The sequence below is a fragment of the Mangifera indica genome, chromosome 9, assembly GCF_011075055.1.
Source record: "Mangifera indica cultivar Alphonso chromosome 9, CATAS_Mindica_2.1, whole genome shotgun sequence".
Taxonomy (NCBI): Eukaryota; Viridiplantae; Streptophyta; class Magnoliopsida; order Sapindales; family Anacardiaceae; genus Mangifera; species Mangifera indica.
This window is the reverse complement of record NC_058145.1, coordinates 6,720,581-6,792,669: the sequence shown is the minus strand read 5'-3', so window position 1 is coordinate 6,792,669 and position 72,089 is coordinate 6,720,581. Positions and strand designations below refer to the sequence as shown.

General features: G+C 32.7%; 2 protein-coding genes and 1 long non-coding RNA gene across 4 annotated transcripts in view; 2 read left to right on the top strand and 1 right to left on the bottom strand.

Moving 5' to 3' along the window:
* The window catches only part of LOC123224981 (putative calcium-transporting ATPase 11, plasma membrane-type), a 10,131-nt gene extending 9,828 nt beyond the window's left edge, over nt 1-303 (top strand). Inside the window, exon 7 of the mRNA XM_044648794.1 lies at nt 1-303. This exon is cut by the window's left edge and continues 129 nt beyond it. Coding sequence (XP_044504729.1) covers nt 1-180 — 180 coding nt within the window. The 3' untranslated portion in view covers nt 181-303.
* A 41,063-nt stretch (nt 304-41,366) lies between these two features.
* On the top strand, nt 41,367-43,628 carry LOC123226459. The gene is made up of 2 exons (XR_006504329.1): nt 41,367-42,361; nt 43,106-43,628. It is a non-coding gene; the product is annotated as an uncharacterized LOC123226459 (long non-coding RNA).
* Nucleotides 43,629-46,522: 2,894 nt separating this feature from the next.
* On the bottom strand, nt 46,523-52,063 carry LOC123226538 (UDP-URONIC ACID TRANSPORTER 1-like). Of its 2 annotated transcripts, none has more exons than XM_044651065.1 (4): nt 51,493-52,054; nt 49,744-49,847; nt 47,615-47,843; nt 46,523-46,999 (listed from the first exon to the last, which is right to left on the bottom strand). In XM_044651065.1, the coding sequence occupies exons 1-4, from the start codon at nt 51,943-51,945 to the stop codon at nt 46,853-46,855; spliced, it is 933 nt and encodes a 310-aa protein (XP_044507000.1). In that variant the 5' UTR covers nt 51,946-52,054; the 3' UTR covers nt 46,523-46,852. The 2 variants fall into 2 exon arrangements, with proteins under 2 accessions (XP_044507000.1, XP_044507001.1); XM_044651066.1 differs by lacking the exon at nt 46,523-46,999 and adding an exon at nt 47,049-47,312 and having other exon boundaries at nt 51,493-52,063.
* Between the last annotated feature and the right edge of the window lie 20,026 nt (nt 52,064-72,089).

The following is a 72,089-nucleotide window of genomic DNA, read 5'->3' as shown; positions in this document are numbered from 1 at the left end:
GGAACCTTTGCCAGCACTGTACCACTAAATTGGCAACTGTGGGTACTCTGCATTGTAATTGGAGCGATGAGCATGCCCCTTGCAGTTATTATAAAGTTTATCCCTGTTAAAAACAGTGCACTTAAACGTCAACACCATGATGGTTATGATCTACTCCCTGCTGGCTCGGATTTAGCTTAGACCAAACAAGATGGTGGAAAGTAGTCGCTGTTTAGTGAATGAATGTATCAATATATCAATGTAACAGTGAACCCTTTTTGATAGTAAAACGTCACTAATAAAGGCAATAAAGTGTTTTTACAACTCAAGGCTATTTCATAGTATTCATAACTGTTATGTTTTTGCTGGGCGGAACGCGTAACAAGTATTGAAGAGCCTGGGTTCAGAATATTCTGCTCACACAAAGCTCTCAATTCTCTGCTTCCCTTGATTTTACCTCTTCTACCTATCTTGACAATAGATGAAAAGAGAAATAAATAGACAAATGTTTACTCGAGGGTAAACAAACCTCCCAAAGCCAAAGTTTAATTTCATAAATTTCATATCCCAATTACATTGACACAATACAAATAAATAACCTACTAGTTAACTAATTCCCTTAAGATTCTCCACACGTTTTTATTATTAAACTCCCACTAACTCCTGCTTCTAAACACTCCCACTAACTCCTGCTAAGCACAACCTGTCCAACTAACTCCTACTTCTAAGCACAACCTGTTATCATGACTTCATCTCCATCCACGTGGGTTACAACAGATAAATGAAACGGTTTAATAACTAAGGAAATAATAAAGAAAATGATAAATACATATCATTCCTTCCCCCTAAATTTCACCCTTGTCCTCAAGGGTGGCTGTTGGGTATCGACTTTTAAGATCCTCTAAGTCTTCCCATGTGGCATCAGCTGGAGATAATCCCTTCCAGTGTACCAGAACCTCTTTTCTTTGTCGTCTCAGTCGGTGATCGAGCACTGCTTGTGGTATTGATGCGAGCACATCCTCTTCTTCTAAAATTACTGGTAGTATGTCCTGAACATCAACTTTCTTTCCTACCATTTTCTTGAGGCATGACACATGAAAAACAGGATGAATTCTCGATTCCGTGGGAAGTTTAAGCTTGTAAGTAACATTACCAATCCTCTGCACTATTTCGAATGGACCGTAAAATCGTGGAGCTAACTTGAGATTTCTTCGAAGTGATACTGAAATTTGTCGATATGGCTGGAGGCGCACATAAACATAATCTCCCACCTCAAAAATTCTTTCAGTTCGGTGGGCATCATGGTATTTTTTCATCCTTACTTGGGCAGCTTGCAAATTTTCAGTTAATTTCTTCAAAATGTGATCCCGACTTTTCAATTCTTGCTCTACAGATTCAACTTGGGCAGTTCCTGGCACATATGATAAGAGAGTTGGTGGAGCATGACCATAGACAGCTTCGAACGGCGACATTTTAATGGCACTATGAACACTAGTATTATAACAATAGGCTGCCCAAGAAATCCAGCGAGCCCACTCCTTTGGCTTGTCACCGGTGAAACAACGAAGATACATTTCGATAGTTCGGTTCACCACCTCTGATTGCCCATCCGTTTGGGGGTGATAAGCAGATGAGAAATTGAATTTGGCTCCTTGTAGACTAAATAATTCTTTCCAAAAAGAACTAGTAAAAACTGGATCTCGATCACAAACAATGGATTTAGGCATTCCATATAATTTGAATATATTATCAAAGAATATTTGTGCCACCGAGGTTGCCGTATATGGATGTGAGATAGGAATGAAATGGGCAAATTTAGATAAACGATCCACCACCACAAAAATTACAGTCTTACCTTTAGAGTTGGGCAATCCATTAATGAAGTCCATGGAGATATCCGTCCAAGTTTGAGATGGAATTGGAAGTGGTTGCAGCAGTCCTGATGGCGAAGTGTTCTCCCATTTTTGTCGCTGACAAGTCTCACATTGACGAATTTGTGCCTTAACATCTGCACTCATTTTGCTCCAATAAAAAACTAACTTGATTCGATGAAGAGTTTTATGATAGCCTTCATGTGTGCTAGAGTGAAACTCTTCCAGAATAGTAGGGATCAAAGGAGAGTCTTTTAATAAGAAAATTCTATTCTTGAAAAAGATCACACCTTCCTTATAATTCCAAGGTCCCACAACTTCACCATGTTGAATATTTTGCACTATCTTTTGTAACTTACTGTTGGCAGCAACTTCTTCTTGGATGGTAACTAACCATCGTGGAAGTGGTGTTGATAAGGCTAATAGCTCTCCTGGTTCTTCTCTTCTAGACAAAGCATCTGCTACCACATTTTCTTTCCCAGTTTTGTATTCAATCACAAAGTCATAACCCATTAGCTGAACTAGCCATTTTTGTTGAGCTGAAGTGGTAATTTTTTGCTCCTATAAATACTTTAGGCTTCGTTGATCTGACTTGACAACAAATTTTTGGCCCAGCAAATAATGTCTCCAACGTTGCACTGCAAGTACCAAAGCCAACATTTATTTTTCATAAGTTGATAAAAATAAATTTTTTCCCTGTAATGCTTGACTAAAGAAAGCAATTGGCCTTTTCCCTTGCATTAACACTGCTCCAATCCCTGACCCTGAAACATCACATTCCACTATAAATTGCCTTGAAAAATCTGGTAAGGCTAAAACTGGTGCTTGAGTCATGGCCTTCTTGAGTTCCTCAAATGCCTCCTCTGCTTTGGGTTCCCACCTAAAGTTTCCCTTTTTTAACATACTCGTTAGCGGTGCTGCAATCTTCCCATAATGTTGTATGAACTTGCAATAATAACCGGTCAATCCTAAAAAACCTCTTAAAGCCTTGATTGTCTTGGGTTTTGGCCACTTGAGCATTGTTGATATTTTTTCAGAGTCCACTGCTACACCTTTGCTGCTGATGACATGCCCCAAATACTTAACTTCCTCCTGGCAAAAACTGCACTTTTCTTTTTTGACATATAATTTGTGTGTTCTTAGAATAGAAAACACAATATCAATATGTTTCAAATGTTCTTCTAGATTTTTACTATACACTAGAATATCATCGAAGAACACCAAAATGAACTTACGTAGGTAATTTCGAAAAATTGAATTCATTAAGGATTGAAAAGTGGAAGGAGCATTTGTCAAACCAAAAGGCATTACCAGAAATTCATAGTGTCCTTGGTGAGTGCGAAAGGCTGTTTTCTCAATATCATCAGGATTCATTCGAATCTGGTGATATCCGGACCTCAAATCAAGCTTGGTGAAGAGGGTTGCACCATGTAGTTCATCCAATAACTCATCGATCATGGGTATTGGGAATTTGTCTTTCACGGTTAACTGGTTCAGAGCCCTATAATCAACACACATGCGCCATGATTGATCATGCTTTTTAACTAGCAGAACTGGTGATGAATAAGGGTTGTGGCTTGGTCGAATGACGCCTGATTTTAGAAGCTCAGCAACCATTTTTTCAATCTCTGTTTTTTGATAGTGTGGATAACAGTAGGGTCGGGTTGAAACTGGTTTGCTGCCTTCTGTAAGTGGAATGCGGTGATCATGAGATCGTTGAGGAGGTAAACCTTAGGGTGCCTGAAAAATGTCTGTGTAAGCCTGCACCAACTGATTAAATTTTTGTATATCATCTTCAGGAATTTCCGAAGACATTGTGCCCTGTTGGTTACACATGTCCAGAGAATAAATCTGCATCAAATGACCCACTTTGCTTTTTTTTAGCTCCCTGTTAAATTGCACCTCATTAATAATCTTGTGTTCAGGTGCTTTCAAACCTTGCAGATCCACCTTCTTGTTATCTACTGTGAATGTCATGCTTAGCTTTGAAAAGTCCCATAAAATTGGGCCCAATGTGCTCAACCATTGAGCTCTTAAAACTGTATCATATCCTTCTAGTGGCAACAGGTAGAAATCAACTTTGATAGGAACTTTTTGGATCACCATATATACTCATTTGCAAAGACCCCCACTTGTTAACTTATCCCCATTTGCTACAGCAACTTCAAACCTTCCTATACCATTAGGAGCTATTTCCATTTTCTTGGCAATTTCATTATTTAAAAAATTGTGAGTGCTACCCGAGTCTATCAAGACCAAGGATGTTACCCGTTTTTCACCCATCAAGCTTTGTACTTGCATGGTTTGTGGGCTTCGTGCTCCCGAGATTGCATGAATGAATATTTCAGGTACTTCAACCTCCGTTGCCATCACTTCTTCATTACAATCTTGCTCGTCTTCATCATCTGAGCAATTTGCTTCAAGGAAGAATAACTTCTTACACTTGTGTCCTGGTCCAAATTTTTCATTACAATTGAAGCATAGACCTTTAGCTCTTCGTTCGCTAAATTCAGTTGGAGATAACCGCTTGATAGGTCTTTCAGGATTGCTAGCCATTGTAGTTAAGGTCTTTTTTGGTTCTGCACTTGTTGCGGCTGTTTTCTTGGAACGAGCAGCTTCATACAAACGGGCAAGACCTATAGCGGCTGATAATGTTCGGGGTTTTGCGGCTTACACGTCCACTTTGATCCCTTCCTTGAGTCCGCTAACGAAACAACCAACTTGTTGCTCTGGAGACAAGCGCCCCGCATGAATTAACAATCTTTCAAATTGCGTTTGATACTCCCGAATCGAACCAGTTTGCTGTAGCTTAGTTAAATCACCAAAAAAATCTTGGTATTGAGTTGGCCCATACCTTGCATGAAGTTGATCTTTAAAGGCTTGCCAAGTGATCAGACCTTCATCAACCTTCATCAATTGGTACCATAATTGGGCATCATCTTCTAGATTGAAGGACGCAAGGGGCACCTTTTCTTCTTCTAGCGTTAGATGAAATTCAAAGAATCGGTCAGCTCTACAAATCCAACTAGTAGGGTCTTCCTTGCCGTTAAATTTCGGAAAATCCAACTTCACCATTTTAGGAAGGTAAGCTCCTTTCGATTCTGTCATAATAGTTGAATTTTGCCCGCCATTCGATCTACCGCTAGATCGTCGTAGTTGACTGTTGGATGCTTCAGCCTGGTCATGATTAACATTGATGGCAACAAAGAGTGCCGCCATGGATTCTTGAAGCTCCTTAAATTGTCTTTCTTGTTCCCCCTTTAAGCTTGCAATTTCAGACTCGAGATGTTCAAATTGTTGATCCGCCATGCCCGACTCTGATACCAATTTGTTATGTTTTTGCTGGGCGGAACGCGTAACAAGTATTGAAGAGCCTAGGTTCAGAATATTCTGCTCACACAAAGCTCTCAATTCTCTGCTTCCCTTGATTTTACCTCTTCTACCTATCTTGACAATAGATGAAAAGAGAAATAAATAGACAAATGTTTACTTCGAGGGTAAACAAACCTCCCAAAGCCAAAGCTTAATTTCACAAATTTCATATCCCAATTACATTGACACAATACAAATAAATAACCTACTAGTTAACTAATTCCCTTAAGATTCTACACACGTTTTTATTATTAAACTCTCACTAACTCTTGCTTCTAAACACTCCCACTAACTCCTGCTAAGCACAACCTGTCCAACTAACTCCTACTTCTAAGCATAACCTGTTATCATGACTTCATCTCCATCCACGTGGGTTACAACAGATAAATGAAATGGTTTAATAACTAAGGAAATAATAAAGAAAATGATAAATACATATCAATAACAAAGTTCCTAATAAAGCAAACGTTCAAAACAACCCAAACTAAGAAAATTCTAATTCATTCATAGTTGAAGTAGAACCTAGAAACACTCAAAATTCTTCCATCTAGCATTTGGGGGACTAGGGCTCTTTTAGCTTCCTTAATTCTTCATTTTTCTTCTCTATTGTCTAATTCTCCAGATACCCTATTTCTTTCTACTCACTATCATAATTCTCACAATTTAGTTACACCATTCAGCAAAGGATAATTATGTGGTCCCTTGTCTGATCTGTTGGTCCTAAATATCATACTGTAGGCCTACAATATTGGTTGCATGTTCACTTGCTCAATAAGTGCCATTTGTCTTCTCTGCAGCTTGTACAAGTGTACAGTGGTCTTTTCTCCCCTTCTCTTCACATACATTTAGGTCCTAACATTACCCCTTCTATCCAAAGGCACCTTGCCCTCAAGGTGCAAATGTGGAAAGGCTTAAATGATATTCTTGTAAAGCTTCTAAGAATTATCACATTCAAGGAGTTTATGCCATTTGACTAACAATTCCAAATCACCTTGCTAAGAGTACATGAAATTAAGTATCTCCTTAAGTTGCATTTCCATCTCCTTTTCTTCATTCAAACAATTTGGAAGAGGTTGGCTTGGTATGGTTAGCCCTATGTGTTTTTTTAGTTGAGAAATGTGAAACACAGGATGAACTCTTACTGTCTGTGGAATTCGCAATTTGTAAGCAATAGGTCCTACCCTCTCTTCAACTTCATGTGGGCCATAATAACGTAGACTAAGTTTTTCATTAAGCTCAAATGCTATAAAGCGGTATTAGCATAGCTGCAGTTTAAGAAATACCTAATCTCCTACCTTTAGTTCAACTTCCCTTTTATTTTGATCCACCAGACATTTCATCCTTTCTTGGGTAGTTTTCAAATTCCTTTTTAGCCTATCAAGAATTTCATTTCTCTTTTTTATCAGCAAGTTCATTTCCTCCACTTTCAAAACTTCTTCTACTGACCTCAAGAGGGAGGGAGAATCTCACCCGTATAGTGCCTTAAAAGAGGCCATACCTGCTAACTCGTGGTAGGTTGTATTGTACCAATACTCCGCCCACGACAACCAACTCAGCTAACTCCTCAGCTGTTCGAAACAAAAACACCAAAAGTAAGTCTCGAGACTTTAATTTACCATCTCGATTTGACCATCTGTTTGGAGGTGATATGTTGAGCTAAACTTCATCATAGTCACTACAACATTAAATAACTTAGTCCAGCAATTGCTCATGACTTGATTGCGATCCGAGATTATTGTACAAAGGAAATTGTGAAGCTTTACTACTTCTCTAATGAACACTAATACTATGTCTTTTGCTATGTATGGGTGGCGTACAAAAATAAAATGGGCATATTTAGTCAAGCGATCAACTACCACTAATATCGTATTGAATCTCTTAACCTTCGACAGCTCGATGATGAAATCCATTGACACATCCTCCTAAATATTTTCTAGAATTAGAAGGGTTTTGGAACGTTGGTAGACCTCACATTCTGCCACAAACCTCTTCACATCATTTTTCATCCTCTTCTAATAAAGCACAGATAAGATTCTCTTATAAGTACAAAAGAAACTTGAATGACCTCTAAGGGAGAAGAGTGAAACTCTGTCAAAAATTTTGGAACCATCTTGGAATATTTGGGTATAACTATTCTGCCTTTGTACATTAATCGACCATTCTTTAGAGAGTAACCTACATAGGAATTTGGATTGCCATGTAAATCTCGCACCAATTTTCGCAACTTCTCATCTCTAGTGACTTCTGCCTGAATGTCATCTAAGTCTATTATAACACTCATTAAAATGGCTTGCATTTCTCCTACACCTTCTGGTTTCATTGACAAGGCATCAGTGGCTTTGTTCTTACAGCCTGGTCTGTATAAGATCTCGAAATCTAAACCTAGCATCTTTACCAATCATTTTTGCTGTTCATGCCCAATGATCATTTACTCAATCAAGAACTTCAAACTTCTCTGATCAATCTTCACTTTAAAATGTCTCCCAAAAAGATAATGATGCCACTTTTGTAATGCCATCACTATTGTTATTAATTCTTTTTCATATACTGATTTCCCTTGGCTTTGTAGTGATGAAGCTTTGCTCAAGCATGCCATCGGTCTTTCATCTTGCATGAGTATAGCACCTAATCCAGAACCTAATGCATTAGTCTCAACCATGAACTCTTTTGTGAAATTAGGCATTACCAGTATCAAGATGGTTACCATGGCTCTTTTTAGACCCTCAAAAGCTCGTTGTATCATGTTCTTTAAGGAAATTGGTCAATGGCCCAGTGATCTTAACGTATCCCCACACAAAACAATAATAGTAGCATGTTAGTCTTAGGAATCCCCTCAAGTCTTGAAGGTCTTGAGGGATTGGCCAATTTTCCATGTCATGTATATTCCCTAGTAAACTTCTATACCATTTTTTGATACCATATGACCTAAGTATTCTATTATGTCAGACCTAAATTAACATTTCGTTATGTTGATTGCTAGCTGATGCAATTGGAGAAGACTCAGTACCTTCCTCAGGTGTGCTCCTCAAAGTGTCTATTGTAAATGAGTATATCATCGAAGAATACTAGCACAAATCTCATTAGGAAAGGTTGAAAAATGTTGTTCATTAAACTTTAAAATGTGGTAGGTGCATTTAACAGCCTAAACGACATTACTAAGAATTCATAATAGTCGTCATGTGTTCGAAAAGCCATCTTCTCGATGTCCTCTTCTAACACTTGAATCTGGTTGTATCTTAAAAATAGGTCAAGTTTATTGAAAACAACTGCGTTAACTAGCTCATCTAAAAATTTGTCTATCACTAGAATGGGAAATTTATCAAGAATAGTTACATTATTTAAAGCTTTATAATCCACACAAAATTTCTATCTTCCATCTTTTTTTCAAACCAATAACACCAAACTTGAGTATAGGCTATCACTGGACCTTATAATTCATGTCGTTAACATTTCTCTTACAATCTTTTCTATTTCATTTTTCTAGAAGTGTGTGTATCTATAAGGTCTAAGGTTAGGAGGCTAAACACCTTCTATGACCAAATTTTGTGGTCTTTATCTCTCTGTGGTAAGAGTCTGTTAGATTCATGAAACAAAATTTTGAATTCTTCCAATAAAGCAATTAACTTAGTGGGGATATTTTGGCCTTCAGATAGTGTGGCATCAGTATCAATGTCTATTTTCAAATAAAAACCTTTATCCCCTTCTCCTACTAATTTCCACAAAGTGCCTACGAAAGTCTCTAATTTTGTCAATGAGATATCCCTTTTAATCTCTACTCTTCTGCCTTCCCATTCAAACTCCATTGTCTGACTCTTCCAGTTCGATTTCACTTCACTGAGCTGACTCAACCAATCTACATCATATCAACTCCATCGAGCCTAAAAAGAAAAAAATCTTGTACTACATTGATCCCCTAAAACATTAACTCTACTCTTTCATATTTCCCAACTCTTTGGATTTTTTGGTCATCACCTAACATAATAGCGAAGTGAGTCAGAGTTATCAAGATTTCGAGCTTCATCACCATTTTGTCAAAAATGAAGTTATGGGTTATCTAATAAAATCAACTTTGGTCTCCTTTTTATCTCCATTGAAAATTTCATAGTTTTCAGGGAATTAATACCTACAATTGAACTTAAATTCAAATTCATATCAAACTCATTTCCTCTACCGTAGTCTCTTTCTCTACCTTTTCTTCATCCTCTTCTAAGTCATATTTGCAAGCAATCATGATGCAGAATTGTCGGAAGCGGTATCAGTGCCTCGACGTAAACTTCTTATCACACCTGAAACATAACCCTTTTTTAATCTTTGACCTAGACTCTTCATCTGATAGTCAGCATGAATTCCCTTCTCATTGTGGGTTTGTCATTGATGCACCAGAGGTTGCAAGGGCCCTGATCGTTATAATAGCTAGGGGGTAATAAGTGGTATGGTCATGTTAATTTTGGGCAAAAGATCGAAGGGTGTTTTGTGCACAGTTTAGGTCGGGTAGGTTGGCATTTATGTAAGTTGCTGGGCGGGTTGGGTGAGGTTTGTTGGATTAGACTGAATTAGTTTGGGCTGTGTTGTTGGATTTATAACTTGGGTTAGGCATCGAGCATTGGTTTGCTAGGGTTGGCTCAGATTTTAAAAGAATGAAGGTCAAGTGGGATAGTTAAAAGGCTTTTGGGTCAGACTTTACCGGTCGGGTCACTTGTTGGTTATCTATAATGGCATTTTTCTTCTCAACCTCTTGGGTGCGTTCTATCATTTTTTCTGAGGTTGACGGAAGGAACAACCTCACTTCTTCATGAAGATCGTCCGATAGCCTATTCATAAAAATCACCATGAGTGTATCATCATATAAATCATCTATCGCCATTGAAAAGAGCTCAAAACGACATCGATACCCTTGGACGGAGTTTATCATTTACAAAGAAAAAAGTTCCTCTCGAGCTGTGCCCATATCTTTTGGCCACAATTGTTTGAGCCCAATGCCTCTGAATTCTCCCTAGTTTGAAAATAGGTGTCGTTTTCATCTCCATCAGAACCAATGAAAGGCGACACCCTTCATGCACACCCTCACTGCCATCAGTCTTTTTGCCTCCATTACTCTATTCACGTCAAGGTAATGCTCCACTATCTCTAACCATTCCAGGGCGTCTTCCTCGTCAAGTAAAGACAAGTCTAGCCGTCGATATTGGAGGTCCCTTCGTAACCATCCATATTGTTCTTCATAGCCTTATCTTTTTTTTATCGTCTCTAATGTTATATTGATCTCCTCTGTTTTCGTTAGAGGTGGTATATTGATCTCTTCTGTCTTTGTCTGAGGAAACGTTAAAAATGCTCCTATGGGCAGAGAATTAGATTGGAGCCTATCTGGAGTTGTTGATAAGCTACTAGACAAGTGATTTTCCCTTGCTACTTGAGAATGGTTTCTTAGACCAAACAAGATGGTGGAAAGCAATCGTTGTTTAGTGAATAAATGTATCAATATATCAATGTAACAGTGAACCTTTTTTTATTGTAAAACTTCACTAATAAAGGCAATAGAGTGTTTTTACAGCTCAAGGCTATTTCATAGTATTCATAACAAAGTTCCTAATAAAACAAACATTCAAAATAACCCAGACTAAGAAAAATCTAATTCATTCATAATTGAAGTAGAACCCAGAAACACTCAAAATTCCTCTATCCAGCATTCAAGAGGCTAGGGCTCTCCTAGCTTCCTTAATTCTTCATTTTTCTTCTCTACTGCTTGATTCTCTAGGCACTTAATTTCTTTCTGTTCACCAACATAGTTCTCCCAATCTAGTTGTGCCACCTCAGCAAGGGATAATTATGTGGTCCCTCCTTTAATCTACTGGTCCTGAAAATCATATTACGGGTTTGCAATGTTGGTTAAATGTTCACTTGTTGAATGAGTGCCATTTGTCTTCTCTATAGCTTGTCCAAGTGTATGGTGGTCTTCCTCCTCTTCATATACACTCAGGTTATAACAGTTTTTTTAATGCTAATCAAAAGGAAGTTGAAAGAATGCAGGTAAAGAAGTGGGAAAGAGTTTCTTATTTGGGAAATGTTTGAATTGGAAATTGCAGGTAGAAAATGAAGAACCTTTTATCATATAGTGGGCATTTCTTTTGCCATATACATCTATATGTTGATGGATGGCTTGGCTACTCTAATAGCTCCTCTATGTTAAACATTTGTTTCTATGTTAAAATATTAAATCTATTTAATTTTTTGTTGGTAAATAAGTATATGTTAACAACAATAAACTACAGCCTCTAAGAGAAAGGTTAGGGGAAAACAACTGTCTTAATCTCCAAAAGAAGAAAGAAGATAGTAACTCTAGTCGAGTTTACATAAATCAAAAGGCTCAATGAAAGAAACGAAACAAAAAGGCACCATAGGACAAAGCCTTAGGTTACGAAGAATAAAAAAAATAAAAAGTCACCTTTTTTTGAAAGTTTATCAAAGTTTCTACAAAGATAAAGTTTAAAAGAATGCAACGAAAAATCTACCTTATCAAGAAACCAACCAAATGAAAACAAAAACCAGAAAATAGACGTGAATGAAATAGGCATGATCTCATTATGTACAATCTGTCTCAAAAACTGAACATACCAAATGTCTAAATCGAAGCTATCACACGAAAACATCAAAGAATCAAAAAAGAAGGATAACTAGCAGCAATTCTTAAGCAACCAAATAGAAAGGTCTTCTTTAATGAAGCAATTGAGATAAGGTGTCTGTTGAAGAATATTATCATTCAAAGGAATAATATTATACTTTGACCCATTCCAACTTAAGCTTCCTTCCATAAACCCCAAGTAGTATGGCAAGAGACAAATAGATGGGAAATAGATTTATTGGGCCTTTTACAAAAACAAGAAGTTATGTTATCGATAAAACCAAAAGAGATGACCTTATCTTTGGTTTGAAGTTTCCCTTTGATAATCAACCAAAGAATCAAAGTATGTATAGGGATGAAATACTTGAATCATATAAGCTTATGCCAATGGACTTTAAGTTGTCTTCTCCAAAGTAAATCCTCAGCCATTTTTATGGAGAAATTCTTAGAAGAGTCTTTGCCCCATATAATAATATTATCTCCACCCTTAGGTTTTGCAATCAAAGAATTCCTTATCTCTATGTGCTCCCAAAAGTTGGAAATAAGCTAATTCCACTCACCTCTCTAATAATAATCTTGAATTTAGCATCCTTATCAAGCATGGAATCATATATAATTCTACCACTATATTTTTGTACAAGGAGGCTAAGGGGGTGTCATTTGCCAAACCAAAAAGAAGTAATGACCCCATCCCCAATTTTATAAGATATATTTAATCTTGCCATCTCCCTTAGCTTGAGAATGCTTATCCAAGTTTAAGAGCAATCTTGAGGAATCTAGGAGTCTTAAAAGGACTTGTTTTTCACATTATGGAAGATAGCCCATTGGGTTCAAATGGAGTCCTTACTAAAAGAAATGTTTCAAATGTGTCTCACTATAGCCACCCTATTCCATTCTTTAGTTTTCCAAAGCCCTGAACCATCTTCTTCTTTAGGAGGCATACCTCTTTCCAAGCTACTTTAGCCTCAATTTTTTTCATGTCAATCTTAGACCAAAAGAAAGCCTTGAATATACTTTTTATTTTTTTGTGGACTTTAAAGAGACGAATGAAAAGAGAAGACCAATACATTTATATATTCATCAAGATAAATTTGATGAGATTAAGTCTTCCGATAGAGGAAAGAAATTTTCTTCTCCAAATTAAGATTCTTCCAAGGATTATGTCCAAAAGAGGTTTGCAATCTTCATAAGTTAATTTCTTAGTTATTGCAGAAACCCCAAGATACTTAACAAGTAAGGTTCCAAGCTCATACCCAATTAAATCTATTATTTCACCTGTAAAGATCTCTTCACATCCATAAATAAAGATGTTACTCTTTCTAGCATTAGCCTTAAGACTAACCCATATTCTCTAATTTACAAAATATCATAAAGTCATTGGCAAAGCAAAGGTGATTGATCAATGGAACTCGACGAAAGGATTTGTTGCAACCCTTTTAAGAAGTATCAAAAGCATCTTCATTGTTAAAACAAAGAGGCAAGGTAATGTAGGATCTTCTTATATAAGTCCTTTAGAGCTATCAAAATACGCTTTAGAGCTATCAAAATACGCCACCAACTTCCAATTTAAACTAATAGAAATTAAGGCATTGTAATGCAAGAGGAAATCCAATTGATTATGACATTAAGGAAATCAAAAGTCTTAAAGATATAAATTATAAAATCCCATTTTACCAAGTCATAAGTCTTCATGATGTCAATTTTCATAGAGTAATTCCTTTATCTCTCATATTTCATTTGGTATTTGTGGAAGAGCTCTTGACAAAGGAGAATGTTATTTCAAATTTCCCTACCTTTAACGAAAGTGGCTTGAACTTTGTTAACCACAAGAGACGACGAGGCAACTTTGATCCTGTTGACCAAAATCTTAGTAATACACTTTTAGATTGTCTTTTAACAAGAAATCATAGCGATGATTATACAATTTATTTTTTTTTAAGAGCTTTCTCGTAACAAAAGAAAAATCATACTAACATCAACAATATCATTTCCTACAATAGTCCATGCCTTCTTAAAGAAAAAAACACTAAAACCATCTGGACCCCAAGCTTTATTATTAGCAAGGCTAGATAAAGTATTCTTAGTTTCCTCTCTTATAACATTTTCCACCATTTTTATTGCAAACTCTCTAGAGATTTTCTTTCCAAAGATGTCTTTAATGCAATCTAAGTTTCTCCTAATCCTTTTGTGTCAAAAAAGGCTCGTGAAGTAATCAATCAATTTAATCTTGATACCTTCTTGATCATTCACCATGCTCTCATCTCTTCTTTTTAGGCTAGAAACTTTATTTTTATCTTTTCACCTATTAAACACTTAAAGAAACAGCTACAATTCTTATCCCTTTAATTTAGCCATTGAATTCTTGATTTTTTTTTCTAGGCCGAAGATTCTTCTACCCTAAGCAAACTCGTACACTTCTCCGTCAACTTATTCTCCCTTCCAATTAAACCCTCATCGAAAAGATTTATATCCAAGCCTTTTTGGACAACCTTTAACTCTTCCTTAGAAAGTTTGACTGTTTCTAATACTTTTCAAAACTCCTTATTGAGCTTCTTTAATTCCACTTTTAGAGCTTTAAATTTATTATTATAAACATAAGAGAACCAATAACCTTAGTGTTCCAAAACATAAGAATTTGAAAGGGGTTTTCGCCTTCTTTCTTTATCAACACAAAACACAATGCTTGGACTATGGTTGGAAATAAAAGGATTTTCAAAAAGAACCTTAGCTGAATGAAATTTACTCATCCAAGCATCATTGATGAAATCCCAATCCAGTTTATAACAAATCCTCATCTCCTTATCACTTTTATTATTTCAAATGAAGAAGTTAATACTAAAGCTAAGATCAACCAAGTTAGCATCACAACACAATTTATTTATATCATCACTAAGGATTTTGATTTATAATACCTTTAAGTTTTTCCGAGGGATCATAAATGGCATTAAAATCACCAAGCATAATCATAAGAGAATCAAGACTATCATTGGTAGCAACACCCAAGTCATTCCATAATTGTCTCCTATTAATGGAAAAGTTATGAGCATTAGACCTGACAAATGGGTAGGTATAGGCTGGGGATAGGTCAAGTTGATACAAGTGCAAGTAAGAAACACTAAAACTCATACCCAATCCTACGGGTATGAGTCGACTAGTGGGTTACTCGTTAATATTAATTTCACATTACTTTTTTTTTTTAATTTTAGTGTACTTATTTTATAATTTTTAATATTTTTCTCTTCAAATACATAAGTATTCCATAGAGAAACGAAAATTTACCTCAAATTATAAAAATGTTTTATATGGATTTGAAGAATTTTATCATTAAACATGGAATGAATATCAATAACAAAGTGTTTATTACTCATTTTCTTTATATTTGTATTCAACACAACAAATTCTTTAATTGTAGAGTGGATTTAAGTTCATTTCATGTCAAGAGAAAGAAAAATATGTGAAATTTGTTTTAGGTGTGTTGTAAGTTTGATGTTGAAGAAGATGACGATGATGAATAAGATATAAATAACGGGTGACCTACAGACACACTTGACCTGCTCGCAAAAATTCATTATTAGCAAGCACGGCTCCAAAATGGGTATATGTCCAAAAGTATAAAACTTTTGCCCATTTTTAAATGGGTGTGGGTCTTATGGTTAGCTTGCCCATTTTGCTAGATTTAATGAGAATACACCATAACACATAAAAAAAAAAAAGAGAAAGATTGAAGAACATTCCAAAATTCTAACCTTACAAAGGATTAATTGATTTCCAATTCTAACCACCACCAAAAAGATTTTATACGGGTTCCACAACACCTATATCCCCCCACCTTTATTTAAATCATAATTATGCTCTAACTTCCAATCACCAAAAAGCCTAAACAAAATACTTTTAGCCTTTTTCACTTTAAGTCTTATCTTAAGTGCCCACAATATTGAGATTGAAGTTTTTGATCCACATGTTTATTTCTTTTTTGTTTAATAGGGGAATTAGATCCAAGAATCATCATGAAGAAGTGCGGTTTAGGGACTAACCTTATCTTAAAGGGCTGGAGAAACACCTTGCTTCTTTTTCCTCCTGGCTTTCCCTCCTTTAGATAATTTTTTGCATCAAACATTCTCAAATTACCAAATAGGGCTAGAATAAGGGAAACATCATCTAGATTGTCATTATTAGACCTTAAACAATTTACTTGAATAAAAAAATTAGGGCCAAACTGTAAATTGCTTTTTTAATATATATATATATATATATATATATATATATATATATATATATATATGACTATTTCCCACCAAGGTTTGATGAAATGACATTCTCACCCTTTATGTTTGAAAAAAAACAATTTATCATCTATATGCTAAATTTATTAAATATTGTGTTAAAATTTTTATAAAATTGTTTAAATGATTTAAAAAAAGAATTGTCAAACTAGATAACACTTTGTCCCTAGAATTGTCTTAAATATTTTTATTATCCCTAATTTATATTAATTTCAATTAAAAATATAATAAATTTATATATACAAGTACAAATAGGGATTAATGATATATAATTGTATGTTTGGAATTGCCTTGTAATTTTTGAATATTACAGGGGTGTTAATGATTTTTTCAAGGGATTTTTGGAAATCAAAAAAAGTTTGAGAGTGTCTTTGAAAATTTTAAAATTTTAATGTCTTTATGATTTGATAATAATAAAAATGTAAGTTTAATATGCTAACATGTCCAAAGAATGCATGAATGCTTCAGAAAATTGACAAAGTATAAGATTTGCAAATCAATCTGAAGCAAGAAAATATTGGTTGTACCTCTCCCATGACCAAATCATGTGTTAAACGTTCAATGTTCTGAAAATAAAAATTATCTAAAAAGAGCAAAGGTCCAACTGTGAGGTTCTAATAACGTCCCAACCATGATACTTTCTTAACAAATGCCACACCATGGCATGTGTCCAAGCCATATTTGTTGCTACCCTTAAAAGTGTCTTAGTCGTGACACCTAAAAAGTGTCCCAATCGTGACAACCGTGACACTTTCTAGCCATGCCATGCCATGTGTCCAATCGTGGTTCATTGTTGACATCAGGACATGATCCAAGCCATGACATATATGTCCCAGCCATGGCACTTAAGAAATAGTTCTAGTCATGACATATAATTCAATCCAGCTTTGACATGTGTAAAATCCTCCTAGTCATGTAGTTTTTTAAAACCTCCTAACCGTGACACATATTTCAATCTATCTTTGACACATTTAAAATCATCCCAACTATATAGTTTTTCAAAACCTTCCAATCGTGTCGTACTTTAGTGCAATCATGCACTTTTTTATCTTAAGTAAAATCAAACTCGTACTTCAACTATACGCAGCCAGCATGTACTTATTTAAGCTTATAGATTTTTTTTACTAAACATAGAAATAAAGTAAACCCCTTGTGACATGGATCTGTAACCTGTGCTGAGTGCATTTAAAGCTATTTGTTGAGTATTTAAAGTTATCCATTGTAACTCTTATCAAAGCCTTCTTCACCAAATGGAACATTGCTTAACCCAATAACCTAGCTTTATAAATTGAGATTGGATTGAAGAGCAAAAGGTTAGACATTTTACATGTGAAAAAGAAAAACCAAATAGACTCTAATTCTTTGTAACTCTCACCAAGCTTTCACTCTATTGTTTGAGAGATTAAGTACACTCATCTTATATATGTAGCCTTATAGAGGTATTCAATACTTTTATCTCTTTGTAATCAAACCTCTTGGGTGTAATCTCGTATCAACTAGTGTAGTAGGTGCAATCTCAAATATATTATGTTTAAAAAATTTCTAGGAGATAATAAAACTTCAAGGCAATTTGCTTATAGAAGTAGACCTTGGAGGCTTGTAAGAGAAAGCTCCGAACCACTCTAAAAAATAGTTTTTCTAAAACTTAACTCTTTAATTCTAGTCGTTGTTGAATGATTAATTGCTTAAGTGGTTATGCGTTAATTACTCTCACTTATTTATTACTGTTATGCACTGAATAATTCTACTCTATTATTGGTATTTATTATTGTTGTGTTATGTAAAATTTCATTCTACTATTGTTATTTATTGTTGTTTTGTTCTGTAGATTTATGCTTTGATTATTCATTACTGCTCTGCTATTTATTGTTGCTTTGTATAAACTTAGTTGTTGAGAAAGAATTTTTTTTAAGAACCTATTCACCCCATGTTAGGTTCATATTAGCCATTACAAAAGTGTTTAATAATCAGTATCAGAGCATGAACTATAGTTTTATTAAAATTTAACCATTTTTAGAGCAAACAATATTCTTTCTTAATGGTTGATGCACTTACTCTTATTTTCGTTGAAGGATAATGTACCACTAGACCATTATTGTTTTGTGGAACAAATTATACCTAATGAAAAATTAGAATGAGGCTTTATGTTAGGTCTATTAACTTTAAATTATGGAGAATTTTTTAATATAGTGTTTTAGTGCCAATAGACCCTAGAACCAATAAACTGAAAAATGAAATGGATTTTAATGATGATAATGAAAAGATGGTGAGCTTAAATGCTCAAGCTATTAACAACTTGTTTTGTGCTCTTGATGGTACAAATTTATAAAGTGTTAGCTTGTGAGTCCACTAAAGAAGTTTGGACCATACTCCAAACCACACATGAAAGAATAAGTCAAGTTGAAAAATCAAAGATTAAGCTTCTTTTTTGAGAATATAAATTATTTGGAATGAAGTCTAGAAGAACATAACCAATATGTACAAGTGGTTTTCTAACTTAGTAAACGATCTCAAAGGGCCCGGAAAGAGATTTGAGATGATCGAATTGGGAAAAAAGATTTTGAGATCATTACCAAATTTGTGGACCATGAAGGTAACAATTATTGAGGAGTCCAAGGATCTTAACAGTATGGGAATGGATGAGCACATAAGAAGTCTCCTTACCTATGAGATAAAGAGAAAACCAAGGGAAGAAGAAGTTAAGGCTAAAATAGATATTGCATTAAAGGTTATGGATGAAAAGGAAAAAGAAGAAAATTATTTCGTGGATGAAGATGATGTGAGTCTCTTAGCTAGAAAGTTTAGCGAATTTATATTACGATCAAAGAGGAACAAAGAAAAAGGGTTTGTTAGACAAAAAAGAACAAAAACAGATGGCAAAAAGAGCAACAATGATATAATTTATTATGAATGCAAGAAACCAGGTCATATTCGCCAAGATTGTCCTTTGAGACAAAAGAAGAAAGCTAACTAGGAGAAGAGATTCAAGAGGAAAGTGTTTGCCACCACTTGGAATAGAGGTGACGACTTAAAGTGATGAAAGTGAGTTAGAGGAAGAAAAGGCCAACACATGTTTCATGGCTAAGAGTGATTTAGAGGATGAAGTAAATTATTCAAACTCATATTTTTTGCATGAATTACAAGATGCATTTAAAACTTTAATGGATTAGTATGAAAACATGGAAACAAAATATAAATCATTAAAGAAATAATTGATTTGTATTAAAAAGGAACATGATATACTCCTATATGATCATGGTTAGTTTGCTAAGAAATATGATGTTGTTAGAAATAACAATGATTCATGCCTAAAAGAATTAACATGCATGAAAGAGGAACATGAAAAATTAAAGAAAAAGGTATCTAGTCTGAATGAATTATTTGAAAAAGGCCAAAGGACTTATTTCCCCTCTCCCTCCCTCCCCCTTCCCCTCCCTAAAATACGTTGATTTCCTAAGTTTTCTCCTATTAACTTTGAAAATCTCATTTACCTACCCATAGGTGGTTAAAATTAACTGAGTCTGTTAGTTATATCATTTTCCCCCATAAACCCTAAAAACTAACAATTTCCTCTAACCCAAGTTTTAAAAAACTGCATTTCCCTCCCTAGGGTTTTCAAACTTTTAGATCCAATTTTTTCGATGACAGCTAATGATCTCTAGGCACCATCTCTTCCTCTCTAACGTCTCCTCCTTTCAATTATGCTGCATCTCCTCCTCCTCGGCATCATCATCGACGAAGATGGCTTTTCTTCATTGAGATGAAGACAAACCATCTTTGTCTCTGAAAAAGATGAGTCATCTTCGTCAACAATGATGTCGATGAGAAAGAGATGTTGCATGGTCATAAGGAGGAGACGCTAGAGAGGAAGAGAGTATGCCTAGAGATCATTGGTCATCATCGAAAAAATTGGATCTAGAAGTTTGGAAACCTTAAGGGAGAAATACAGTTTTTGAAAATCTGGGTTAGGGAAAAATTATTAGTTTTTAGGGTTTAGAAGAGATAATAAAATTAAATTAAAGTTTATTTTTTGTATTATAGATAAAATGATGATTTTACCCTTAAAACCGTTAAGTTTAACCATCTGTGGGTAGGTAAATAGGATTTTCAAAGTTAATAGGGGAAAACTTGAGAAATTCACATACTTTGGGTAGGAAATAGTCCTTTGCCCTTTGAAAAATTCAAAATAGGCACTAAAAGGTTGGAAGAGATACTCGTATCTCAAAGAAGTGGTCTCATTAAGGAAATATTAGGGCATAATAGAAGTAACCATTTCTTAAACTCGTATAAGCTTTTAAAGAAACCTTATGCATTACATATGAAATGCAAATTTTCTTCATTCTTTAGGCATACTATTAGACATTGTTCAATTAGAAATCGTAAACCTTTTAAAGTAAAAAAGGTTTGGATTCCTAAAAGGACACTTAAAACTAACGTTGTTAAACCCAAGACCATTTGGGTACCAAAAAGTGAATAGATGAATTTATCTTGTAGGATTGCTTGCAATCTTCCTTAAGGTCCTTTAGCAAGTGGTACTTAGATAGTGGATGCTTGACACACAAGTTGGGAGATACGAGTCTATTCCCTTCTTTGAAGGCTAAAGATAAAGGTAATGTCAACTTTGGAGATAACTGCAAAGGAAAGGTAATTGGCATTGGCACCATAGGTAACTTTTCTTTGTCAATTAATGATCTTTTACTAGTTGAAGGTCTTAAGCATAATTTACTTAGTATAAGTCAATAGTGTGATAAGGGCTTCAAGATTAGTTTCTATTCTTTATGTTGTGAAATTGTTAATGCTAGCACAAATGTAATTGTATTCATTGGTCATAGGCATTTAAATGTGTATGTTATAGGCTTGCATGGCATTGCATCTAAAGACTTATGTCTCATGTCAACTAAGAAAGAGGACACATGTAACACCTATAAGAAAGCCCAAGGGCATTTTAGTCTTTTTTCTAGTTTTAAATTCGATTATTAATGATTTTCAAGGGTATATGCCTATGTATAGAGGTATATATGATCCTGTATGGTTAGCAGAAAGTCAAATTAGTGGACTAGATTATCATCGCTTAAAAACAAGAAGTTACCTTAGTTATGTAACTAGACACATGACTATGTATGGTCTATACATGCCTATGTATCATGTCCTTGAAATAAAATAAAAACGCGATAACCCTAACTCTTTTGAATTATCTTTCATAGCTATAGAAAGTAGAAAGTGTGTGAGAAAGAGAGAAAAGGTATTTTCGTCACTTATAGAGCTGCCAAAGATTATTGAAATCATCGTAAACGTCCAAAGGAAGTGTTTTCATTAGAATCCAAGTAAATAGGGCGACTTTCCTTGTTTGATTATGAAATCTTTGGAAATTTTCTGTTATATACATGATCTAAAGGTGTTTAGATATAATAATCATGATCTAGTTGATGAAATTGATGTTATATGTGAATATGAAGAGTTATATGCATGTCTAATCTCTTGATTGTATGAATATTATATGTTTTGGCTTGATTGATGCTTTAAAGCCATGTATGCATACTTTGATCAAATAAGTTGTATGAATATCATGCTTAAGGTATGTAAACACCCCGATATATGCCTTAGAAGAAGTTATCCAGTCGAAATTACAATTGAAGAAGCGTAGAAACTCTAGGGTACGATTTCCAAATCACAACACGGTGTTATGTATGGCCTCATACACGCCGATGTGTAATTCTAGAAATTTCAAAAATTTGAAAATCTCATGATCGTATGGTATGGGACACACACCTGTATATGGGTTTCCAAAAATGGACGACATGTATCATAAGACACATGGATCATTGTGCAATGAAGTGTCTATAAGTCAACTCTTTGTGTGCACTTACTCTATGCATGACCGTCTGCTAAGTAACACATGCTTGTGTATATAAGCTAGAAGGCACATAGGGTGTGGGTGGAGAAGCACACAACCATGTACCCCCAGACAAAGAAAAAAAATGATTATACCCCCTAGGTTATATGCATAGAAGGGTAGAGTTAAGCAAGAAAGAACAATGAACTATCAAATAATAAAGCATTTAAGAAAGACATAGATTAGATGCCCAGCTATGTGGATGACCATATAAGCTTGGACTAAGTCAAATTCAAATCGAAAGTAAACAACCTTAAGGCTAATTTCACATAACTACATAATCACCAGTAATGTGCATAAGTGACAGTATTCGTGAAAGTGATAGGGCTAGATACCTGTAAGATGCATCATATACTTGGTGCTAAGACACATAGCCACCTAATTCAGTTTAGGTATGCATGGTAAGGATATGACTTTTAGATAGTGCTCATGTGGTAAGTGGGATGCGCCATATATGCACCTGAGGTAAGAGCAATCTTCGAATGGTTAGTCAGTAGTTTTCATTAGCTTATGTGATAAAGGAATGAGTTGTTATCAAAGATTTTCTTGTATGGTCAGGGTGTCCTAGTTAGTTAGCCTTATAAGCTATTTGACATGTGTATAAGGCACCATAGTAGTTTCAAAGGCATTAGATATACTGATTCCAATTTGGGTCTCGCTAGTTTCCGTGGATGATTCATATTAGGGCATCAAGGTTTCATAGTGTGACCATATTTAGCTTATAAGTGGAACACAAGTTTTATCGCCAGTTAATTTAAAAGTTAAGGATACCAAAAGGTCTTTACTTATTCAGTTGTACTTACGCGTTTTCTTTCATATGTTTTGCAAGTAGATGAGAGTAACGAGGTAGGCAATGGCTCTAATGGTCTAGAAAGCAGTTGTACGAGGGTGAGTGGCTATTATGTTATTCCAGTTTATTTTTAGATGATCAATTTTCTTTCTTGACATTTTAAACACAACTGTTGTTTATATCCTATGAATTTATTTCAGATAGAGATTTTTCAGATATTGGTTATGATTTTATGAAGTATTTATTTGCATTTATCACCTTTTTTGCATACTTTACAATTTTAATCATGCATTAAAGTTTTCAAATAGTTCAGTTGTTCAAGCCTATTTTGGTATACTCCTATTAGAGATATGTATCTAGAGAGGAGTGTTATATTTGTGGTATTAGAGCATGATCTTGATACCTAAAAAGGTGAAAAAATTTTATGTGCCTAAAAAAATACATACAAGATCAAGTATGAAAGTAGCTCCTCATGTAGCGCTAACTGTCGTGCATGTTTACCACTGTAAGTATAATATACTTGCTTTCATATTAAAGTAATATGTCGCTAAAGATTATTGTGATTTCAAGATAAAGAGATCCAAAAGGTTAAGTAGAGGTGCCCCAAAGGTTCCTAGTCAGGTAAAGAGCTAAACAAAGGCTTAAGGATAAGCATTCGACATGCTAATTACATCATTTATTAATAGTGTTGATATCCGCCAGGTTGTGGAGGAGGTCTTGAGATAGAACATATAGAGACGTTGGCTAGAATTGGGCATCCAATTTAGGCCTCATCGATGCTAAAACAACATTTAAAAGTGAAGACACCTTCTTAATAGAATAGAAGAAGTACAAGAACACCTTAGGTAGAGATTAGTAGTAGCAACAAAGGATAAACACATCTTATTTATAGCCTATTTAGTTCTACCAACCTCTAGATTTCAAAGGTAGTATAGTGTTAAGGGAATTACCAACCAATGAGTGGTTGGAGGTAGTAGAGGATGTCTTGAGGATATACTCTATAACAGATGCTGATAAGATATAGTACGTCAACATCCTACTAAAAGATGATGGTAAAGTCCAGTAGCAGATGTTTGTGTAGAACCTATCAAGTTTCAAAGATGACATAGACTGATTTTAGATATGCCTTTGAGTTAGAGTACATTTCAGCTAACATCATATATGTGAAAGCCTAAGAGTTTCTCCATCTTACATAGAAGAACATGTCAGTGAAGGAATTCTCAACTAAGTTGAACTCATTGGCCAAGTATGCTCCTAGCATGGCTAATTTAGAGAGAGGTAAGCTAGATGTGTTCATGAAGGGGCTGAGACCAAACATAGTCATGAATGTGGTTATGAGAGATAATCCTCCCAAGAATTTTTTAAAGGCCCTCAGTCATGCACTGAGATTTAAAACCATAAGTCAGTACATGGCTAGAAACAAAGAGTTGTTAGAGGAGCCAACACCACCAACCTGGTATAGAGACAAAATCAATGACCATTGGTGGCAACCAAGAGAAAAACGACAAAGATGGTCCTAGTAGAGACAACAGAGGTAAGAGCCCTTCCAACGTAAGAATAAGAAGAACTCAAAGGGTAAGAAATAGAGATAAGAGGATCAACACAAACATGATCATTCCTATATATGTCGTAAATATGGTATAAGGCACACCGATGAGTGTTTAGCTGGACTGGTGTTTTATAAATGTAAGCAGTTAAGACATTTTGCCAAACAATGTATAGCCCCAACATAGCAAACAGTTAGGGGAAGCCTGACTATTCATAATTACTCAGACACAAGCAAATGCTAGCCTTATAGTTGTAATGGGTCAATTATTATTTCATACTTGGCCTTTATATGTTTTAATTGACTATGGTGCCACGTATCGTTGTATTACTAGAGGCATAGTTGAGAGACTATGACTAAGGTCTTTAGTTATCCCTAGAGTCAAAACAAAAAAGCCAGATAGAGACCAAATTCATAGTAGTTTGATATTTGTAAAGAAGACAATCTTTGTAAAACGTTGTAAATGGTCATGGATCTAGTGATCATAGACATTCTAAACTTCAATGTGATACTAGGCATGGACTTCCTAAGAAGATATAAAGTAGAAATAGATTGTAAAAAGAGAAAGGTTAGATTCAGTATGGATAATGGTGAGTAATTCATATTTAGAGATGGCAGAATCCTCAACATGATGATTAACAACATCAACGCTAAAAAGATGTTGAATAAAAGGCACATGGCATATTTGGTGCATATGGTTTAGAGATTAGTAGAGATAATTTCAAGTATAAAATATACTCCAATAGTGTAAGAGTTTCTATATGTTTTCTTTGATAGTGTTCAAGGTTAGCACTAGAGAGAGAGTTAGAGTTTAGCATTAAGTTGGCCTAGGGCATGACACCAATTACAAAATGGCCCTAGCTGAATTACAAGAATTAAAGAAATAGTTACAGGAACTACTGGATGATGGATTCATCAAACTGAGCCACTCACCATAGGGTATAACAATCCTCTTCGTAAAAAGGAAAGATAGATTGACAAGAATGTGCATTAACAATAAGAAGTTAAATAAAGTGACATTAAAAAATAAATACCCACTCCTGAGGATTGATGATTTATTTGACCAACTCAAGGGTGCCTCAATGTTCTCTAAGATAGATTTGAGGCCAGGATATCATTAAGTCAAAGTGGCAAAGCAAGATATACCTAAGACTGCCTTTAGAACTAGATATGGGCATTATGAATTTGTAGTCATGCCTTTTGGATTGACCAATGTCTTGGTAGTATTTATGAACCTCATAAACAACTGTTCTAAGATTGTCCAGATAAGTTATTAGTGGTATTCATCAATGACATCTTAGTTTACTCTAGAACTCGAAAGAAGCATAAGTAACATTTGAGAATTGTGCTTTAGAGGCTAAGAGAGAGACGATTGTTTGCAAAGTTTTCTAAGTGTGAGTTTTGGTTGGATAAAGTGGCATTTTTGGGTCATGTGGTTTTAGTAGATGACATATTAGTATATCCTAACAAAATTGAGGTAGTGTTGAGTGACAGAGGCCTAAGATAGCTAATGAGGTCAAGAGTTTTCTAAGATTGGCAAGCTATTACAAATGCTTTACTAAGGGATTCACCGAGTTAGCTTAACCCCTCATAGAGTTGACATGTAAAGAGATTCCTTTTAGATAGTCAGAGACTTGTGAATAGAGTTTCCAGGAATTGAAAAAGAGATTGACCTCAACTTCCATCCTTGCCTCACCAGAGAAAGGTGAGGAATATAATTTATTCACATATGTCTCACATTAGGGTTTAAAAGTAGTATTGATGCAGAGAAGGAAGGTGATAGTTTATGTTTCCCATCAGTTAAAAGAGTGTGAGACTAGATACCCCATTCACGGCCTTGAGTTAGCAGTCGTGGTATTGGCACTTAAGATATAGTAACACTACCTATATGGGGTAAAAAGTAACATTTACATGGATCACAAAAGCTTCAAGTATTTCTTCATCCAAAAGGAATTGAATATGAGACAAAGATGGTAGTTGCAGTTAGTAAAAGACTATGATTGCAAGATAAAGTATCACCTAGGTAAAGCCAATGTAGTTACAAATACTTTTAATAGGAAAGTAGTTATATCATAGATTACTGTTTACCATAAGTTACAATAAGAGTTGGTAAGAAAGTAGATTAAGGTAATCATAAGATAGTTGGTAGGTCTCTAGCTCAGTTAACTTTTTTGGATGAGATCCATGTAGCACTAGCTTCAGAGATGGGATATCTACAAATCAAACAAAAAATGATTAAAGATACTAAGATTGAGTTTAGTATGGTAGAAGACATCCTGAAGTTCTAAGAGAGGATATATGTTCCCTAAGAGTAAAGTTTGAGAGATAAGATCCTAACAAAGGCACATAGTTTCCTTTACACGGCTCACTCTAAGAGCATAAAGATATATCAGGATATGAGGAAAATGTTCTTGTAACCAGGAATGAAGAAAGACATTGCAAACTTCGTAGCTAAGTGTCTTGTGTGTCAGTAGGTTAAGGTTTAACATCAAAAGGCATTTGGACTTTTATAGCCCCTTAGCATTCCTGAGTGGAAGTGGGAACATATATTGATGGACTTCGTATTTGGATTTCAAAGGTCAAAGGTAGTTATAATGCATTATAGGTTATAGTTGATCGGTTGACCAAGTTGGCATATTTCATTATAGTTAGAAATACTACAAGTATAGATCAATTAGGTCAGATCTGAAAGATCGAATGGCCTAAGAGGGGGGTGAATTAGGCAATTTTAAAACTATCTTTACCAAATTTGAGAATTAAAACAATTTATTCAAATCAAATAATGTTGCCTATTTTTAATCCAATTTATGAGAATAACTAAAATATTTCAAATAATCTATACACTCAAAATAACATAGCATAAAGTATAAGTTTAAGGGAAAAGAAAATCAAACACGAAATGTATAGTGGTTCGGCTCAACCCGACCCACGTCCACTCCTCCAAGCTTTCTCCCTTGGAGAATTCCACTAATCCTTGGTTGGCTAAAACCTCAACCAAGCTTTTCTTCCCAACCAAAATAGCTTCCAAGGTGCTATTAACCTTTACAAATGTTAAAGCTCAATTTCTCTCACTAGAAATTTGCTAATCTCTCCAAGAGTGAAACTCACTCTTTTATAGCACGAATTTTAGTACGAAATTGAAAAATGATCTCTCTCAAGAGTGTATATGAAAGTTAAAGCTTAGTACAACCCAATGCAAATGAAATTACAAAGTGTATGAGCAAGGGTTTTGATTAGAGAGAAGAATTTGCAAATGAATAGCTCAAAACTAATTTGCTCTCAAATATGTGAAAGTTCTTGGTAGCCAAAGTTCTTTTCGAACAAATTTTGATTAGGTTTATATAAAGGAAAATGAGGAAAGTTACCGTTGTGCACAAAGATAGCCATTTTAGTTTTCTAGAAAATGCACAATTCGATCAACCGGATGTGACATGACACTTCCGTGGAGCTTACGTGGCACTAGCCGTTAGAAATATTCAAACCAAAATTTGGTCGACTGAATTTAATTTGGTTGACCAAATTTCTGGAAGCCAAAATCATGACTTTTGGATAATTCGGAAGCTGATTCGGTCGGTCAAATTTGGTCGATCAAATTTTATCACATTTTACCCCCTGAATTTTCAAAAATCGATTTGACCCCTAAAACTTTGAAAAATAACAATTTAACCCATTTTTGAAAATTCTTTCAAACCAACTTTAAGATATGAAAATGTAGTTCACAAAACTTCATCATTTTAAATAAATTAATAAACTTTAGTGAAAAAATTGGCTTAACCCAATAAGTTTGAAAAATGACATTTTAACCCAAAATGTAAAAGATATGAAAGTGAGTTTTCAAGTGAGCTATCCCATGCAAATAAGAATTCTAATCAAAACGAATGCTCCGAGTTACAAACATGTCTACCTAAACTTGAGTTTTACTTCAAATCTTCAAGAATTCTTCACTTGAGCTTTGTCTTCATTTTTATCTTGAAACTTCTTCAAGTGCATTAGATAAATTCTTGCAATCTAAACACACACTCAAGTAAAATCATTAGTTAATATGCTAGGGGACATATTAGTTTGTTATCATCAAAATAAGAGCATAATGACTCCTTGAGTCAACAATCTCCCCCTTTTTGATGATGACAAACACATATGCACTTCAAGGAATTTTGTAAAATATATCAATGGATGTATTTGCTTGGAGTTAAGAAACACATGATTTTTAAAAAATTTTGCAAGAGTTCGCCTTAAAAAATCAAGTTTCCTCCCCCTGAATATATGCAAATAATAATATGTTCAACATTACTCTTATCAATCACATATATCTTCATCAAAATATCTACAACATATATCTTAATCAAAATATCCACAATATCAACGAAATGAAAGTATCAATCATCAATCAAACTTTTCTCCCCCTTTGTCATTATCAAAAAGAATAAGGCAATGGATAAAATGAGATGAGCAAAGAGATAAAATAAGGGAAAAGCAAATGATCACCAAAATGGTCCAAAAAAAAATCATCAAGACAATGTCAAAATATATCGATACTCATCCTGAACCATAGCAATGCATAAAGACAATGTCTAAAACAGCAAAATAAGAGTATATAATGAAAGTAATGAAAAATATAGATAAACTAAGAAGGTGAAGGAAAACGATGAAGAAGCTCAGCGATGTCTCCTTGAAGCTCATCGATGCCTCCTCGAAGATCGATAATATTGGCACGAACATCAGTAAAATTAGAGCAAACCTCAGCATGAAAATCAATAAAATTTGAGCGTACCTCAACACGAAAATCAGCAAAATCCGAGCGAACCTCAGTAAGCTCCACAGATAAAAGAGATATAGGATCAGTAGCTGAGGTGGTGGTCGACTCAACAGATGAACTCGCTCCAGTAGCCATCCGAGATCTCTTGCCAAAAGTACGCACCTGAAACTCAAAAGAGTCTCGGTCCTTATCTGCTTCATCGTCAGTGTCATCAGTATCAGCTGGAGCAACAGGTGCCTAGGGCTCAGCATCCATATCAGTGCCTAGATCGGCGGCAGCCTTTTCTCCACCAGGTACTAGCTTAGAAATATGACGCCAGACATCATTGTGCTGTCGGAAGCCCATAGCACGGAGGTTTGAAATAGTATATGGATCAACAGCTGGCTCGATATTTGGCTCCTCAAAGAAGGAAACACCCACCTCCAAAAGAATCAATGTGATAATAGGAGCATAAGGGAGAAGATGGGTGCGATGAGATAGTGTAGAGACCATCAAATCAAAGATGACATGACAAAAGTCTATAGGAGACCCCTAGAGGAGATGAAAGAGGAGATAGACATCAACCGTGCTGACTTCATTGAAATGCCCAGATTTTGGTGCAAAAGTATAGCCAATAATGTTATGAAGTAGACGGGCTGATAGAGTGAGATGCCTATGGGGTGGACGAGAGACTACATCAAGGTCAGGATTGCCCGTTATAGCTCGAAGGGCATCAAGATATAATGGGTCAGTAAAATGCCACTCTCGGGGGGGAAAAAAAGGACCATAGACAACTAGAAGACCTAAGGTGACACGAAGGCTAACAGGAGAGAGATGAATCTCATGGCCTCGGACGAAAGAGGTGGTCTCGTTATGAAACTGATCAAACACCATGTTCGCATAAAATTCACGAACAAGGGTAGGATAGACAAAACCACCTAAGGTGACAAAACGAGTCCATCTAAATCTATCAAAAAGACCGGAGGTGAAACTGAGCTAGCAAGTTAAAATCGACTCGTCGAGTTTTACACAAACCATGACGACTATAGCGTTCAGCAAAAGTCGCGACAGCTTAGGTGGAACGAAAACGAGTCTCATCAAAGGGAGCCTCGGAAGGCTCGCCTTGAGCAATAGGTGCTAAAAAGCTAGTTCTAACATGTCTAGATGGCCTAGGGGAACGCCTAGCACTACTACGACAAGTGGTAACCACGATTGTAGAAAATGAAGATATACACAATAACGACAAAATCTAACTACTTATGCTAACAGATTACAAATTGAAAATTTTTAAAAGATAAAACAGGGAGCAAGAGAGGAAATACCACACAAAACACGATGAAATGTGACAAAAAGGAATGCTAAGCCAAATGTACATATAAGGGCAGAATTGTAATTTCGCACAAACAAACTCGAATTGGAAAACTAACTACACACCACAGTTGGAGAGGATGAGAGGATGACAGTGGTATATTCAGAAGTAAAAAGGGTAGACCGGAAGGGGTAGTTTTGGAAACAAATCCGAAAATGGGTATGGAATTTGGGGGTTTTTTATGGAAGGCTAATATGTAGAAATTGATGCTTGGAGCTTGAAAGAATGATGCTGGCAGTGATGATTTTGTGATCAATTTGATGAACCCACAACAAAATTTGAGGATTTTGGATGAAATTTAAAAAACCTAGGGTTAGGGTTTAATGAGATTTTGGGGGAATTTTTGGATAAAATGTGGTGTTTTGGAAGGTTATTTTGGCCTAGAACAAGTAGAAATGATGTGGGGAATTGATTTGATGCTAAAATTCTGAGTTTAAAATGGATTAAGCAAGAGTGGAGCAAAAATGGTTGAGAGAATCGGAAGAGGGCTAGAGTTTTTGTGAGAAAAGAATGAAGGAAAATTGCCCTTTTACGCTGGAATTCGGCCAATTCGGTCGACCGAATTCTGGAAAATTCCATCGATCAAATTTTACAAAAAATTTATTCGACTGCATTTTGCAATTCAGCAGCCGAATTTGCAAAATTTTGGTCAACTTGTTTTATGCATTTTGTGTTCTCAATTTGAACATATATGAGTCCAAATGATTCAACTATGCACTGTTTATTCAATCATGCATGAAATGCAATGTAATTCTATGCAAAAATATGGTGAAAATTTAAATCAAGCATATTAAAATCAATGCAATAATAATTGATACAAAAAGAAACATCAACTATGATCAAACATTAAAATGAAGCATAAAGCATATATTGACATTTTTAATTCAACCACAATGATATGTAAGTGCAAATGCTAATATGGTGATTCCATGATCCCAAGTTCACCTCTAATTTTGCAAAAACGTTCTTCCCCAAGAGGTTTTGTAAAGATATCCGCAAGTTGATTTTCGGTGGATACAAAATTAAGACAAATATCACCCTTTTGAACATGATCTCGAATAAAATGATATCTAATTTCTATATGCTTGGTTCGAGAGTGTTGAATGGGATTTTTGGACAGGCTAATAGCACTTGTGTTGTCACACAAGATTGGAGTTTTAGATAGGCTAACTCCATAATCCCTAAGAGTTTGTTGCATCCACAAGGCTTGAGCACAACAACTACCGGCGACAATATATTCTGCTTCCGTGGTTGATAAAGCTACGGAGTTTTGTTTCCTTGAAAACCATGAAACTAATGCATGACCTAGAAAATGACAAGTACCACTAGTACTTTTTCTATCGACTTGGTTTCTGGCAAAGTCGGCATCCGAATAGCTCACTAGGTCAAAAGATGTTTCTTTAGGATACCACAACCCTAAAAATCTAGTACCATGTAAATATTTGAAGATTCTTTTAAAGGCTTTTAAATGAGATTCCTTGGGACATGATTGGAATCGAGCACATAAGCACACACTAAACATAATATCGGGTCTACTAGAGGTTAAGTATAAAAGAGAGTCAATCATACCTTTATACATTTTAACATCAACATTTGGCCCACTCTTATCTTTGGTAAGCTTGATAGTTGAACTCATTGGTGTGCTTAAAGCTTTTAGTCCTTCCATGCCAAACTTCTTTAATAAGTCCTTGATGTATGAAGATTGGTTGATGAAGATACCCTTTTTGCTTTGCTTGATATTAAATCTGAGAAAATACTTGAGTTCTCCCATCATGCTCATTTCAAATTCTTTGCTCATGAGGTTAGAAAATTCTTCACACAAAGAGACATTAATAGATCCAAAGATGATATCATCAACATAAATTTGAACCAAAAGAATATCATTTTCTTTTCTCTTAATAAACAATGTAGTATCTACTTTTCCAATGCAAAAGTCTTTTTCAAGCAAGAATTTACTCAAACATTCATACCATGCTCAGGGTGCTTGTTTTAAACCATAAAAAGCTTTTTGAAGTTTAAAAACATGGTTTGGGAAATCATGACTTTCAAACCCGGGAGGTTGTTCAACATAAACTTCCTCCATGATAAATCCATTTAAGAAAACACTTTTGACATCCATTTGATATAAAATAAAATTTTTAGAACATGCAAATGCCAAAAGCATCCTAATGGATTCTAGTCGAGCTACCGATGCAAACGTCTCTTCAAAATCTATTCCCTCTTCTTGGTTGTAGCCTTGAGCCACTAATTTAGCTTTATTTCTAACAACCACTCCGGATTCATCTATTTTGTTTCTAAAAACCCATTTTATGCCAATAACGGATTGATGATCCGGACGAGGGACTAGTTCCCAAACATTGTTTCTTTCAAATTAATTTAGTTCCTTTTGCATGGCTAAAATCTAAAATTCATCATGAAATGTTTTTGGTTCTAATTGTGAAAGAAATGCTAAATTATTACAAAGATTAAAGGATGATCTAGTTTTAACACCTTGATTTTCCTCACCAATAATTAATTCTTTAGGATGAGCATTTGCATACCTCCAAGCCTTAGGAAGATCTTTATCTTTATCTTTATCTTCTTCATGTTTTAGCTCTTGATTTGCTTCATCCTTATCATCATTTGGTGAATCATGAATTTCCATTTGGTCTCCATTCTTAACTTGATCATCATCAATATCAACTTGCACACTAGTTGAAGGATTAGATTCATCAAAAATAACATGCATGGATTCCTCAACTACTAGTGTCCTTTTGTTAAACACTCTATATGCTTTGTTAGATGATGAATATCTAAGAAAAATGCCAATGTCCGATTTTGAATCAAATTTTCCTAAGTTTTCTTTTGTGTTCAAAATAAAGCATTTGCATCCAAAAACTTTAAAATAACCAATATTTGGTTTTTTGTTTTTCCAAAGTTCATATGGAGTTTTATCTAAAGATGGTCTTATTAAAACACGATTTAAAACATAGCATATGGTGTTTACGGCTTCCGCCCAAAAATATTGAGGTAAAGTTTTTTCATTTAACATGGTTCTAGTCATCTCTTGAATTGTCCTATTTTTTCTTTCAACAACACCATTTTGTTGGGGAGTTCTAGGACAAGAGAATTGATGTTCAATACCATGCTCATCACAAAAGTTTTCGAATAAATGATTTTCAAATTCTCCCCCATGATCACTTCTAATGCAAGAAATATGCGTTTCTTTTTCTTTTTGTATTTTCTTGAAAAATTTTGAAAATGCATGGAGGGCTTCATCTTTTAATGCAAGAAAAAATACCCAAGTGAATCTTGAAAAATCATCAACAATAACAAAAGCATAATGTTTTCCACTTAGGCTTGCGGTTCTTGAAGGACCAAAAAGATCAATATGAAGAAGTTGTAAAGGTCTAGATGTAGAAATATGAGTTTTACTTTTAAAAGAATTTTTTGTTTGTTTACCAAATTGACATGCATCACAAATTTTATCTTTAATAAAATCTATTTTCAGAAGACCTTTTACAAGCTCCTTCTTGGAGATTTTTGAAATCAAGTCCATGCTAGCATGACCTAATCTTCTATGCCACAACTAACTATTTTCATGCAATGCGGAGAAACATATATTTTCATGAGATGTATTTTCTACATCTATGGTGTAAACATTTCCATCTCTATTTCCTACACAACTTGTTTTTCCATCATTCATATTTTCTATAGTGTAACTATTTGGCTCAAAAATGACTTTAAATCCTTTATCACATAGTTGACTAATGCTAAGGAGATTATGCTTAAGACTATCTACCAAAAGAACATTTTCAATGATAATATGAGAGTTGTTACCAATATCTCCAATGCCAATAATTTTACCTTTTGCATTGTCTCCAAAGGTGGCATGTCCTCCATCTTTCTTGCTTATTGTCGAGAAAAGTGAAATATCTCCGGTCATGTGTCTTGAGCAAGCACTATCGAGGAACCATTTGCTTTTCTTCCTTTTATTTTTCGGTTCCTAAACACAATGGGAGATTCAAGAATTTGTCTAAGGTACCCAAATCATGTTGGGTCTTTGGTGGTTAGTTTTTGTTCCCTTAGGAACCCACACTTTCTTACTGCCCATATGATATTTCTTTTGAATTGGGCAAGATGATGAGATATGACCTTTATTTCCACAATAATTGCAAGTTATATTTGATTCACTTGAAGTTGAGGCTTTAACAAAATAATTTTTTAAGTATTTTGCCTTGATAAAAGGTTTATAACCAAATCCTCTTTTGTTTAAGACTCCCCTTTGTACACCAAGCATTTTATCAAGAATATATTTTCCATTTTTAAATTTTAAAACTATTTCACTTAAATCCTTTGCTCCCCTTTTTAAAACTTCAATTTCATTTTCTATAATTTCTTTTTCCCTTTAGCTATGCAAAGATCATTTTCAAACTTTTGTTTTTCTTTTTCAAAAATGGAATACTTGTTTTCTTCATTTTCTTTTCCTTTAAGCTTAAGGATTTTTTGTTTAAGATTTTCATTTTCTTTCTTTAAGGACTCATTTTCCTTTTCCAAATTTAAATTTTTCTTTTTAAGGGTTGCATTTTTAGACATGCAAAGAGCAAGTTTTTCATTCATCTCTTCAAGTGTATCATATAACTCTTCATATGAGGGGTTTTCATTTATCTCATCATCTAGGTCATCAAAATCATCACAAGTATTAGATGAGTTAGAGTTAGTTACCTCATTATTTGTAATTGCCATGAAACACATGTTGACCACTTCATTATCCTCATTTTCGGATTCACTTTCATCGCTATCATCCCACGTAGCCTTCATTGCTTTCTTTTTTGATCTACCAATTTTGAGGAGAGGGCAATCATATTTGATGTGTCCCGACTTCTTACATTCATAGCACACAACTTGTTTTCTCCTTTGTCTTTCTCCCCTTTCACTTTTAGAAGCATCATTTTTTATGAAGTTTCCATTTCTTCTTAGCTTTCTATTCCTTAAAAGTTTTCCAATCTTTCTACTCAAGAGTGCAATGTCTTCATCTTCATCATTTGATGTCTCCTCTTCCTCTTCTAGGAACTTTTCATTCTCTTTTATGGATAATTTGAAGGCGATACTCTTTTTTTTCTTCTCCACTTCTTCAATTTGTCGTTGCTTCATAGTAAGCTCATGAGTGAGAAGTGAACCTAAAAGCTCTTCAAGAAGTAGAGTCTTGACATTTTTTGCTTCTTCGATTGCCGTCACTTTGGGATCCCAAGAGGAGGCAAACATCTAAGAAGTTTCTTTACATTTTCTTGGTTAGTATAAACTTTACCAAGATTTTTCAATTCATTCACAATGGTAATAAATCTATCAAACATGTCACTAATAGTTTCATTTTCATTCATCTTAAACAACTCGTATAAGTGTGTGAGCATGCTAATTTTAGTCTCCTTGACTTGTGAAGTCCACTCATTTGACACTATCAATAATTCCCAAATTTCTTTAGCCAAGGTACAAGCTTGTACCTTGTTAAAGTTATGTTCATTTAATGCATAATATAACACATTCATAGCTCTAGCATTAATGGCAATATTCTTCTTATCTTGAGGGGTCATTTCTTCCCTAGTTTTGGGCACTTGTTTTCCATCTACTTCTTTCATAGGAACAAAAGGCCCATCTTGCACTACATCCCACAATTCATAATCACTTTGAAGGAAAATCGACATACGATTTTTCCAATGGGCATATCCGGTGCCATCAAACAATGGCGGTCTATTAGAGGCAAACCCTTTACTAACGGTATGGGATTTTCCTAGGTTCATGGCCATTGCTCTAAACGGTTAAGTTTATGAGAATAAGCAACCAAGCTCTGATACCAATTGAAAGATCGAACGACTTAAGAGGGGGGTAAATTAGGCAATTTTAAAACTATCTTTACCAAATTTGAGAATTAAAACAATTTATTCAAATCAAATAATGTTGCCTATTTTTAATCCAATTTATGAGAATAACTAAAATATTTCAAATAATCAATGCACTTAAAATAACATAGCATAAAGTATAAGTTAAGGGAAGAGAAAATCAAACATGCGATGTATAGTGGTTCGGCTCAACCCGGCCTACATCCACTCCTCCAAGCTTTCTCTCTTGGAGTATTCCACTAATCCTTGGTTGGCTAAAACCTCAACCAAGCTTTTCTTCACAACCAAAATAGCTTCCAAGGTGCTATTAACCTTTACAAATGTTAAAGCTCAATTTCTCTCACTAGAAATTTGCTAATCTCTCCAAGAGTGAAACTCACTCTTTTATAGCACGAATTTTAGTATGAAATTGAAAAATGATCTCTCTCAAGAGTGTATATGAAAGTTAAAGCTTAGTACAACCCAATGCAAATGAAATTACAAAGTGTATGAGCAAGGGTTTTGATTAGAGAGAAGAATTTGCAAGTGAATAGCTCAAAACTAATTTGCTCTCAAATATGTGAAAGTTCTTGGTGGCAAAAGTTTTTTTCGAATGAATTTTGATTGGGTTTATATAGGGGAAAATGAGAAAAGTTACCGTTGTATACAAAGATAGCCGTTTTAGTTTTCTAGAAAATGCACAATTTGATCGATCGGATGGAATTTGATCAACCGGATGTGATATGGCACTTCTATGGAACTTACGTGGCACTAGCCGTTGGAAAAATTCAAACCAAAATTCGGTTGACCGAATTTTTGGAAGCCAAAATCATGGCTTCTGGATAATTCAGAAGCTGATTCGGTTGGTCAAATTCGGTCGACCAAATTTTATTACATTTTACCCCCTGAATTTTCAAAAATCACAATTTGACCCCTTAAACTTTGAAAAGTGACAATTTAACCCATTTTTAAAAATTCTTTCAAAACCAACTTTAAGATATGAAAATGTAGTTCACAAAACTTCATCATTTTAAATAAATTAATAAAACGAATGCTTCGAGTAACAAACATGTCTACCTAAACTTGAGTTTTACTTCAAATTTTCAAGAATTCTTCACTTGAGTTTTGTCTTCATTTTTATCTTAAAACTCCTTCAAGTGCATTAGATAAATTCTTGCAATCTAAACACACACTCAAGAAAAATCATTAGTTAATATGCTAGGGGACATATTAGTTTGTTATCATCAAAATAAGAGCATAATGACTCCTTAAGTCAACAAGATCTATGTGAACGAGATTGTCAAACTTCATAGGGAAACTAAGATGATAGTATCAAATCGAGACACTGGATTTGTCTTGACATTTTGGCAAAGTATGCAGAAATCCTTGAGTATGAGATTGGTATTTAGCACATCATATCTTCCCCAAAATAATGGGCAAGGTAAAAAAGTTAATCAGGTGATCGAGGACATGTTAAAGTCTTGTTACCTGGATAGAGGAGTGAGTTGGGTAGATGTGTTACCACTGATAAAGTTTGCTTATAATAATAGTTACTAGACAACTACTAAGATGACTCCTTACAAGGCTTTGTATAATTGTTACATAAGTATATCAGTGACCCCACCCGTATACTCAATATTAGGGATGTCGAGCTAAAAGATGATCCGGTCTACGAGGAACGTCTAGTTTAGATATTAGATTGGCAAGTTAATGAGCTCAAACATAAGTAAGTTCCCTTAGTAAATGTTCTTTGGAAGAATCACTGAACTAAAGAGACCACATGGTAGGTTGAGAAAGATGTGTGGTAAAGGTTCCCACATCTATTTGAGTGAATTTTAAGGATGAAATTCATATTTGGGGGGAGAATTGTAACACCCACAGCTAAGCCTAAGGGCATTTTAATCTTTTTCCTAGTTTTAACTTCGATGATTAATGATTTTCAAAGGTACATATCCATGTATAAAGGCATACATGGTTGTGTATGGTGAACAAAAAGTAAAATTAGTGGACTAGATTATAATCATAGTGAAATTGAAAGTTGCCTTAATTATGCAACTAGACACACGAGCGTGTATATGTACACGCCCGTGTATCATATCTTGAAGATAAAATAAAAATGTGATAACCCTAACTCTTTTGGATTATCTTTCATAACAAGTGTAAGAGAAATAAGAGGTATTTTGGTCACCTATGGAGCCACCAGTGATTATCAGAATCACTATAGCTGTGCAAAGGAAGCATTTTCATTGGAATCTAAATAAGTGGAGTGGTTTCCCTTGTTTGATCATGTAATCTTTGGATTTTTCTGTTATATATATGATCAAGAGATGTTTAGATATAGTAGAGATGATCTAGTTGATAAATTTGATATTATATGAGGATATGAAGAGTTATATGTATGTCTAATCTCTTGATTGTATGAATGTTTTATGTTTTGTCTTGACTGACGCCTTAGAACCATGTATGTGTACTTTGGTCAAATAAGATATGTAAATATCATGCTTAAGGTGTATAAAGACTTCTATGTATGCCTTAGAAAAAGTGATCTTATCGAAATTGCAATCGAAGAAACGTAGATACCTTAAAGTGCGAATTCTAGTTCATGACACACAGCCTTGTATGACCCTATGCACATCTATGTGTCATTTTGATTTTAAATTATTTCAAATAGATGTTAAAAGTGTCTTTTTAAATGGTTTTATTCAAGAAAAGGTCTATGTTGAACAACTTTCTAGTTTTAAAAACCATAAATTTCCCAATCATGCATTTAGTTAAGAAAAGTTTTACATGGTATAAAACAAGCTTCTAGAGCTTGGTATGAAAGATTAAGTTTTTTCTTAATTAAAAATGATTTTTCAAAAGGAAATGTGGATACCACCTTATTTATAAAAAGGCATAAGGAAGACATTTTAATTACTTTAATTTATGTTGATGACATCATCTTCAATACTACTAATGAGTCTCTTTGTAGGGATTTTTCTAAGCTAATGTAAGGTGACTTTGAAATAAGCATGATAGAGGACTTCAGTTATTTCATAAGATTTCAAATCAAACAAACAAAGGAAGAGATTTTGCTCAATCAAGCCAAATATGTCAAAGACCTTCTCAAAAGGTTCAACATGCAAGATGCCAAAGAGCAACCCACTTCCATGATTATTTCTCTGAAATTGGATATAAATGAGGGAGGTAAAAGTGTTGATACCAAAGAATATAGAAGCATGATAGGTGCATTATTGTATTTAACTGCATCTAGGCCCAATATCATGTTTAGTGTATACATGTGTGCACATTTTCAAGCGAATCCTAAGGAATTGCATCTAAACGCCATAAAACAAATCTTGAGATATCTTAAGGAAATCCCAAATGTTGGTTTATAGTACTCTAAGGGATCCTTGTTCAAATTACAAACATTTTCGTATGCTAATTTTAGAGGATATCAAATAGATAGGAAAAGCACGAGTGACACTTGTCAGTTTTTAGGTAACATGCTTGTCTTTTGGTTTTCAAAGAAATAAAGTGGCAACATCTACTAGGGAAGCCGAATATGATTTCGTAACTAGTTGTTATGCATAACTCTTATGGATGAGACAACAACTTATGGATTTTGGCTTTGAAATAAACAACATCCCAATCTTTTGTGACAATACAAGTGTCATTCAATTTTCCAAAAATTTTATCTTGCATTCTAGGACAAAGCATATGGATACTAGACATCACTTTTTGTGTGATCATGTCAGTAAGGATGATATTCAGATTGAATTTATTGATACTAACTATCAACTTGCTGACATTTTTACTAAGTCTCTTGATAAGGATCGTTTTTGTTTTATCCAAAGAGAACTTGGTTAATGCAAACCTTACAAATGAACTATGAGACCTTACACGCAAGCAAGGAAGCTAGGAACCCATAAATGCTAAATCAGATATCAAATTAAAGAAAACCTTAACCCAATGCCTATAATTGACATGAACCAAAAGTTTAAAACCTTTGACCCAATAATTATGGATAATCATGAACCAAAAATATAAAAACAATGACCTGATATCTATAATTGACATGAACCAAAAGTATAAGTTGACGTCACACTCTATAATAGAAAAGAAAGAGAGTGATAAGTCATATTTGAACCTCATAAGAAAATATTCTTGATAAATTCATAAGTTCTCAAAAGAACCAAGACAAAAGATCTCACAATTTTATTAAGCCATTGTGTCTCATCTATCCCAAGGTTACATGATTATTTATAGCCTTAGTTTGAATAGGATAATAACACACATAATCTCTAGGATAATAACAATCATGATCTTTAGGATAATAACAATTTCATTCTAAATAAGATAATAATCTTAAATAATAATCTTAAATAATAATCTTAATGTAATTATAATTCCTAAAACAAATAAAACAAAGACTCTTAAAACAAATAAAACTCTTAAATAACTAGAAATACTAGGAAACTGAATTTCAGTTGAATTCTCTTGCTTTCTTCATAAGAATTTTTGCCTAATCATGCTTCCATTTCATATTGGATAATAACAATTTCATTCTAAATAAGATAATAATCTTAAATAATAATCTTAATGTAATTGTAATTATAATTCCTAAAAAAAATAAAACAAAGACTCTTAAAACAAATAAAACTCCTAAACAACTAGAACTACTAGGAAACTGAATTTCAGTTGAATTCTCTTCCTTTCTTCACAAGAATTTTTGCCTAATCATGCTTCCATTTCATATTTTGTCAAGTAAAAAACGTCACCAAGGATGTGCCATATCATTTCCCATGTGTTTGATGCTTTCCACGTCATTTGTCATGTCATCCTTGACTGTCATATCATGCTTCTTACCTTTTAGCTTATGTCTTTAATGTTTTCAATGCTATCTAGCCTACCACATTCTTGTCATAATCCTTCATTATTGGATCACATGTTCTTGGTCTTCCATGGATCACATCATTGGTATAATCAACGCAAATCAAGTAGGTGTTTAATGCTCTCATTGATATAAATTTTGATTGTGTTAACTTTATTATGTTATCTTGATTGATTGTGTCAAATCTTGATTGTGTTAACTTTATTATGTTTTCTTGATTGATTGTGTGATATTTGTGCTTGTTAAGATGAATGTAGATGTTTTGCGATCATTTGAAAATGCATTTCCGTTTACACGGTATAAATACATAATGTGAATTCAAGATGAATCAATTCGAACTTGTGTTCAAAATTGATCGAATCTTGAATTATATCAAATTTCCTTAATTCAATCAAAATATTCAAATTTCATGTTTTTGAGATATTTTGATTACACATTTTTCTGTTGAACTTAGTCTATAAAATTTTTTTGTTGCAAAGGTTTCTACTATGATTGTATGGAAAACTTTGATACGTAAAGTCTTCAAAATTTTATTTAGCTTGCACGACCATCTATTTATGTTCTAGGCGTGACAAAAATCAACTCTGCTACTTTAGAAAGAAAAAGCATCTACTAAAAATGATTTTTGGCATAGCTGACTCAATGTGATCTCTGGCTAGAAATTCACAATGCTTATATGAACTTATTATTTACATACATATATTATTTCATTATTTTATTCTATCACATCTATGCATATGTTTAAATATATTATATATATTTTTTAAATTATATATATAATAAGTTACATGTGTCATAGTGTGCATGTAAAACATGCCACCAGTGACAATGCTCCTTTATTTATTTATTTAAAATAAAATAAAATATATATATATTGTCATTTAGTGTCACATGTCTATCTTTATTTTTTTTCCAAACTCCTAAATTTTCTATTCATTCTCCTTGTTGACATATATTTCCTTCATCTTTGCTCTATTTTTGCTCATAAAATTCTCACAAGGACAATACTCAAAGCATACTCACGTCATCATGCATCTATTCACCAAAGCTTCTTGTTGACAAGTTCAAGTTTTTATCATGGTTCTCACAAATTTGTATCATCGGCAATTCAAGTTTTATTATTGTGCTTTAACTTCATAGCTCAAAGAACTAGACAACCTAGGTCAACAAAGAATTCAGGTACTTCTCGTTCATATTGCAATATCCTTGTTGAAAATTATGACTAGAAAGAGTGCTTGAATGAAATTAGAAATAGAAAATTTTTTGTGGGAAAGAATGTGTTCTTGCCTATTTTAGAGGAGATTGGTATTGCTAATGAGTTTATGAAAATAGTAAATAGGATGAAATGGAGAAACCTATTTTTCATAAGACTTGACGTATATAAAAATCTAGTTTACGAGTTTTACAATTATTTAAAAGTGGGAATGGATGTCGAACATCACATTATAGATTTTACTATGAAATTTAGATTGCATGGTAAAAATTATACTGTTACTTTAGAAATGTTAGCCAAGTGGTTAGAATGTGATTGTGATGGAATATTGAGTGTTCTAAAAAACTTTAATCACTCCGTTGTTTGGAATGAGTTAGGAGGTCGAGAAATTTATGATTCATATCTTTTTAAGTCCAGAAAGTTGAATAACCCAATCTATAGGGTACTTCATAGGTTAATTACCTATACCCTAACAAACTGAAATGAATTTGTTTCAATTCATGACTAATAATTGATATTTGCTGCTCAACATAGAATTCAAGTTGATACTATTCGTTGGCTTATCCATCAATTGTACCTCATTAAAACTAATGATCATGCAATTCAATTTGGTATGATCATATCATTCATTGCAATATAACTTGGATTAAACCTAGCAATAGAATATCCAGACTACCTTATCAAATTTAGAGATTTAGACCTTCTTTCAGCTCAATCCTTGATAAAGATTGAATCAATTGAAAGAACTAATCAAGGAGGCTACAGATTCAAAGCTTACCGTCCAAGGCATCAAAGAATTATTGACTGTAAAGACAAACAATTTCCTCCTAAGTATCAAGTGAATGTTCCTCTAGCATCTCATGATATTCCAAGATCGAGCTCCTGGATTCAAAAGCAACCCAAAATGGAACGTGAAGAAATGATGAACCTGTTCCAAATTCAATATACTAGTATGATGAGTTTCATGAGTGAAAGGTTTCTAGCTCTACATCTTCGTTTGGATGGAATTCATGAAAGGCAAAATCACATCATGCTTAAACAATAATGCTTAAGAGAGGATCACGAGAGCTTTTAGCAAGAAGTTTGTAATTGGATGAATTGTCATCCATGATCATGCATTTCATATTATTGCATTTTGCACTTCATAATCTGGGTTCTTATTTTATTTTTTTGCTATGTTTTGATGTTGATTCTTGATTATTATATATGATATTGAACACCAATATTTCTGCTTGATTGTCATTCCATATTAATTTTGTTTAACATTGTTTAGTGCTTGGTATTTTTTGTTTAATACTGGTATTTGATTGCTAACAAAAAGGGGGAGAAATTAGTTAAAGGATTACAAGATATAAGAGAAACTCTGTCAATTTTTTTTTTTTTTTTTTGGCTCAAAATGAGAGGGAATAACTGTGATACAAATTTAAATTTCTTACTTTGTATTATATTTTTTCTGTGAACTAAGTTTTTGTTATCAATCAAAAATGGGAAGATTATTGTACCTTAATATTTTGATGATGATAAAAACGTAAGTTTAATATGCTAACAGATCCAAATAATGTATGAATGCATTACAAAATGGATAAAGTGTAAAATTTATAGATAAATCTGAAACAAGAAAATATTGATCGCACCTTCTCGTGACCAAGCCGTGCATTAACTGTTCAGTGTTCTTTAAATAAAAATGACCTAAAAGAGCGAAGGTTTCGTCATGATGTTCTCATAACATCCCAACCGTGACACTTTCCTAATAAATGCCATGCAAGGCACGTGTCTAGGCCATATTCATTGCTACCGTTAAAAGTATCCCATCCATGACACTTTCCCCTCATGCCATGCAATGTGTCCAAGCCATATGCATTGTTACCCTTAAAAGTGTCCTAGTTTTGACACTTTCCAGCCATGCCATGCCACTTGTCCAATCGTGGTTCCTTGCTAACATCAAGACATGATCCTAGACATGACATATATGTCCCGATCATGACACTCAAGAAATAGTTCTAGTCATAACATATAATTTAATCTAGCTTTGACATGTGTAAAATCCTTCTAGTTGTGTAGTTTCTCAAAACCTCCCAATCGTGACACATAATTCAATCCAGCTTTGACATGTGTAAAATCATCCTAACTGTACAATTTTTCAAAACCTTCCAATCTTGTTGCACTCTAGTTCAACTGTGTACCTCTTTATCTTATATAAAATCAAACCTGTACATCAACCGTGTGCAAGTCAACATGTACTTGTTCAAGCTTCTAGATTATTTTTACTAAACATAAAAAATGAAGCAAGCCACTTGTGACTTGGATATGTTACTTGTGTTGAGTGTATTTAAAGCTATCCATTGAGCAATTAAAGTTATTTGTAGAAACTTTAATCCAGGCCTTCTTCGCAACTTAATCCCAACGAAACACTACTCAACCTAATAACCTAGCTTTATAAATTGAGATTGGATAGAAGAGTAAAAGGTTTGACATTTTACACACAAAAAGGAAAAACCAAATAGACTTTAATTCTCTTTAACTCTCGCCAAGCTTTCACTTCATTGTTTGAGAGATTAAGTGCACTCATCTTGTGTTTACAACCTTATAGAGGTATTCAAAACTTTTACCTCTTTGTAATCAAACCTCTTAGGAGCAATCCCATATCAACTAGTGTAGTGAGCGCAATCCTAGATATACTACATGTAGAAAATTTCTAGGAGATTGTAAAACTCTAAGGGAATTTGTTTGGAGAAGTGGATATAGGAGGCTTGTAAAAGAAAACTCTAAACCACTCTAAAATTGCGTTTTACTACTTAACTCTTTAATTCTCGTTGGTTGTTACATGATTAATTACTTAAGTTGTTTTGCATTGATTACTTTCACTTATTTATTATTGTTACGCACTAAATAATTCTACTCTGTTATTATTATTTATTATCGTTGTGCTTTGTAGATTTTTGTTCTAATTATTCATTGTTGTTTTGCTATTTATTATTGTTTTGCATAAACTTAGTCGCTGAGAAAATTTTTTTTTAAGAACCTATTCACCCCGTCCCCCCACCCCCCATTTCTCTAGGTTCATATTAGCCATTATAAATGTGTTTATCAAATAGTTTCAAAAAATAAAATTACACCACCAAATAATTAAATCAAAGGTTTACATAACTTGTTTTTTATATTTATGTTGTCATTTTTTACATGTTTATTATATATATATATATATATATATATATATATATATATATATATATATATATATATATATATTTCATGTTTGTTTTGTATGTTTATTTCATATTTTATATAACTATAATTCAATATTATTTTGAAAGTAAATAAATTTTAATATATTTAAATCATAATCTAAACTGAATAAAATCATATTTTTTTTGTTTGAAATTTTTCCAACCCTTTTTTTCCAGTTTGATTTAAAAAAATTTTTAAATCACACAAAACTATATCGTGCACACCCTTGTCTAATGCCATATTTTTTCCGGTTTAAATTATTCATATTGGCATCTCACTCCATTGAAATTATTTGAAGTCCAATTCTGACATTTTTTTTGGATCACCTAAGTCCCAATTTAGGTGACCGACTTTTATGTATAATTATTTTTTTATGTTAAATATAGTAATTAAAATAGAAATTTGTTATATAATGAAGCTCTACCTAAAATTATAATGTTATATTAGTAATATATAAAAATATGATTTTTTAACATCTTAATTTTAAGAAGTCAATATTACTAACTTAATTCCCAAAATGTTTGAAGATTTAATGCCTAATTGCTTCCAATGAGACAAATCATACAACTAAAATGTTAGACAACCAAATCTAGAGACATTATTTTATTAATATAATAATCCAAAAATCATAGGACTTTATAAAAATACATTTATTTAGTTGATTATGTTACGTATTTCTAAACTAAGTATTATCCATTTTGAGCTAAAATTGAATTGAATCATATGGTACATATAGTTCTACTCACAAACAAATCCTTATGTAAAAAATTTTATATTAAATACTAATGAGTCAACCAACCAAAATTACATTCTTTCTTCCTAAGAGGCTTAAATGATGTAAGACTGTTGAATCCATCCATAATAAGAAAAGCTTGCTCTGTAATATCAAGAATACAAGAAGCAAAAACAATTAACCACTTTTATTTGAGATTTTAGATAATATCTTAAATTATAATAATTAATTTTTGAACTACAAATTAAACAAGATCACTTGGACACTATCAACTCCCTTGCCTGTAATATGGTTATTCTTTGCTCTTACGAATTCAATAGAGCCTCTGAATCAAAGAAGATAGAATAGAATAGAATAGAATGCAAAACAAAGGCATATAAGTTTGTGTACATTTTATAAAAATGGTACTCTTCTCCCCTCCCCTCTCCCTTTACTTGGCTATCCTCTTCATCACAACAAAACAATCAAACTTCTGCAACCAGTGAATGTTCACTGTTCACCTAAATCGCCGCTTTGCTTCTCCATATGCAGCCACCCCCATAACCGTCATTGTGTAACCAGCAATTCCGATGAACGTCACAGGGTTTCTGAACAGGAGTATTGAGATTACAACAGCCACAGCACCCTTTGCATTGCCCAATACCTGATTACAAAGCCAAACTACTGTAATACGAATTTAAGAACAGAATAAATAAATAAATAAAACATATTGCTTTTGCCATTAGGTAAAGTATGCATGAATGAGGCTGTAGAGCAACCCCATATACTTTCAGAAATGTAGCCGAAAAATGGAGTTCCCTTTAGCCCTTGGATTTCTGCACATGTTTTTCAATTATAACACTATACTCAAAAAAGCTATTAAACATAGTTGCTTTCCAAATGTTTGCATCCATGGGAAATGGTTAGTTTAGCTTCCTAAAAATCCATCCATCCTTCAGAAAGGGGACCAGGAGCCACTGCACACAAATGACATTGCACAATGAATATGACAGATCGATAATTTAAACCATAGATCAGGCCCAGACCCGAATGAGGCTAAGTATCAGATGTAGAGTGATAATATACCTGTTGCCAAATAATAACTATACTATTTCCACTTTTCATGATTTACTAAAAATAGAGGGATTAGTACGGGCTAACTTATTTATGCAAACAATTTCTCGCAAATGTTTTCTTTCCTGATTGCTAAGGATAAATTTCAAATAACTAGAATAGTGAGAACAAAGATTGAAGTAAGATTAAGGCATATGATTTAGACCTGAAGCGTTAGTGCACTTGTATGTTTTGTCACCAAAAAGTTTAGCAAGTTTGCTGAGTAGGCCATTGATGAATTAATGATAAGAAGCAGCCACAAAAATTTGTGTTGTTTTGCAAGGGACAAAGTGACCTCTAACACATTGGGCTCCATTACTAGTGCTGTGGGCAATAAAACTATCACTGCAATTGGGGACATGTACAGCATCAAATTCATTGAGTTCAACTTTTCTCTGCAAAAAGAAAACAAGAATTAACAACTTGGTTAAAGGATACAAGTGCTAGTAAACAGCGATTTATTTAAGATTTAGCAGAAGCGAAAAAGAACAGAAGAAGCTTTTGAATTGAACACCCTCACCCCAACCATAAATAGTTGAAAAATATATATATAGTATCTTTAAATTTTGTGTATTCCTCATCCAAATTAAAAGGGGATGAAATGAAGTGAAAAATGGAAGCTTTTTAATCTTCTGATTCAATCTTTATATAAAGATTGAAAGAGTAAAACTCAGAAACACTTCTTTGTGGTTACAATTAGAATGCCAGAAAATAAAGTTGGTTCACGTTTCTTTGTGTTGATTGTTACAGGCCTCTTAAATCTTCTATTTACCTAATTCTTTTTCTTTGATTTGTCATTTTTTTTATTTTGACAGAGAAGAATAGTTAAAGGATGGGAAAAAATGAATGAATAACATTATATTAATGCCTCAAAATTGATGCAATTGCAAAAGACCAAGGGCATATGTGATTAGTTCTGTAAGAACAAAAGATCATAGACCAAGTACTTACCAGGTCAAGCTTGGATTGTTTAATAGCAACAATCAGCAAAAGTATCCCAAGCCAAATGAATGTCACTAAAAAGGAGCTACAATACCAACAAACTCCTTCTACAGTAAGGGAAATGATAAAGTTATAGAAAAGGATTCTCTATATTTTAAAAGATGTTATGGAGTCCACATCATGTATATATAAATCAGCCAACTTAATGGACAATCCATTTAGAATTTTTTCACTCTTCATAAAGATTACACGTATGGAATCCCTTTCAAATTAAAAGTTCACTCAAGAGTTTCCCTGGAAAGTCAAGGATTAGATTTTAAGAATCAATTTGGTCATTTGTTAAAAGGAATGAAGTGAAAAAAAAAATTCATGGCTATAATGAAAATGTAAAAAAAGCGAGCAAGGTTTGCCTGAGATAAAAAATGAACACACAAAACTAGACACATTCCTTCCAACAGATACAACACTAACAAATATGCGATGTTTAACAACCAGATGGAGAGTACTTTTCAGTGGAATTTGAAAAGTTACTTGAAATCCCTAAGAGATAAATTATGCACATGGACATGGTCAAAGAAAGATGCTCCCTCATAATTTCATTAAAAAAGGCTGCATAAAAGAGCTACAGAGAACAGTTTGTTAAACATCTTCAAAAACCGTCCTTTTGGAGCTTAAAAGACTTTTTAATAAAATCATTAAGTGACTAGAAAGATTCAAGATGGGTTGCTTTTCAGCATGCAATATCTAAAAACACATTCAGTATAATGAATGTTAAAAGGAACTTAATTAAAGCAACATATATACAGTACTTGAGAACTTGAGTTCACTGTTATACATGTTGAACTTCTCTTTGAGGACTTAGGATTGGGAAGTGCTCAATTGTGGACAATTCTTTATAATTTTTTATTTTATTATTATTCTTTGCACCCGCAGAATTATGACTGAATTTGATAGCTAGGCATGAAAGAGGCATAAGAGAAATAGTATTGCTTCAAGTTAATGTGGAAATTTATACATGCACCCACAAACATTAGATGACTTCTTCATTTAACAAAACATTTCAAAGAATGCAACAATTTATTTCAAGAATAGACTTTCTCTCAACCATGTTTTTGAGAAGATACCCTCCACTATATTTTTATATATTTTTTCCCGTTTAAAAGAAATGTAAAAGTTGCATTCTTCTCTATGAACTATGGTGTAAAGCAGTTGACTCCATTAATTCTGATTTCTAGATGACAAAGCAGTTGGGCTTACTTTCCAAAAGAAACAGATTTTCTAAATGGCATTTATCTACAAAATATACAGAATGAGCTGAATATAGCTAATGTACAAAAGCTGTAGAGCATTTACCCTTCAGAAGAAAGCAGGATACCCTGAAGAACAGACTTAAAGGCCCTTGCCGCAGTTGCACTAATGCACATTATAAATCCATATAAATGAAAACCTGGCTCACCCTGCCCCCAACAAAAGAAATCAATATCTATAATTCCATTGAAAACAGGTTAAAGAGTTATAAAACAATAAAGAGGAAGAAATTGCAGAATAAGGTTTACAAAACACAGTAACACCAGATGATATCTTGGCAACATATCAATAGAAAATTAATTCTCTAAAAACTCAGTAAGCTAACTTGTTTTCAATTATGACAACTTGTATTACACCTATGATCCTTTTAGCTTCACCACACATTTCCTGCATAATAGGAAATTATATTCTTCATCCTATCTGTAGTGATAGAGAACTTGTTAGCATATGAAGTGATCATGATCACATATAATGAGTTGAGAGTCTCACACAATAAGACAGATTCATGTCTCCTATAAGAGACAATAACTCCAACAACAAGACAACAATTGTCATGTAACTTCCCATTAATTAATGGAAGTTGACACAGTAATTATCTATAGTCGATAAATACACCATAGAAACCCCTCAAACATTTATTCTAATTCTCACAAAATAATTGGAAACATTATGAACGTAGTTTTGTTGATTCTTACATGTCACCACCAGCCTAATAACCATGTCAAGATATGATAATCAATTTTCTTCATATCTCACATTCTTGTGTATGAACAGTGACATGCCTTTTTCCTCTCTGGCAATAGTGGTGCACATGCTGATTGGTTTTTCTAGCTAGAAAATGATTACAGTTTCTGAAATTCTATGTTTTTGCATATTTCAATCACCAAATTTTAACACTTGTGGCACTCAATGAAAAATTAAATTTAACACAATTCACATCAAATGAGATAATTTGTTGTTGAAATACTTGAATAGGTAAACTGCACATTGATAACCCTGCTTTACCCTTGATACCACTTTAGACTATTGGTGACATGCAAGAACCTTTTATACATTCCTGATGTACTCAAGTGTTTTGTAAAAATTAGAATGAAAGTTTAAGGTTATCCCATTTGATATTTATAGATAATAGCTATCGTGTCTTTTCCCATCCACAAACTACCATTAATGAACTAGAATTTATCATGACAATTGTCATCTTATCCTAGGAGTTACTTTTCTTGCAAGAGACATGACTACAGTGTCTTAGTGTTTCTGTATACCTTATATCTTGAATGTAAAAATTTAATCACATCATATACTAACATAACCGCCCTCAGCCAGAATCACAAGAGTTTTACACAACCCATCTGTGTAACAAGAATAATTCAAACTCTCTAGGATCATTCCTACAATAATTTTATTAAAATATAGTACATATCTCATCTTCCTCCAAGGAAGTGACAATCGGACATATATGTGCCACAAGGCACGTCAAGTGCTAACCTACTTTGCAATTTTTTTTTTTTTCTTAAGCAAACTCAATGTTGAAACATTCAACTCCCCTGCTAATAAACTTTTGCTCTTAGGTCATTCACACTGCATAAACAGAGTTTATTGCATATAATTATCATAATGTGAAACATCAATAATCATTAACTAACACATAACAAAATTCCCAGATCTATTCACATAGCCATTGCACAAAACAATCATAAAATCAAAACACAAACCAATCGCATCTAAATCAAACTCCAAGAACAATCACTGAACCAAATTTTGGAAATCAAAAGAAATAAATCAAAATATACATACCCCACTAGCAATGACAACACCAGCAACAACAGGCACAAGGGCAGCATAGGTAACCCACGCCTCCCTCTTAAGGGTCATCAAATAAGCAAACAAAGCAGTGAAAAAGGGTGTCGTAGCACCCACAGCTTGATTAAACGAAACAGGAAGAAATCTAAGCGATATATTGCCACCCACAACAGACCCACAAAACACGGTACTTAAAGTTGCAATCTTGAGAAATTGAGATTTTGATTTAATGGGTTGTAGGGGAACAATTTTGAGAAAAGCAATGGAGAAATAACTGAGAATTGCACAAGCTGACATGTGACACATTGTAAGGAAGATTGGGAACCTGAAGCCATAATTGGAGAGTAAGTACTTGTTGAGTAAAAGAACACCGATGTTGGAAGAATACCAGAGAATTACAAGAGATAATAAGAAAAGATTATGTTTTTTGGGCGCTGAAAAAGACATTGTTTTGAAGATTTGGAAGAAACTGAAAATAGATTTATTGGAGAAGAAGCTCTTATTTGATCAGTGGATCTTCCATGAAAAGTGGGTGTTTTTATTTTAATTTGTTTTATAATTCTGATCTGATGTGTCGGTGGAATTTTGGCTGTTTGTGGCTGTGGAGAATAAATAAAATTGCCTTAAAATGGTTTTGTTTAATATTAATTTGACTAAAGGATTTACCCATTTTCATTTGGTGGATTTATTTAAGGGCCAAAGGACTATATCCCACCCAAAGTATGCTTCTTTCTCCGAATTCCCTCCCTAACTTTGAAAATCCCATTTACCTACCCATGGGCTATTAAAAAATGGTTTTAAGGGTAAAATCATCATATTATCTCTAATATTAAAAATAAACTTAAATTTAATTTTTTTTCCCCTAAAACCTAAAAACTAACAATTTTTCCCTAACCCAAATTTTCAAAAACAACATTTTCCCCCTAGGGTTTCCAAACTTTCGAATTGAATTTTTCGACAACGAACAATGATCTCTAGGTGACGTCTCTTCCTCCTCGACGTCTCCTCTTTCTGATCGTGTGGCATCTTCCCCTCCTAGGTGTCGTCATCGACAAAGACGACTTGTCTTCATCGAGACAAAGACTAACCGTTTTGATCTCTGACGAAGACAATTTGTCTTCATTAGAGATTAAGATGAGTCGTCTTCATCTCGAAGGACGTGTTGTCTTCGTCGATGATGATGTCATACGATATCAAAAGATGTACGGTCAGAAGGAGGGGTCGTCAAAGAGGGAGAGTAGGTGCTTAGGGATTGTCGGTCATCATCGAAAAAATTGGATCTGAAGGTTGGAAACCTTAGGAGAAAAATGCAGTTTTTGAAAACTTGGATTGGGGGAAAATTGTTAGTTTTTAGGGTTTCAGAGAAAAATGATATGACTAATAAACTTGGTTAATTTTAATGGCCATGGGTAGGTAAATAGGATTTTCAAAGTTAATAGGGAGAATTTGGAAAAAAAGCATACCTTGGGTGGGAAATAGTCCTTTGGCCTTTATTTAATGGTAATGTTATATTTTTTTTGTATACAAGTAATGTGTTATTATATAATTAATTACTGTTTTATTTTTAAATTAAAATTATTTAATCATATAATGATATATTAATTATATGTATAAATTATGTATAAAAAATGAATGTACATAAATTTATTGGAGATTTATATATATTTAGAGCAATTACTTTAGAACAATGCTATTTTTATTTTATCAACATAAAAATTTTAATTTAATTTATTATTATATTAACAAATATTTCAAATTGCCGAATATATGCAACAAAAATTAAATTTTGAGTTTGTATTCTCATTCTATCATAATTCTTGCATTGATATTGATTATAATGCCATGGCTTAAATGGGCAATTTAATCTGTTATTAATTCAGTTAAGTTATTCTTAGGCCAAAGGACTATTTCACCTCCAAATTTAAGTGTTATCCCAAAGTCACACCAGTGATATTTGAAAAACTCAAAATCTCACTCATTTATTAAAAATTTCAATTATTGTTAGGGCTAAAATAGTTGTTTAATAAAAATTTTAAAAATCTAAAGTTTTATTACATTTACCTCTCTTAGCTTCAAAACTCACAATTCTCCACCCACCTAAAATTTGAAAAATCAAAATTTTCCCCTTAGTGTTTGCAAATGTCATCGGAGATGGTTGTCTCTAGTGGCGTTGGCTCTCCCTCCTAGTTTAACTCTCTCTAACGATCACTTCCCAACCACCGAATTCCTTCAACAAAGACAAAATCGTCTTCGTCCGAGATGAAGACACTCTGACGAAGATGATTTCGTCTTCATCAGAGGAATTAGCCTTCGTCAGTGGCTGAGAAGTGATCAGCAAAAAGAGTTAAGCCAAAAAGGAGAGTCGATGCCATCGGAGACAACGAAGTGCACCGTGTCCAACGATGATTTACAAACCCTAGAGGGGAAATTTTGATTTTTTAAACTTTAGGTAGGGGGATTTGTAAGATTTTCAAATTGAGGTGGGGCAAACATAATAAAACTTTAGTTTTTTTATTAAAAGATGGTTTTAATCTTAACTCTAATTGAGATTTTTATTAGATAGGTAAGATTTTGAGTTTTTCAAACCTCATGGGTGTGGTTTAGGATAGTACTAAAACTTGGATGGGAAATAGTCATTTGGCCTTATTCTTAATGCCACCGTTGTGTCTTAATCATTTTTAAAATCATAAGTTTTAAATGATTTTTGGGCATGTTCGTTATAATACCTTGAATGTTATATAAAATGAGACTTTGACCCTTCTTTTCCTTATTATGCCCTTTATAGTATGTTGTACCAACTATTTTATATAAGATATTCAATTTCTTTGTTAGATCGAGTTGTAACAAAATTGATTCTTACTTTTTCATAAGATGAGTCATCAAGGAAAAAAAAATATGAAAGTGATGGATTTATAATCAATAGGGTTGTTTATCCAATCAACAAAAGAACAAACAAGCAGTTGACGAATGAGTAGAAAAATAGATGCCTATTAAAAGGGTACCTTTGAAATATTGAAAATTGTAAGACAACCATATACTATACTGAGCATGAAGCAAACATGTATTGGCTAACAATTTGAACAGCATAAGCAACATCAAGTTTTGTGATAATGAGATAAGTCAAACTTCTAACCATTTATATATAATGTTTAATCAAAAAGAGGTGTGTCATCCATAGGAGTATGACAAGTTTTCGGCTTGAGAGGAGTAGAGGCAACCTTGGCATCAATAATGCCAACTTGAGAGGGCAAGTTAGATGTATACTTGGACTAGAAAAAAAAATAACCATTAGAAGTGGAAGAGACCTTGAGTCTCCCAAAAACAAGTAAGAGAACTAAGATTTTTCATTTCTAAGTGCTAAGAGATAAAGCATTTAAGCTCGGTGATACTTCATAAATAGTCTGCAATGATGATCTCATCCACATATAAGGTTGTGATCAGTCTTGTGAACAATTAATGCGAAATGATAAGGACTTGAAGAAAAGCCAAAAAAGTTCATAGTTGCACTAAACTTTACATTCCAAGCCTAAGGCGATTGTTTGAGCCCATAAAAGTGCTACACAATCAACACACTTTATTGAGTAGGTAAGCATGATCAAGTGATGGTTGAAATTTACTTTATATGTAATATGTCTAAAACTTCTTAATATTGGCAAAAAAAAAAAAAAACTCTATATTGTGTGTGATCCATAGATTTTTTATTATGTTGGTAGTGTATCAAATTATGATTAATCTATTAATCAACATTTTATTTATAGACCATAAGTGTGTTATAGTAAGTGCTCTAAAGATAATCGTCACATCCATGTATTTGTATTGTAATCATATTTGTATGATGTTCATACATTATATAAAAATTACCACATAAGCTCTATGTTATAAGTTGGAAGCAGGGGCCAAATAGAAAAGTCTTATCAGAGGAGAATTAAAGCGACTAGTAAAAGAAAAGTGTTCAAATGTGTGAAAGACAATATGGACACTAAATGAAGCTAATTTAGGTCAATTAAAAAAAAACCATGAATAGATAAGAAAAGACTAAATAAACAGTAATGGCCACTAGATATGTGCAATGTGGCTTAGGATAAGGAATTCATGGGTTAATACAGTCTGATCTTTGGCTTAAATTTAGGGTTACTGTTGTATGATATCTAGCTTAGGAACCCATGTAAAAGCATTTAGGTTGTAGCTAGATACTTATGAGATCTCTAAGGTGCTTAGTGATTTATTTTATATAAGGGAGCATGGAAAGAATGATTATATTATATTATTCCTCACGTGGTCAACGAGATGTTTTATGTATGCACCTGTGGTTCTCGTAGCTATGCATACATAGAAAATGAGGGGTTATGATTAGATTTCTCATATGTCTATGTTGTCGAAGCTTAGTTAGCCATAATCTTGGTCAATAATCTACTATGTGCACCAATAGTAGTTAGACATTTGAGATTTCATATTAGTTATACTTTCACACCACATCCAAAATATCTGAAATTAGGAGATAAGTATTTGATTAATATAATAAGTTAGGACTAGCCATCTAGGATGACATTATTGTTTGGGGAAAGGCATATGGAATACTGTAGAACAGTCTATATAGGCATCTAAAATGCTAGATAATATCCAAGAGTAGACATCAATGATGTTGAGAACACAATATATATATATATATATATATATATATATATATATATATATATATATATATATATATATATATATATATATATATATATATATATATATATATATATATATATATATATATATATATATATATATATATATATATATATATATACACATATATATGTATGTTTGCATGTATGTATATATTAGGATGAGTTTATTTAATTACTATGGTGCCTCGATAGGTCCCTTACTTAATGAATGTTTTCACATTCACTCGTTCCTTTTGTTTTGTAGGTAGGTGAGGTTAGTGGTAAGGCATGTGTGGGATTTAATGAATCATACAATCTCGATTGAATGGGAAGGGCTTAGTTTTAATAAGTTTATGTGATTATATATTTATGTTTCCAACCTTTACTATTGTTTTATTAAATTTTCTTATGTGCATTAGAAGTTGTGTGGATAATAAGTTTGTCATATTTGAATTTAGATTAGTTGTGTATTATGAATTGATTAATGAATGATGCTATTCAATTTTGTAGGAAAATAACATGCCATTTTTGTAATTCTGTATATCTAAAACAGTAAAATTATGTACACAAAATTTAACAAATTTGTCGTTAGATTGATCCACAGTGTTCGAAGAGTAATTAATTCATATTCACAACATAGTTTGCTTTCATGTACTTTTTTAGGATTCTATAATTTAAAAGACTGTTTTTTGTATTCGATATATATGGGGCTTCTAAAATTTGTCTACATATTGGTGTTCTCTAACTTTTATTTTAACTGAAAAAAAAAAAAAAGGAATGTAGTTTTGAACATTATATATATAAGTCTAACTATTAAGCTAACTGTCATCGAACTGCTTATTTGCAATTAATGCAATTAGGTCAAGTTGACTCGTCATGGGTAAACCTAGATCCAATATCTCTCACTCACACATAATGAGAGATCTGAACCAAATACTTAGACACATAAATCTTATACAATACTATATTTCTTACTTACAAATGTATCATGCGACCTTGCAAGCAACCTGCATTTAAAAGCTTATTACTATGTATCTGTTAGGAATAACATAGTCACTTTAACTCAAATAAAAATATATATCGTTAGTCTCACTATACCTTAACCTTACTCAATAACACCAACTTTCTTTAATCCCTTAAAATAATTGTGTCATTTCTTTATGTATCCATGATCAAGTCATTTCTAGCATATAAGTGATAAGATCAGCTGGCTAATAGATTCACGTAATAGATAAGTCTTCCTCTTATAATTGAAATTCTTAATTTAAATTTAATGACCTTTCTAGTCATGTTTTATAGGCTAAATCATATATGGTCATAGGTGTCAAACTAAGATAGCAAATATTAAGAATAAATATCGAATGATAGTAAAAAGTCTAAAGGTATCAATATAAAGTAAACCTCATAAAGTCTCATATAGTGAGGAAACAGAGATTCATTCACTTACTACTTTTATTGGTCAACTTACTTATGCACACGTGATATGAAACACATGTTATAGTGTTTATTCTTCATAAATGTCAATTATTGACACTATATAGATCTTAGTTCAGTTACTACATTTAGTGTCTAACTTGAGTTCTTAATTATCTTCAAACTTGCAGGTATTTATTAAGAACTCATATTTGACATTCACAAGTTATTTAAGTGTAGAGAATCTAAACCAATCATTATCAAATGTATCTATCTATGACCTAATCTTGATTAATTATCAAGGCAATATTTCGACTCTAATAATTCTTTTCTCAAGAAATATATCTCCTATTTATATGCTCTCTCAACACTATAGGCGATTGCTCGTGTAAGTGAACAAATCTCTAACTTGTGTGACATTATAATCTTATTGAGTTGTCAAACAAAACAATATGTATACAATGAAACACCAAGAATTTCAAGATACAAGCTCAAAACAAAATCAACTTAAATTTATAGTTTTCAATGTTGTGTCATAAATACAATATATAAGCTTAACAACTTATTAACCACAATTTATGCAATCCAAAAGATTTAACATGTGTAAGATATACATCTTTTCAAACAAGTTTGATCAAAGAATCAATGACCATATGATATGTAGAAATATATTGTATGCTTATTTCCTTTTTGGAAATAATGTATGTTACAAAATTATATCTAGTGTTAATATGTTTAGCTCTACCATGAAAGTTGGATCTTTTGTAGAAGCTATCTTAGTTTGATTATAACAGTGGACAACCATTACTCCAACAATATCGTCTAATGTAACCAAATTCATTATGAATCTTCTTAACCAAATAGTTTCTTACATAATCACAGGACAAACTATAAACTCAACCTCCATTGTAGATAAGGCTATGCATGTCTATTTCTTATTATTTCAAGAGATGACACCCTATCAAAGTAAGATGCATAACCAAAAATGGATTTGCATTGGCTAAATCACCTTCCCAACTTACATCTAAATAACAACTCAAATGTAAATCTAATCCTTGATAACATAAATAATAATCCACAGTGCCTTCTAGATATATCAATTTCCTCTTGACAGTCTTTCAATGTTTTTTTAAGGTTTTAATCTTGATATTGACTAACCAACCTAACAACAAAAACAAATATCTAGGTGTGTACACATCATAACAAACATAAGACATCCAATGACATTTGAACATGGTACTATTGACATTTCTTGTCTTTCATATCAAGTTTTAGGACACATCTTTTAGCTCAATTTCACCATTTGATACAAGAGTATCAACAGGTTTGTAGTTTATCATATTGAATCATTTTGTAACTTTTCGAATTTAATGCTCTTGTGACAGAGTCAAAAGTTTCTTTGAACGATCTCTCTTAATTTTAATTCATAATATGTAATCTATCACACTCACATCCTTCATGTCAAAATTAATAGACAACCATTCTTTAATAGTCATCACATACTTCAAATTATTTTCAGGTATTAACACATTATTTACATATAAAGATAGACTTTTTCATATAAACATAGTGGTCTTGATCAATCATTTTAAAGTCATAAGACATAAATTTCAAGTACCATAATTTGGATGACTGTTTTTGTTAGTGTATGTCCTATGAACCATTCGTGCTGTCAATTTTAGAGCATTTTATCTTATACGTACACTTGTAATAATTTATTAATAAAAACAAATAATTCTTTGATCATATGCATAAACTATTTCCTTTATTAGTATTAATATAAAGTATGTATGTGAACCGTTTGAATGACTTAATATATAAATTAAATTATCGAATTATTTCCTACAAATGTGATATAAGTTGGACAATAATATCATATAGTAAGCATACTGAATGCCTTTATTGAATGTCATGAGATGACATTAGTGATGATGATGATGATGGTAATGTTATTAGAGCATTAATATGAATTAACAATTAGAAAACTATTTTTCAAATATGATCAATAATGATAAGTGATATGGTCACTAAATCGTAGTCAATGACTTATTGTTTGATTGTACTAATGTATGAAGTAATCTTTTGACTTGAGACATCATGGTCGAATTTGATACGGATGCACATGATTCATATGGTGTATAAATATAGGGTTACCCATATTCCATATGAGAAGTCATATTGGTCATGTGTTATTTGTATAAAGATGAATGATGATCATAGTGGAATCTGTTGACCCAAAAAGTATAAGATTCTGAATATCTATTGATTTAACCCGGATTTGAGTTTTGAACTAAACATTAATAAATATTAGAAACCAAAATCTCTCACTAGAGTATAATAAAAATTATACGAAAGATATTCATGATGACATGTTCCAAATATATCAATTGATAATTTGTATAAAATCGAAATTAAGGTTTTAACATGCCATGAGTTTGAAAGTGATCTAGATTAGACAACAGAAAGGTATTACCTATACGAAACATACAATTGGGGATATTAGGTTTCATGGAGTGTTTCTTTATCATGGTTTAAAGGCTACGACACATTGCTAAACGTTTACCATAATCATTAAGTTTTTGGATGGATTTTCAGATAGTCCAAAAAAGGAACATGGCTAAGCCATAATGAATCTAAAGAGTCACACCAATAAACCATGCTTTTGAGAATGATGATTAATTATCTATATTTGATATACTTATATGGGCTTAGTTTAAAATAAGATTTTAATGGGCATGTTGGACAATTTAAGCATGTCAGATACCATTCTATGAAATTTTGAAAACATAAATTCAGCATACCTATTTTTTATTTTGGTTTCTAGATGGTTCAAATGCACTATGAGGATTGACATGAGTCATTTTCCACGACACAATTTGTTCATTACCATTTTAGAATTGCATCCTTTTGTCTTATGAGAGACAAAGAACATTTTTCTTTTGTAAAAATGTGTTACTTCCTTGTTGGGCGTAGTTTTGGACATATATAATAGTCGAATTGCCACCTAACTGTCATGTAACTGGCCTTAGGCAATTTAATGAAACTGGGTTGGGTCAACCTATTATGTATGGACCCAGACCTAATTCTTTCACTTTTACATCACAAAAGACCCGAACCAAATACTTAACCATAGAAATCTCATACAACAATACATATCATACTTACAAATGTGTCATGAGACCTTACGAGCAACATATACTTGGGAGTTAAATATTATGCATCTGTTAGGAATAATATAGCCGTTTTAACCCAAATAAAATATAATAAAGCGTTAGGGTTGTAGTACCCCAAATTTACTCGATAACATTAACTCCATTTAATCTTTCATTTATTATTGTGTTATTTTCATATGTATCTATGATCAAGTTCAATCTTCTATATGAGTGACATGATCGACCGAGCAATAGACACATATATAAATAAATCTTCCTCTTCTACTTGAAATTTTTAATTTAAACTTAGCTATTTTTCTAATCATGTTCCATAGACCAAATCGTGTGTAGCCATATGTGTCAAGCTAAGATAATAATATTAAGAGTAAATATTGAATAACAACAAAAAATCTAAAGATACCAACATAAGATAAACCTCATAAAGTCTCAAATAATGAGGGAGCAAGGATTCATCCTCTTACTTCTTTAACTGGTTATCTTACTTATGCACACATAGTATAAATCATGTGTTATAGTGTATATTCTCTATTAATGTCATTATATCAACACTGTAAAAATCTTAGTTCAATCGCCACACTCAACACCTAACTTGAGTTCTTAATCATCTTCACACTTGTAGGTATTTATTCAAATTAAGAATTCACATATAACATTCACAAATTTTTTGAATGTAGGAAATCCAAATCTGTCATTTTAAATGTATCTATCCATAACCTCATTTTAATCAATCATCAATGTAACATTTTAAGTTTGATAAATTTTTTCTCAAGAAATTTGTTTCCTATTGGTATACCCTCTCAATGCCACTTTTCTCAAGAATAATATCTTATTTTTGCTTATTTTTTCAGTGCCAAAGATGATTGTCTATGTAAGTGAACCAATCTCTAACTTGTGTGACATTATAATCTTGTTGAGTTAAAAATTATGCGTATACAATGAAAACCCAAAAATTTTGGGATACAAATTCAAAACAAAATGAACTTGAATTTATGGTTATTGACATTGTGTTACTAGTACAATATATAAGCTTAACAACTTATAAATTATAATCTAAGCAATCAAGAGATTTAACATGTGCAAGATATACATCTCTTGAAACAGGTTTGTCAAAAGATCAATGACCATATAATGCATAGAATTATATTATATGTTCATTTCCTTCTTGGAAATGATGTCTCTTAAAACATTGTATCTAGTGTCGATATGTTTGGTTATTCTACAAACATTGGATCTTTTATGAAAGTTATCTCATCTTGATTATGTCAACAAACAACTATTGCTCCAACAATATTGTCTTGTTTTCCTAAATTCACAAAGAATCTTTTTAACTAAAGAATTTCTTGCATAATCATTGAATAGATGATATATACTTGGCCTCTATTGTGGATAAAGCTATACATGTCTATTTCCTATTGCTCTAAAATATAAGCCTTTTTGGAGTAAGAAAACATAGCCGAAATTTGATTTATGTTAGTCTAAATTACCTCCCTAATTAACATCTCAATAACCAATCAAACACAAATTCTATCTTTAATCACATAAATGATAATCCACAGTGCCTTTTAGATAATCAATATCTTTTTGATAGCCTTTCAGTGCTTTTTTCAGGATTTAACTTACATTGACTAACCAACATTGTAACAAAAAATAATTGTCTAGGTATGCGTGCACCATAACATGTATAATACATCTGATGACATTTGAATAAGTAACTATTAACATTTCTCTATTTTTATCTTAATTTTTGGGTCATATCTCTTGGGTTAATAAGTCGTCATTTGACATAAGAGTATCAATGAGTTTACAGTTTACCATATTGAATCACTTTAAAATCTTTTGAATATTATGCTCTTGTGATAGAGTCAAAGGTTTCCTTCAATAATCCCTCTGTATTTTAATTCTTAATAAATAATCTACTTACCCATATCCTTTAGGTCAAATATGACACCCCTTTCTATAAGTATACCGCTATATGGAATATGCACCATGAGAGACGTGTCCAATTAAAATTTATTTTATGCAAAACCAATCATTAAATGCAACTCCACAATTCCGAAAAAGATATCATTTATCCAATTAATTACTCATAACAATGTTTAGATAACATGCATAAAAGTCCAAAATCTAGCCTGAATCCACAAAATCCAATATGAAAGGAATATCCAACAAGTTAGAATGCATAAATACATGTAATGAATATCATAAACCATAAATCAACTGAATTATGAAAAAGAACATCTGCCCCTACCCTTATGTGTTATGACAAATTAAACCACTAGTCTCCATGTCGCCTCTCTGCTGTTTCATGACTATACTTGCAAAATGACTAAGCAAAACACATGAGTGATGATATACTCAATAAGTAGCAATGATACATGAAACAATACTATCATTCTTATTTAAGGATCCATAGATGTTTTTCTAGCATCCTAAATGTTCATATGGATTATTTTGGCACCTAGTGCCTTTGTTCACGTAATAAGGTGTTATCTTGAATATTATCCTCTACGATGTACATTGACATCCCAGTTGTCACGTGAAAACCTATGACATCCCAAATGGCATTCTTATATACAACTCATACACATATGCTAGTTAAACTTAGGCTATTGATATGATATTACTTATATAATGAGACCCTAAGTCTCTCCTATCTTTGCACATGTATCTCAAATGCTTCAATGTCCATCATCAATATAAAATCACATAGATTCATTAGCCTCGTTGTTTTTACTACCATTCTACACATAACTTGGTGGCTTGTATCATTATTATACATCATTTACAGATTTTTGACCTAGACTCGATCTGGTTAGGGTACGTGTCATCATTTATACAGTCAATCACGACCTCAGTGTTCACAATCATTATGGCATATGTCAGGCCTAACTTATTAGTGTACTTCCACACTCTCTTTTCTAAGGGTAATTATGTTATTTTTAATCTCTTGTGTCCATACTCGAATGTGATTATACTCTCCTATAAATTTCCTATCTTATCCTTTATTTTTCTTAAGGACACACATTATGTACCTTTCATACATAGGCATTTTCTCTCTCCTAGTGTATAACTTCTTATAATGCATACACAAGTGTATATCCCTGGACAAGACATAGGGTCATGTGTTCCATACCATATGATCGTATAACTGTGCCATATTAACACCTTGAGTTTCTTTACCACATAATCATACAACCTATAAACATACATAGTTATGTATCTTCCCATCCACGAGTGTGTGTGACATCTTTCTCCAAAATTCAACAAATAATTCTTTAGCTTTTAGTACTCCAAAATCATTCCAAAACAACTCATTTCCATTATTTTCAACATCTCAAGTGTAGTCTAGACTATCCCCTCGATTTTTAACAACAAATACCTCTTCTAGCACCATAAACACCACCACAAAAAGTTACCACTCTCGTTATATTTCATATAGTTCTACTCCCTCACTTCCATTAAAGCTAAACTCTTACGAGCAACCAAACACTACACCTGATATAACATATCTCACTGTAACTCTTTGAATTAAAGGCCCTAAACTCATCCATGACAATCTATAACAAGTCACAACCCTATTTGCACCCAAGCCGCACATACCATACAATATCTGTATAACCTCTAGTAGATTAAATTACACAAGACAACAAATTAAATTATGTTACCTATTCATAAGATCATGCATACTACCTTCAATCCACAATAATAACATTATTTCATACATCACCCCTAATGATTCATGGTTTTAATCATAAAAAATGAGCATACTTACATATATTCATTCACTTATCAACTAAACAGTAGATTCACATGCTGATCATATCATCAAGATAACACGTGTGATGCCTTTAAGCAAATCCCATATCAACAAAGCACAAAAGAGATGTACGTACTATGTCTATATATCCCACATTGGCTAAGATAGGAGAATTTGATTGGTTAAATAGCTTGTAAGTTCCTTAAACTGTTAAGACATATTTTAGATTACAAAGCCCATAAACAAAATTATGATGGACTATGTATCCAAAGTGAATAATATCTTGACAGTGGATTGGGTTATTAGACCAAGGATGTTACAAATGGTGTCAAAGTAGTTTCATATGTCCTTTTAAATGATGACGAGGCAAGCCTCAGTGAGGACACTAAGTTCTATAAAGGGAGGTGTATGTGATACTCTTAAGCAAATCTCACATAGGTAAAGGATGAAAGAGATACTAGGTCTGTCTGTATTCTATCTATGTATTTTACATCAGTTAAGGGTGGAAAATTTTGACTGGTTAAATAGTTTGCGTGCTCCTTAAACTATTAAGATGTGTTTTGGATTGCAAAGCCCAAAAGCAAAACCATGATGGACTATGTGTCTAAAATGAATAATATCTTGATAGTAGGTCTGGTTATTAGACCAAGGATGTTACAACATGAAACCTTACCATCAAACAACAAGCCAAAAAAATCATCCAAAGAGAGGAAAAATATGTTATTTGCCTTAGTGTGATGATGGTAATGGTCTTCTTATAGCTTGAAATGACTCCAAATACTTCACTCTTAACAAGTTGTGGCTTTGGCAGTCTCTAATAATCCCTCATCTCTTATTTGGTTGAAAGGAATTTAGGGTAAAGTGAGTATTGCATGTTATGCAATCATTTTTATTTTTAGGTTGATCAGACATACACAGGTGTGTATGTTAAACATATGGACATGTATGTTAAACATACATGTGTGCCAATTATGAAGCATTAAAACACATCACATGATTGTCGCATAACGTATCTTTATCTGAGAATTTAAAATTTGTTGACTAGGCATGGATGTGTACCTTACCTACACAGGCGTATGTAATGACCAACTTTGACCAAAACATACAATACCCAAAAAAAACCATTTTGCCCTCTTTACCACATCATGCATAGACATGTAGCCTCTTATACATGTGCCACTATTCACATAATAACTTTTCAAGCATAATTTCACATAGAAAAATGTACTAAAAAGACTAAAATAACCTCAAGCATTCTTATAGATGTTATATAAAAAACATAGACACCCATCCTTTAATGATCATCACGTATTTCAAATCATTTTCAACTATCAACACATAATCATATACAGAGATAAAATTACAAATTTGTTATCAGACTTCATCACATAGATATAGTGGTCTTGATTAATCATCTTAAAGTCATAAGACATTATAGTCTTATGAAATTTCAAGTACCACTATACGTTTCTGACCTATAACAATGAGATCTATACATTATTTCATATAGATTTCTTTGTCGAGTTCTCCACTGAGGAAAACTATTTTGATGTTTGTATGATGCAATTCTAAATTTAAATGTGTTACTATAGCTAGAATCAAATAGATTGAAATGAATTTTTCAATTGGTGAAAACATCCCTTAGCAATTTGTACTTTCTCACTGAGTGTAGTTATTCGTCATAAGGCAAAATATATCTATTTATTGAGTCATCCACTTTACGATTGATTTAGGGAATCCATTCATTTCTAATGTGTTTTTTACCAGGCGGTAAGTCAACCAAAATTCCAGACTTGGTTTATTTCTATGTGTTTAATCTCTTCTTTTAATGCATTCTGCCATTTTTCCTTATTAAGAGATAAGATAACTATTTTTATGATTTTAGGTTTTTTGTCATCTTAAGGAGTGGTTATCAAAACCTTGTTTTCAATTTCAAAACGTCACTAGGGTACTTGTAAATATCCACTCTTATGCAATTGAGAATCAACGCTCTTACTATTTGAAATAAATTGAAGATTAATCTCAATGCTTCTACTAGATTGAGATGGACTATCCTTTAATCGCATTTGCTCTCATTGTTTGGAACAAGTATAAGTATTATCTTTTAAGAGTCAACTAATGGTCATTAAGATGTACTTATCTTTATTCTCATGTAAACAAAACCTTTATCAATATCATCCTTATTAGGAAAAATATCTTTTATGAATGTAGCATCTTTTGATACAATTTCATTTAATCTTCTAGTGAAATCCTCTTTAATGAATACATACCTTTTGAAGTGTTCAATATATCTTATAAAGATACATTCCTTTCTTCTCGGTCCCAGATTTTCAAACTCATGGGAAAAGTCATGAATAAACACTGTTGACCACTAAGGTTACAATCAATTAACTCAAGTTTTCTACCTGTCTATTACTGATAAGGAGTGGAAACAACTTATTTAGTAGACACTTAGTTAATTACATAGACAATAGTTAACGTCATATTATCACAAAGTGACGTTGATGTTTTGTCTATGTCATCATTAACCTAACCATTTCCAATAGGATTCAATTTATCTTCTCAATTACACCATTTTGTTGTAGAGTTTTTTTAAATTTTGAGTGGCTATACTATTCCTTTTTCATTACTTAGTTCCTTGAATTTTTCAAACAAATACTTTTCAATAAGATCTTAAAGCTCGTATCCTTTCATCCTTTTGTCTAATTGATTCTCAATCTCATTTTTTTTATATATAATGTTTAAAGTAATCTACTACTTCTGACTCATGGGAGATTAATTAGACAAAACTAACTCGAGGGTAATCATCTATAAAAGTAATAAAATATGAGACACCTTCTCAAACTTTATATTTAAAGGAACACATATACCTAAATATACAAACTGCAAAGGAAGTTAAACTTTTATAGCTTTGTCAAATGGTTTTCTAGTAGTTTTTCCAACTAGGCAATACTCTTATTTAGGCAATTCTAGTTTTGTAAGAGTTCTTAATAAATCTTCACAAACCAATCACTTAATTATATCTTAGCCAATGTGTCATAATTCAACATGTCATCTACTTGCATTCACATCGATAGATTTAAGAGAATCAAATAATAAAATGCTAACATTATCATGATGAAGGTCGATTAACACCTTATGACCAATCAACAACAAACCAAATCTATAGAAATCATTTCTATTATATTTTGACAAAACACCTAAAAAAATTCAAATTATATCCTAGTTTAAGAAGAATAAGCACTTTGACCAAGATTTATCGAATATTTAGAACATATTGGACTTCATGTAGATACAAGATTTGACCACCTCGCAAAACTTCTTTTTTTGTATTTATTCCTTTTACTTCAATCTTTGTGTTGTTGCCTATATAAATCCAACTCACTTTCTTTGAAATTCAACAAAAATCCACTAAAACTCCTCTATAATGAGTTACTTGGTTAGTAGTCTCTAAGTCTATAATCCACATAGGATAATATTCAGTTAATAGCATAATACTGGAAACTAAATTTTCATTACTTTATATGGAATAAGACAATATCATTTTCAATTCCATGTATTCATAGGCAAAATAACTCTTATTGCTACAATTGCAACATATTATCTTGTTTTTGTCTCTTCTTCTAGTATGTTTGTCATTCTGTCGTTTTAATTCCTTGTTCTTGTTCTTTAAGCCTTATACGACCTTTTTCCCTTACTTAAACTTAGGCCACTTACTTTTGAAACCATAAATAACGTTTAGAACTTGAGTTTGCAACATATGCATAAGTACTCAGTCTAGCTGCATCAAGGGTGTTTTTCCTCTAGTTCAATGTGATGAAAATTATCAACAAAAGTCCTCATATTCGTATTATGAGTCATAGGAACTTTTATACGTGCTTATTTTCAGGAAGAGATTATTCTATTACATGAACCTATTATTTATTTGTTAGTTTATACCTAGCTGATTTTAGTTTTATAATCATATTTGATATTATATCAAATTTAACAATCAACTGTCTTCATTTGGAGACTATAATTCCATCAAAATTTTCTATTAAAATTATACTTATGGCTTCTACAGTTAAGCATTACTTATACTCGTATACCAGATCATTATTCATAGAACTAGTCAAGATATCATATGAAATGAGTTTTGTTTCTTACATGTGTGATATATATCTATATAATGTTCATGTGAGGCACTACATGGGTTTCTATCCCTTAGTCAGGTAAGACTATATTAGAACCTGATTCACAACCTTTTAGACCTTTTGCTCATCTAAGATATAATGTATCTTTAAATGTCATATATCACAATTATCCCAATTTAGTTTCATCTTCATTCAAATCAATTATTATGTTCTAGGATGTTATGATTAATTAGATCACAAAAACATATCAAACACAACTTAAGCAATGCAAAAAAATACACATCAATTATCGCAATTACACATTAAAGTTTAAGACATCTCATATAATGTATAGAATCAAAAGTTCACATCTTCTATGATTCAAATGCTTGACATTTTAAAATTTAATCTACTTATGTCAATATTAATTTTGGATGAGAATGTCACTAAATCTTGCTAGTCCTAGAATTCTCACATTTGACAAATACAATATGTTATACAACAAATACATCACTTATTATGACTAGGACTATTTCATTAACCCGTATCATTATTAGAGTCACTTTATCTATCATTAAGTCTCTATGTCATTTGTGATAGGTCAAACACCTTGCATGTTGTTAATTTGAGAATAATGATAAAACGTCGGATTTTCTCACATATATTATTGTGTGTCACTTTTTAGCGAACTGTAATGTATCCATTTAGTCTAAAAAATTTTTGTAAACAAGATCATTTATTATGGGGCTAATAGTCATGCTTGAATATGATTAGACAATACATTATCTCTTTTCCAATTAAGAGAGTACGACTTATTATCTATACATAGTCCTAACATGTACTATTAGATTATCAAATGATCACATATTATACTTAATGTGATGGTCCCTAGTTAACAAACTTGTAATTCAAATCAGTGAAGAACCCTAATTTTTTTTATCATTCAATTCGTCATTTTTTAACCATCTTTTGGTGATGAAAGCTTCACGCTTTTGCAACTCTCATGTTAGTCATTCTACTTAACCAACAACAACTGCTAATGTTGCCGAAATCTAGCAATACAGTGACAAGAAGAAAATGACTTAAATCTAGGTTTTGGCCTTTTAAACCATCGATTAAAGGCTGATTTCAATGAGAATTTCAATTCAAAACATGCAAAGAACATCCAACAATCGTATTGTCATGTTTCCAAGATTCAAGTTCATGCAATTTGACTGAATTTAATTCACACCCAAAAATTCGAATTTAACAAAATTTTCAATTAAAATTCATAAAATCTAGAATTTAATTTCGCATAATACATGAAATATACACAACCTAGGGTATGATTCTAATGTTGGACAATTCGAGCATGTTATATACCATTTTGTGAAATTATGTAAACACAAATTTAATATACCTAGTTTTAATTCTGGTTTTCAGATGGTTTGAATGCACTACAAGGATTGACATGAGTCATTTTCCATGATATAATTTACTCACTACCACTTCAAAATTGCATCCTTTTTGGAAGACATGGTCTTTATGTATTTTCTGGCTTATAGGAGAAGAACATTGTTCTTTAGTGAAAATATGTTACTTCCTTGTTGGGTGTTGTTTTAGACATAGTTTTAGACATATATATAATAGTCCAACGGTCATGCAACTGTCCTTTGGTAGTTTGAATGAAAATAGATCTAGTCTACCTGTCATGGGTGGGCCTAGACCCAATAAGGCCGAATGATTATTTTAGTTTATAAAAGGAAGACTTTTAGTTTATTTAGATGAACTAACTTCATTTTTAGTAAAAGCTCTAAAACAAATCATCTCTTTTCTCTTTTCAAGGTTAGGCCAAGGAAAAAAAGCTTGGAGATTTGATTTCTTTGGAGGCTTGCTTACTTAAGAGGCTTCATCCATCATCCTAGGTATAAAGTCTTAACCTTTTTTCATGTTCATTCTGCATGTCTTGATTCTTGTTTTTCTCTTCATGCATGTTACTTTGCATCCTTCTTCTTCACTTATTTCTATCAAATGGCATCAGAGCTTGTACAACTCCTTGCATGTTGATTTTAAAGTCAAATATATGTTTTTTGTACATAAGAGCATGTACATGTATCACATGTATGTATGCATGTTATGGATTTGCCTTAAAATCAGGTTTTTCAAGTACATTAGTTCTTTGAAACTCTTGGCCTTGACATATAATCTACGTTTTTGCTTCTTTTCCATGTTCTAACAATTTTAAGATAAAGAACATGTGATATAAAGTATGTATATGATGAAATTTTCATATGATGCATGTAAATATGCTTGTTTTAAACATGCATGTGAATTTAGGCTTATGGAATGAGTTCTTGAGTCATGGAATGTGGATGCATGTCATGATAATTATGTATGAATTAGTATACATGCTATTGTTTTCATGTTTATTTTATGCATGGTACATAAAATACATTAATTAAGGGCATGCATGTAAGATATGTCATGTGATTTTAGCTTGAAAAATTAAAAATTGAAACTTGATAAAATGATACATGTCTCAGCCTCCATGTGTATGTCATATACATTGTGGTTTTTTCTTATGTTATTTTGTGTATTGTACAAGGAATACACAAATTATAGACATTTATTATAGTATATGCATTGAAGGCATTAATATATGGTGATGTATTAAAGGTTCATATTGAAAAATTCTAGATTTTTCAAGATTTAATTTGAACATGCTAGATGATGGTTTTAATATTGATTAAAGCTTTTGGGTGAAGATTATGTTGTGTGTGATTAATGTAATTACATATAAACTAAAAACTATGATGCATGGTAAAAGAATATGCATGATATGTTGAATGGTAATGGATATATATGTGCCATGAATGGCTAATGCATAATTTAGTTTAAATTGATTAAACGGTAAATTTTGCATATTTGTCAACTTACATTTAATTTGATTAAGTGTTAGATATGATCATATGTTGACATGAATTTGAATATATTCATATTATATAAATGGTGACATCTAAAATGTTGCATGTGCTACACACACACATTGATTTTATATTTGATTAAATCATATTTGGTAGATTAATATTTAATGACTATTAAATTAGATGATGGATGGATTATTTAGGGATGATCATGGGTAGTATTTGCCATTTTTGAAAATTCAAACAATTGGGTCGTAATATTCTTTTAATTAAGAGGTCTGTATTAAATAACCTCATTCAATTTATTTTATTTTATTTTATTTTATCGAGCTTGTGTACCTAAGTTTTAGATGTATTCAAAAAGGTTAGACGAGGACCCAAAGACAATTGGGATGGTGATCTGAAGAAGACATAGACCTAGGTGAATAGTTTGTCATTAGTTTGTAATTTCAAAAACTTCATTATCATCTCACCATGTTTTATATTATGCATATATGAGATGTATGTATGTCATTCTTAAATTAACTTAATTAAAACATAAGTTAAACCTAAATCTCTCTAATTAAAATTATTAA

Bases quoted from the DNA above. Each gene is read 5' to 3' on its own strand.
- LOC123226538 (XM_044651065.1), bottom strand. From the start codon at position 51,945: ATGTCTTTTTCAGCGCCCAAAAAACATAATCTTTTCTTATTATCTCTT. The intron at 49,848-51,492 runs GTATGTATATTT...TGTTGGGGGCAG, and splicing joins GTGTTGTCATTGCTAGTGGG to GGTGAGCCAGGTTTTCATTT. The intron at 47,000-47,614 runs GTCTAAATCATA...CTTTGTAATCAG, and splicing joins CAAGTGCACTAACGCTTCAG to GTATTGGGCAATGCAAAGGG.